The 71,689-nt window shown below is 42.1% G+C and overlaps 2 protein-coding genes across 7 annotated transcripts; one reads left to right on the top strand and one right to left on the bottom strand.

The window, feature by feature from the left end:
• The first annotated feature begins 41,392 nt into the window (after positions 1-41,392).
• On the top strand, positions 41,393-54,461 carry TMEM14A (transmembrane protein 14A). 6 transcript variants are annotated; one of them, XM_036092728.2, is made up of 5 exons: positions 41,393-41,537; positions 45,798-45,889; positions 50,560-50,661; positions 52,518-52,605; positions 53,882-54,461. In XM_036092728.2, exons 1-5 carry the CDS (start codon positions 41,428-41,430, stop codon positions 53,919-53,921), a joined length of 432 nt encoding a protein of 143 aa, XP_035948621.2. In that variant the 5' UTR covers positions 41,393-41,427; the 3' UTR covers positions 53,922-54,461. The 6 variants fall into 6 exon arrangements, with proteins under 6 accessions (XP_035948621.2, XP_035948622.2, XP_035948623.1 ...); XM_036092729.2 differs by having other exon boundaries at positions 41,411-41,537; positions 45,801-45,889; XM_036092730.2 differs by having other exon boundaries at positions 41,467-41,607.
• A 1,498-nt stretch (positions 54,462-55,959) lies between these two features.
• LOC118536027 (glutathione S-transferase-like) lies at positions 55,960-70,411 on the bottom strand. The gene is made up of 6 exons (XM_078055241.1): positions 70,325-70,411; positions 65,922-65,973; positions 63,634-63,763; positions 60,624-60,765; positions 58,062-58,193; positions 55,960-56,222 (listed from the first exon to the last, which is right to left on the bottom strand). The coding sequence occupies exons 1-6, from the start codon at positions 70,409-70,411 to the stop codon at positions 56,061-56,063; spliced, it is 705 nt and encodes a 234-aa protein (XP_077911367.1). The 3' UTR covers positions 55,960-56,060.
• Positions 70,412-71,689: the final 1,278 nt, after the last annotated feature.

The raw sequence follows: 71,689 nt of genomic DNA, 5'->3' as shown, positions 1-71,689 counted from the left end.
AAAATTAACCCAAAATGCACTAAAGACATAAATGTAAGAGGTAAAATTATAAAACTATAGAAGAAAACATAGATGTAAATCTTCGTGATTGTAGATTAGGCGATGGTTTCCTAGATTTGATACCAAAAGCACAAGAATTAAGAAAAAAGTAAAACTGGACTTAACCAAAATGAAAAACTTGTGCATCAAAGAGTTTAGAAGAAGGAGAAAAGTAACCCATAAAATGGGAAAAAAATATTCGTAAATCATATATCAGATATTATATATCAATACATCTATTGATATCTAGCTATCGATATCTATCTATACTCCAGTATCCAAAATATATAGATTCTTACAACTCAACAATAAAAAAAATAATCCAATTTAAAAGATTTTGTATAGACATTCCTCCAAAGAAGATATATAAATGAGCAATAAGTACATGAAAAGATGCTCAACATTATTAGTCACAAGGGAAATGCAAATCAAACTACGAGATATTCCTAGAAACATATAAACTACCAAAACTGAAGCAGGAAGAAATAGAAAATCTGAACAGACTGATTACCAGCAATGAAATTGAATCAGTAATCAATAAATCCCAACAAACAAAAGTCCAGGACCAGATGGCTTCACAGATGAATAAGAATAGCCACAGCAATCAGACAAGAAAAAGAAATAAAAATTCATCCAAATTGGCAAGGAAGAAGTAAAACTGTCACTACTTGCAGATGACATGATATTATATATAGAAAACCCTGAAGATTCCACCAAAAAATTACTAGAACTGATAAAGAATTCAGCAAGTTCACAGGATATAAAATCAATGTACAGAAATCTATTGTATTTCTATACACTAATAATGAAGCAGAAGAAAGAGAAATTAAGAAAACAGTCCCATTTAAAATTGCATCAAAATAATAAAATGCCCAGGAATAAACTTAACCAAAGAGGCAAAAGATCTGTACTCTGAAAACTATAAAACATGGTAAATAATATTGACAACACAAACAAATGGAAAGATATCCCATGGATTGGAAACCAAATATTGTTAAAATGTCTATATTACCCAAAGCAATCTACAAATTTAATGCAATCCCTATCAAAATACCAACAGCATTTTTCACAGAACTAAAACAAAATCCTAAAATTTGTTTAGAACCACAAAAGACCTTGACTAGCCAAAGCAATCTCAAAAAGAAAAACAAAACTGGAGGTACCACAATTCCAGACTTCAAGTTATATCACAAAGCTGTAGTAATCAAAACAGTATGGTACTGGCACAAAAATAGACACATAGATCAATAGAACCAGATAGAAAGCCCAGAAATAAACCCATAATTATATGGTAAATTAATCTTCAACAAGGAGGAAAAAGTATGCAATGGGAAAAAGTCTCTTCAACAAATGGTGTTAGGAAAACTGGACAGCTACATGCAAAAGAATGAAACTGAACCACTTTCTTGAATCAAACAGAAAAATAAACTCAAAATGAATTAAGAACCTAAATGTGAGACCAGAAACCATAAAAATCCTAGAATAGAGCACAGGTAGTAATTTCTCTGACATTGGTCATAGCAACATCTTTCTAAATATGTCTTCTGTGGCAAGGAAAACAAAAGCAAAAATAAACTAGTGGGACTACATCAAAATAAAAAGCTTCTGCACGGCGAAGAAAACAACCAACAAAACTAAAAGACAGCCTACTGAATGGGAAAAGATATTTGCAAATGACATATCTGATAAAGGGCTAGTATCTAAAATATACAAAGAAGTTATACAATTCAACATCAAAAAAACCAAATAATCCAATTTAATATGGGGAGAAGACATGAATAGACATTTCTCCAAGAAGATATATAGATGGTCAGCAGACACATGAAAAGATGCTCAACATCACTCATCATCAGGGAAATGCAAATCAAAATCACAATGAGATACCACCTCACACCTGTTAGAATAGCTAAAATCAAAACCTCAGGAAACAACAAGTGTTGACAAGGATATGGAGAAAAAGGAACTCTCATGCGCTGTTAGTAGGAATGCAAACTGGTGTAGCCAGTGTGGAAGACAGTATGGGGGTTCCTAAGAAAATTAAAAAAAGAATTACCCTATGATCCAGTAATTGCACTACTAGGTATTTACCCAAAGAACATGAAAACATTAATTTGAAGGAATATGTGCACATCTATGTTTATTGCAGCATTATTTAGAATAGCCAAATTATGGAAGCAGCCCAAGTGCCCATCAATAGATGAATAAAGAAGTGGTATGTACATACAATGGAATATTGGTCAGCCATAAAAAAGGATGAAATCTTGCTATTTGCAATGACATATATAGAGCTAGACAGTATATAGAGAGCATAATGCTGAGTGAAATCAGTCAGAGAAAGACATATGATTTCACTCATATGTGGAATTTAAGAAACAAAGCAAACAAAGAAAAAAAGAAACCAAAAAACCAACTCTTAACTACAGAGAACAAATTGATGGTTATCAGAGGGGTGGGGGTGGGCAGATGGGTGAAACAGGTGAAAGGCATTAAGAATACATTATCTTGATGAGCACTGAGTAATATATGGAATTGTTTAATCACTATATTGTACATCTGAAATTAATTTAACACTGTATTTTAACTATACCAAAATTAAAGCTTAAAAATAATAAATTAAAAATTTTTTAAAAATTGTATCACTTCTTCATAACCACTAGGATGGTTATAATCAAAAAGACATATAATAACAAGTGTTATTGGGGACAGAATGGGGAAATCGGAACCCTCATACATTGCTGGTGGGAATGTAAAATGATGCAGCCACTTTGGAAAACCATTTGGCAGTTCCTCAAAAAGTTAAACATAGAATACCATGTGACCCTGATCTCAGGGTCATGGGATCAAGCCCCACGTCAGGCTCTGTGCTCAGCACAGAGTCTGCGTCTGCTTGTCCCTCTCCCTCTGCTCCTCCCCCTGCCCTCATAAATAAATAAAATCTTTAAAAAAAGGGAATTACCATATGACCCAATAATTTGACCCCTAAATATGTACCCAAGAGAACTAAAAATATATATCCACACAAGACTTGTACATAAATGTTCATAGCAGCAGTATTCCTAACAGCCAAAATGCAAATGATCCAAATGTCCATCAACTGATGAATGGATAAATAAAATGTGTTATATCCATACCAGGGAATATTATTTAGCCATAAAAAGGAATGATGTACCGATTCATGCTACAGTATATATGACTTAGAAAACATTATGTTAAGTCAAAGAAGTCAGTCACAAAAGATCATATATTGTATGATTCCATTTTTATGAAATGGCCAGAAATAGGTAAATCCATAGAGACAGATCAATCAAATCCTAATATCTGGGGATGAGGCCTGGGCCTTTGAATTTTTAAAGGCTCCTGGTAATTTTGAAGCACCTGGGACTTGTAATCCACTACATTAAATAAACCATCAATCTTTTTTATTATAAATTTGTTGGCAGAGATTACCAAGATTTTTTGATCTGCCTCCCACTCCCATCATTGTTCTAATGGTTAATTTTGATGAGGACTGTGGTGGGAAAAGATCTAGAGTAATGACTGCTAAAATTCACCAGTGCTAGAATTATTCACCAGAGTTATCAACAAAGGAACATATTGTTTCATTATGTTATAATGTGCTTTTTAAAAAAGTTTTCCGCAGTGCTAAACAGCATGTTCTTACATGTTTTCTGTATTGTAATATCATTTAAGATTTTTCAAAGGATGTGACATGACCCTTAATTACAGTAGCAATATAACAATCTGAATGCCAGAAAGTTTTTGGTTGTGTTGTTTTTAATCTACTCCTGCTTCAAAGTTCACAGTGGAATAGCCATGGCAATCCTTAGCTCTGAGGACTTCTCCCTTTGGACCCAGGAGTGGAATACAGGCTTCAGATCTCGGATGGTCCAAAGGGTTGGGTGGGGGTGCTTTAACTCAGGATAGGCTAAATGATTTCACCTACCCTAAGTGAAAGCTAGAACCACAACGGCCGGTGGTTTTTAATTTTACTTTATCATTCGTTTGCTATTCTCACTTAATTTCCAAAAGGAAGTTGAAGTAATTTGACTGTCTAAGAAAGTAGATTTAGGCTGGAGCAGGCCTGATAAGCCAAGGATTAGGTTTCCAGCATGATCCTTAATGGATATTAACCTGGATATTATTTATCATTTTGGAAAATGACTGCTTCCACATAGTCTAATCCCATGATGAGAATCAGCAGGGACAAAGCCATGCAGAAGATGCAGATATAACGGCAAAGTTCTCAGATATTCTACTGGGAAACACCTTGTTTCTGCTAAGATACCAGAATCATATACACATTTACATTTATTTTATTAGAAAAGATTTCCACATTTAAGCAATAACCTTTCTGAAACATATCTCTAAATAATGGGTTTCAATGGAGGCGCCTGGGTGGCTCAGATGGTTGGGCGTCTGCCTTCGGCTCAGGTCATGATCTCAGGGTCCTGGGATCGAGCCCCGCATCGGGCTCCCTGCTTGGCGGGGAGCCTGCTTCTCCCTCTCCCTCTACTGTTCCCCCTGCTTGTGCTCTCTCGCTCTGTCAAATAAATAAATAAAAAATCTTTAAAAAAAAAAAAAAAAAAAAAAAAAAAAAAAATAATGGGTTTCAAACTTTTCATCTACTATTATTAAGCATAATGGATGAAATGCAAAACACACTCATGGAGCATATTAGAGTAATGCAAAATAACTCTACCTGTGACTTTACTATTTTTTATCCCATACAAGCATGAAAGCATATCAAAATTGAAGTGAGCAAAAATAATTTTAATTATTGACTAGGTGATGAGTACGTGTCTGTTGTTCAGTGTATTAGTCTTTGCTAATATTGAATTATACAAATTATATTAATACTTAATTTGGGGGTAAATTCAACAGAAATGTTATTAATACAACCTACTGAGGTAGGTTCAATATTAGGGTAATATTGAATCTATTGAATTTAGAATTATTTTAATAGTAGCATCAATTAAAACAAACTTCTTACTAGATATTCTGTTCTAGCCATGATGAAGTAATTGGTACCACAAAGCCCTCCCACTATAAACCCCCACAGAACTAGATAAAATATATAAAATAGCTGTTTTCAGATACTGGACAATAGTCATGGAGGACTTTAATTCCTGAAAGAAATAAAATAAGACAAGTTACATACACCCAAAAAAGACTTTACTGATGAATTATCTCAAATATTTAAGGAAGAAATAGTACTAATCCTATACAATTCCTTTTAGAAAATAGAGGAGAGGGAACACTTACACCTGTTTTATGAGACCAGAGTTATTCTGATATCAAAGCTAAGAAAAAGACATTACAAAAAGGAAAACCACTGACCAATACTGTCATGGATGTAAAAGTCCTTAACAAAATTTTAGCAAATTAAGCCCAGCAACATAGAAAAAAGAGTAATCATCATGATTGAATGGGATTTATTCCAGGAATGCAATGTTAGTCTAATATTTGAATACAAATTGATGTAATGTAAAGACTAAAAAAGGAAAATCATACAATCATCTCTATAGCTGCAGGAAAAGCATTCAACAAAATTCAACACAAAATAAAAGGAAACTTCCTCAACCTGATAAAGGATTTCTATTAAAAAATCTATAGCTAACAACATACTTAATGGGGGAAAAATTAAAACATTTTCCCCCTAACATGAAGATCAGGGCAAGTATGTCCACTCTCACCACTCCTGGTAGAGGTCTGAAATACCTTTACCAGAGGTCTTCAACAGTGCAATATGGTAAGAAAAAGAAATAAAAGACAAACTGTAAATGAATAAAACTGTCCTTATTTGCAGATGATATGATCATGTATATAGAAAACCTTAAGCAACTTAACAAAAGCTACTATAGGTACTAAGTGAATTTAGGATGATTTCAGGATACAAGGCCAAAATACAAAACTCAGTTGTATTTCTATATATTAGCAAATGAACATTTGAAAAAGTAAACCTAGAATAATACCATTTAGAGTAACATTAAAAACCCAAAAAGTTTAGGTATGCACATAATAAAATATATGGAAGATACCCTGAAAACTTTAAAATATTGCTAAGCGAATCAAAGGAGACAAACAGGGCGCCTGGGTGGCTCAGTCGTTAAGCATCTGCCTTCAGCTCAGGTCATGATCCTAGAGTCCCAGGATCGAGTCCCACATCGGGCTCCCTGCTCAGCAGGGAGTCTGCTTCTCCCTCTGACCCTCCTCCCTCTCATGCTCTCTGTCTCTCATTCTCTCACAAATGAATAAAATCTTAAAATAGTTATTTAAAAAAAAAAAGAGACAAACAGAAAGACATTCTATTTCTTGTCAAGATATCAATTCTTCAAGAATTGATCCAAAGATTCAACACAAACCCATTCAGAATCCCAGAAGACTTTTTTGTAAAAATGACAAATGGACTATGAAATTTTTATAGAAATATGAAGAGCCTAACAGAGATAAAGTAATTCCAAAAAGAAAAAAAAAAAAACTTGGAGGATGTATACTATCTGATTTCAAGATTGCTATAATGCTATGGTAATCAAGACAATGTGGTATTGGCATAAAGACAGACAAATAGATCACTGGATTAGAATATAGTACAAAAGTAGACTCACATATATTGATTTTTCACCAATATACCAAAGAAACTAAATGGGGAAAGTAAATACTTTCGTCAAACGGTACTGAAACAATTGGCTGTGTATACAGGAAAAAAAATCAATTGCAACTCATATTCACACCAAACACTAAAATTAAATTGAGATGGATCATAGCTCTTAATGTAAAAGCTGAAATCATAAAGCTTCTAGAAAAACACATGGGAATTATTTTTGCAACTTACATTGGTAAATATTTCTTTGTCAAGGACCCACAAAAACAAATTGATAAAATGGACTTAATCAAAATTTTAAACTTCTGTTCACCGAAAGTCTTTGTTAAGACATTGAATAAGCAAGCTACATATGGGAGAAAATATTCACAACACATATATCTGACAAAGGACCTTTACCTAGAATACATGAACAACTCCTATGACTCAATGAACAACTCAATTTTTAAAAAGTAGTCAAAAAGACTTCTGCTTCCAGAAAGATGGAGTAGACACATTTTTTTCCTTACTCCTCCTGCTAATAAGTACAGCTAAAAACTCTGGACATCCTATATAAAACAAAGATAAAGGCGCCGAAAGATGGAGAGAAGGCAGACCAGCGGTAGACCTCAGGAACTGAGGAACAAGGTGGTGACTTCCTGGGTTTTCTTTTTGTCTCATATATCCCAGACTAGATGGTGAAGTCAGCAACCTGAAAATGCCAATGAGTGTGCACGTGTGCACCCTCCACCCCCCAAAAAAACCTGCTGGCTCTAGTCAAAGGACCAAAAGGGGACAGCCTAGGAAGACAGAAAACTGTTGGACAATAACTCTATTCCAGCCAAATGTTCCAGATAAAACTGCAACCCCACCCCCATCCTCAACAGCAAGGCCAAGTAGGGAGCCTAAATCTCCATCCTCATGAAGTTATAATGAGGTACCCCAAACCTCTCCCCTACCCTCCCAGTAAGGTGGTATCAGAGATCATGGAACTAAAGATTGAGTCCTGGCTTTAACTGAGTCTCTGATTCCAGTTGCTCATTTTTTTTTTTTTTTTTTGTACACTATGAGACAATGAATTGCCCTTTCAGCTTAATTTAATGAGGCTTAATTCAACTTAAAACTATTTTTTCTGCAATCTAAACTCTGCTATATACTTTCTTATCTCAACTTCCAATCCTTTCAGACTTCTTACTACTTAATTCTTCTCTAATTGTGTTGGCCATGCTTGCCCCACTTCCTTCAGGGCCTAGCCTGTATCCTATAATGCATCTCCTCAACAATGCTTTCTGTTGAAATCTTTTTACTAAACTATAATTTGCCTGCAATAGGCTTCCATTTAAAATGTACAATTTGGTGAGTTCTGATGTATCCATATACCAGTGAAACTACATATACAATCAATATAGAGAATATTTTCACCACTCTCCAAAGTTTCATCTTGCCTCTTGGCAGTCCATCCCTCAGCTCCAAGTTTTTTTAGTCACTATATTTGCATTCTCGCTACAGTTTATATTTACACTTTTATGCCTTGCTTCTTTCATTCAGCATAATTGTTTTGTCTGTAGGTTGCATTTATCTGTAGCCCATCCCTTTTTATTGCTGAGTAGTATTCTATTGCATAGATAGACACCATATTTTGTTTATACACTCACCAAGCGAAAGGTTGTTTCCTGTTTGGGCTATTGTGCATAAAGCTGCAATGAACATTCATTGAAAAAAAAATGATGGCATAGAAGCATATTTATTGATAGGAAAAGATGTTCATGACCAATTGCTAAATGAAAAAAAACAGGTTACAGAACACTTTATAAATATGAATCCATTTTTTGTAAAGAATATATTTGTGGAAATAAGTAAATGCATGGGAAAAAATCCAAAATGTTAATAATGGTTATATCTGGGGGTTGAGATTACACGATTTTTAAGATAAAAATTAAGTAAAGTGGGCCAAAGACTAGAACAGGCACTTCACAAAGGAAGAGATGCCAATAAACACATGAAAAAATTGCTCAACATCCATGGGACGCCTGGGTGGCTCAGTCGTTAAGCGTCTGCCTTCGGCTCAGGTCATGATCCCAGGGTCCTGGGATCGAGCCCCACATCGGGCTCCCTGCTCTGCGGGAAGCCTGCTTCTCTCTCTCCCACTCCCCCTGCTTGTGTTCCCTCTCTCGCTGTGTCTCTCTCTGTCAAATAAATAAATAAAATCTTAAAAAAAAAAAAAAAAAATTGCTCAACATCCTTAATCATCGAGGAAATGCAAATGAAAGCTATGACGAGATACCACTACCGAAAGCACCAAATGTTGGCAAGAATGTGGAACAACAGAACTCTCATATATTACTAGTGGGAACGTAAAATTGTACAGCCACTTTGAAAATCAGTGTGGCAGTTTCTCGTAAGTCCAACATACATCTACCCAATGACTCAGCAAATACACTTATAGAAGAAACAGAAACACTGGACACAGAACAGACTTGTGCCTGGATGTTCATGGTAGTTTTACTCTTGACCCTGAATACTCCAGGAAGAAAATCAGATTTCCAAATAATTTACCTTGTTTTCTCTTTTCCCAGCCTCAGCCTGGACAACTAGAAGAGGAACAAACTAGAAGCAACCCAAATGTGCATCAGCAGGAGAATGAATAAATAAAATCAGTATGTCCAAACAATGGAATACTACTCAGCAATGAAAAACAAAACCTAAAAAACTTTGGATACCTGGTTGGGCCTGAGTATCATTATACTGAGTAAAAGAAGACAGAGACAAAAGGGTACATACTGTATGATTCCATTCGTATGAATTTCTGAAATAGGCAGAGTCAATCTATGGCAAGAGAAATCAGGACAGTGGTTGTCTGCGGAGGTGGGGGCAGGCAAGGATTGATTGGGATGGGGCTTAAGGGATATTTTGAAGATCAGGTAGTATTCTGTATTGTTGTAGGGTGCGGTTGACATACATATATGCAACTGCTGAAGCTTATCACACTGTATACTTAAGAGCATCATTTCATTTTATATAGACTTCAATACAAATGGGGAAAAATTAAAACAAATCTTTTTGTTAATGTAAATTTTCAAACAGACAAGAAAAGTAAAAGTACACTATAAAGAGCAGTCTATCATACTTAAGTAATCATTTGCTAACTTCACTTACTGGCAAAAAATTGCTTAAGACATGAGGCGCCTGGGTGGCTCAGTTGTTGAGCATCTGCCTTCAGCTCAGGTCATGATCCCAGGGTCCTGGGATGAGCCCTGCATCGGGCTCCCTGCTAGGCAGGAAGCCTGCTTCTCCCTCCCCCACTCCCCCTGCTTGTGTTCCCTCTCTCGTTGTGTCTCTCTCTGTCAAATAAATAAATAAAATCTTTTAAAAAAAATTCCTTAAGATGTAATTCAACTGATCCCCACATATTCGTGAGTCAAGAATGATTGTGTTTACTTTCTAAAGAAAGGCAGGGAGTTTTTATTTGTTTGGGTTTTTTTTTTTTTTTTTTGGACAGGTCTCATGGTTTGAGGAAAGGTGGTATTTTCTACTTTCCCAGGGATTTCAATGGAAAGGCAAAATTTGATCCACTGACACCTATTGAAAAAATGTGGTCATTTTCAAATACCAGCAAGGCTTCATTTTTTAGGGCTTTTTACCAGTCTGTGCTGTCTCTTAGGAGGAAAGAACCAGACCTGATTAATTGATTTTAAAATAAGCTCAGGGGCGCCTGGGTGGTGCAGTCAGTTAAGCCTCCGACTCTTGGTTTCGGCTCAGGTCGTGATCTCAGGGTCTTGAGATCAAGCCCCGCGTCGGGCTTCTCTCTCAGTGTGGAGTCTGCTTGAGATGCTCTCTCCCTCTCCCTCTGCCCCTCCAGCTGTGTGCTCTCTCTCTAAAATAAATAAATCTTTAGAAAAAAAAATAAAATAAGCTCAATATTTTTTCCATTTCACCAGCTAAGGAACTCCAGTGATAGTTTTGCTATATACTACTCTCTATTCATGTTTTAGAAGAGGAATCAATGGAAGGAAGGAAGAAGGTAGATTGAGGTAGATTAAGATGCTGTTCTTACCAATTATTTGCTATGTGATCTTGAATACATCTCTTCATCATTCTGACCCTCAGTTTCCACATCAATAGGCATGAGAATCCCTATCTCAAAGTTTCATAATGGAAATTAAATACTGTCCATGAAAATGCCTTGACGTATACCAGGAGCTCAGTAAATATCACTGTCTTCCTGAACACCTTAACAGAAGACAAGAAGGAAGAACACGTTTCCCTTCATAATTCACAGGTAGATACACTTGGATATCTGGACGTTCTCTGGGTAATGTACACAAGTCTGATTTGAACTATTTTTCAGGTGAGGTGGGGATGGGTGGATCAAGGTAGGCAGGGGTGGGAAGCCTGAGAGATCCTCACCTTTTATCTCCTAAGAACATCATGAACATTTTATAATAACTAATGATGAAACATTGCTTACTGTTTGCAGTTTCTATTTCTCTCTATGAAAGAGTATTTGGAAGGCAATTTCTTGTGGTGGTGGTGTTTTGTTGGGGTTTTGTTGGGGTTTTTTTTTGTTTTTTTTTTCCTGCACTCATCAGTACAGGCTGCAATGATGATTCTCAAACTCTGAACAATGGTCCCCAGTGTTTGGGCAGGGAGGGCCAGCATATGGAGGCCTCTCATATAGCCAAATACTGGCTCTCTGCCTTTCCTTCAGCTTTGTTTAAAGACAAGATCCGTTTCCTCCTTTGTCATCCCCTACAAGGCCTCCAGACTACGCTGTGAAGCCCAGCCAGATTTCTGTAATAAATTACCTGGGAAGCCAAGGCTGAAAAAAAGAGAAAAGAACAAGGTGAAGTGTTTTGAAATCTGACTTTCTTCCTGGAGCATTCAGGATTACCTATTCAAAGGGGGCAAGGTTGAACTAAGGTTTGTGCTAGGAGGTTTGCAGGCTAAAGTTTGTAGAAAAAGTTTGGTCAGTTCATTTATTTTTTTTTTTTTTTTTTTTTTTAAAGATTTTATTTATTTATTTGAGAGAGAGAAAGCATGAGAGGGGGGAGGGTCAGAGGGAGAAGCAGACTCCCTGCCGAGCAGGGAGCCCGATGCGGGACTCGATCCTGGGACTCCAGGATCATGACCTGAGCTGAAGGCAGTCGCTTAACCAACTGAGCCACCCAGGCGCCCCTGGTCAGTTCATTTAATTCATTACAAGTTTTTCATATTAAGGTGAAATGTGTCCAAACTTAAAAAAAAAAAAAAAGATAAAGAAAATAGGTTCAAAGTATTACAAAAGAGCACGTATAGTTGTATGAAATGATGTAAGCCTATACAGACATGCCTTGCTTTATTGCATTTCACTTCATTGCACTTTGCAGAGAATGCATTTTTTACAAATTGAAGGTTTGTGGTGACCCTGCATCCACCAAGTCTATAGGTACATTTTCCCAACATTTGCTCACTTGTGTCACATTTTTTTGTTAATTCTTGCAATATTTTCAACTGTTTCATTCTGATTATATTTGTTATGATGACCTGTGATCAGTGATCTTTGATGTCACTCTTGAAATTGTTCTGGGGAACAATGAACCATGCCCATATAAGACAGTAAGCTTAACAGATAAATGTTGTAGGTGTCTGATTGCTCCACTGACCAGTTTCCCCCATCTCTCTCCCTCTCCTTAGGCCTCCCTATTCCCTCAGACACAATATTGAAATTAGGCCAGTTAATAACCCTGCAATGGCCTCTAGGTGTTCAAGTGAAAGGAAGAGTCACAAACCTCTCACTTTATTTTTTAAATTTATTTTATTTAAATTCAATTTAATTAACATAGTGTATAATTAGTTTCAGAGGTAGGATTTAGAGATTCATCAGTTGCACACCCAGTGCTCATTACATCATGTGCCCTCCTTAATGCCCATCACCCTGTTACCTCATCCCCCCACCTCCTCCCCTCCAGCAACCCTCAGTTTAAGATTCTTTTATGGTTTGTCTCCCTCTTTGTTTTTGTCTTATTTTTCCTTTCCTTCCCTTATGTTCATCTGTTTTGTTTCTTAAATTCCACATAGGAGTGAAATCATATGGTATTTGTCTTTCTCTGACTGACTTATTTCACTTAGCATAATACCCTCTGGCCCCATCCATGTCGTTGCAAATGTCAAGATTTCATTCTTTTTGATGGCTGAGTAATATTCCATTGTATATAAACACACCACATCTTCTTTATCTATTCATCCATCGATGGACATCTAGGCTCTTTCCATGGTTTGGCTATTGTGGACATTGCTGCTATAAACATTGGGATGCAAAACATCTCTCACTTTAAATCAAAAACTAGAAATTATTAAGTTTAGTGAGGAAGGCATGACAAAAGCCCAGACAGGCCCAGATCTAGGCCTCTTGCAGCAATTAGCCAAATTGTGGATGCAAAGGAGAAGTTCTTGAAGGAAATCAAAAGTGCTACTCCAGTGGACCACACAAATGAAAAGAAAGTGAAACAGCCTTATTGCCAATGTAGAGAAAGTTTCAGCAGTCTGGATAAAAGATCAAACCAGCCACAACATTCCCTTAAGACAAAGCTTAACCAGAGCATGGCCCTAACTCTCCTCAATTCTCTGAAGGCTGAGAGCGGTGAGGAAGCTGCAGAAGAAAAGTCCTAAGCTAACAGAGGTTGGTTCATGAAGTTTAAGGAAAGAAGCCATCTCCATAATATAAAAGTGCTGTTGTAGAAGCTGCAGCAAGTTATCCAGAAGATCTAGCAATTAATGAAGGTGGCTACACTAAACAACAGATGCTCTTTCTTCCTTTTTCTTTCTTTCTCTTTCTTTCTTTCTTTCTTTCTTTCTTTCTTTCTTTCTTTCTTTCTTTCTTTCTTTTCTTTCTTTCTTTCTTTCCCTCTCCCTCTCTCTCTTTCTTTCTTTCAACCACAGATTTTCAATGTAGATGACACAGCCTTCTATTGGAAGGAGATGCCATCTAGGACTTTCGTAGCTACAGAGAAGTCAGTGCCTGGCCTCAAAGCTTTCAAGGATAGTCTCACGCTCTTGTTAGGGGCTAATGCAGCTGGTGACTTAAATTGAAGCTAGTGCTCATTGACCATTCCAAAAATCCTAGGGCCCTTAAGAATTACACTCAATCTACTTTCCCTGTGCTCTGTATATACAAAGCCTAGATGACAGCACATCTGTTTATAACATGATTTACTAAATATTTTAAGCCCACTGTTGAGACTGCTGTTCAGGAAAAAAGATTCCTTTCAAAATACGATGGTTCATTGACAATGCACCTGGTCACCCAAGAGCTCTGATGGAGATGGACAGCAAGGTTAATGTTCTCACGCCGGCTAACACAACATCTGTTCTGCTGTGGATCGAGGAGTAATTTCAACTCTCAAGTCTTATTATTTAATTCGTAATTAAATTCCATAATTTATAAATTAAGTTATAAAATTTATAATATAAATTAAATTAGATGTTATTTAATTCACATTTCATAAGGCTATTGCCGCCATAGATAGTGATTCCTCTGATGGCTCTGGGCAAAGTAAACTGAAAGCCTCCTGGAAAGGATTCGTGATTCTAGATGTCATTAAGAACATTCATGGGAGGGGCACCTGGGTGGCTCAGTCGTTAAGCATCTGCCTTCGGCACAGGTCATGATCCCAGGGTCCTGGGATCGAGTCCCGCATAGGGCTCCCTGCTCAACGGGAAGCCTGCTTCTCCCTCTCCCACTCCCCCTGCTTGTGTTCCCTCTCTCGCTGTGTCTCTCTCTGTCAAATAAATAACTAAAATCTTAAAAAAAAAAAAACATTCACGGGAAGAGGTCAAAATCCCAACATTAACAGGAGTTTGGAAGAAGTGGATTCCAACCCTCATGGAGGACTTTGAGGGGTTCAAGATTTCCATGGAGGAAGTTAAGTGCACGTGGGGTGGAAACAGCAAGAGAACTAGAACTAGAAGTGGAGCCTCAAGATGAGCCTGAGTTGCTGCGATCTCATGATACAACTTGAATGGATGAGGAGCTGCTTCCTATGGACGAGTACAGAAAGTGGTTTCTTGAGATGGAATCTACTCCTGGTGAAGATGCTGTGCAGACTGCTGAAATGACAACAAAGGATTTAGAATGTTACATCAACCGAGTTGATAAACAGCAGCAGCGTTTGAGAGGACAGATTCTAATTGTGAAAGAACTTCTACTCTGGGTAAAATGCCATCAGACAGCATCTCACGCTACAGAGAAATCATGAAAGGAAGAGTCCATCGATGAGGCAAACTTCATTGTTGTCTTATTTTAAGAAACTGCCTTTAAGGGCGCCTGGGTGGCTCAGTTGGTTAAGCGACTGCCTTCGGCTCAGGTCATGATCCTGGAGTCCCTGGATCGAGTCCCACATCGGGCTCCCTGCTCGGCGGGGAGTCTGCTTCTCCCTCTGACCCTCCCCCCTCTCATGTGCTGTCTCTCTCATTCTCTCTCTCTCAAATAAATAAATAAAAAATCTTTAAAAAAAAAACAAAAAAAAAACTGCCTTTAAGAAACCCCAGCCCTCAGCAGCCACCACCCTGATCAGTCAGCAGCCATCAACACGGAGGCAAGACCCTCCACCAGCAAAAAGGTTACGACTCGTTGAAAGCTCAGAGGATGGTTAGCACTTTTTAGCAATAAAGTTTGATTGACTGATTGATGGACTGATGGGGGTAGGGCAGAGGGAGAGGGAGAATCTCAAGCAGGCTCCACGCCCAGCGCAGAGCACGACTCGGGGCTAGATCTCAGAACACTGACATCATGACCTGAGCCAAAATCAGGACTCAAATGCTTAACGGACTGAGGCACCCAGGCGCCCCTAAAGTATTTTTCATTTAACATTGTTTTTTTTAGACATAATACTACCACACACTTAATAGGCTACAGTATCATGTAAACACAACTTTTATGTGTACTAGGAAACCAAAAAAGTCATTTGATTCTATTGCAATATTTGCTTTATTTCAGTGGTCTGGAATTGAACCCGTGTTATCTCTGAGGTGTGCCTAGAAGTTGACAAAATCTTTATCAGGCAGGTAATATTAGTATCTTTCATTTTATAAATGAGGAAAGAAAGGCTCAATCAATGCTTGATCAAAGATATGATCAATATATGATCAATGCTTGATCAAAGATATGCTTGCTTGACAAAAGCATATAAACAGTAAGGAATAAGATTAGGTCCTGAATCCTGGCCTCTTGGTTCCCAATCTTTCCCACTAGAGGGGCCCTCAAGGCTGGATAGCAGTTTCAATTCCTCTGAGAGTAGTCCTAGTTGATGTGGCCAGCAGAAACAAGCTTTGGGGCAGTGTTCCCTGAAGCAGAGACTGTGATCATGGGGATCCAGAGAACAAGGGGGAAAGTGGAGATGTAGGAGGCACACATGAGATATGACACACGAACATCACAGCAATCACTTGGAGGACTGAGTCAAGAAGTGCCCCTCATAGACTCTCTTGAGTGGGACCCCCTTTCACACATCTCCTTTCTGAGATTGCATCTCTGTTCCAGATTGAGAACAACCAATGCAGAGGGAAGAACAAAGGAAAATAGAAACACATAGCATTTCCATAGTGTGTCGAGTATCATCCAAATGAGAAAGAAATGCATGAATGTACACACAGAATACCACATAATTTTTTTAGATTAAGAACACTGTATCCCATCAAGTACAAAGCTTGTTTGACTTTTTTTTTTGGTCAACCCATGTATTTTTGTTAGCAATGTTGACCACTGAAATTATTTTCTTAGAAGAAAATTTTCCAGTAAACCTCCCACATCATTGCAAACTTCCTGTTCCCAACTGCTGTTCCTCTTCATAGGGCCATCATGACAAGCAGCAGGAGGGCTGATGTTCAGCAGAAAATTAATTTGGCAGGGTGTGTGCTTAAAGATATCAAGTTCCAAGGGGAGGAAGTTTTTGTTTTGTTTTGTTTTCTAAAGCATTGCTTTTTACTTGTGGTGTGCCTTCTGAAGTTACGGATTATTTTTTGAAGATAGATTTTTGGTTTACCTTAGTTCTCAGTACCTGGAAACTATTTAGTACATGCTATTGAACTGAATGTTTAACATGTACTTCTCCTTAACCAAATGAAGAATATTTTATGGGGCACTTTTCATTTTAGATGAGGTTACAGAGTACATAATCTTTGGAAGTTGGGGAAATTAATTCACGAGGACTGTGGTCCAAGTTTAAATTCTGGGTCCTCGAGCACACTTTTAAAAACAGGGCCTTTGACCCTTTATTAAGTGTAAAACAAGCACATAGCTAATGTAAACCTCCTTTGAAATCGATGATATCAGGCTTGGCTGCATACTGGAGACAGGTGGGGTGGAAAGTGTGGTAGGATTTTTTCAAAATACTGCTGCCAGACTCCAAAATGTAACTGGTAATCTGGAGCCTGGGCTTCAGAGTTTTTAAAAGCTTCCTAAGAGATTCTAATAGACAGCCAAAGCTGAGCATCAGTGTCCTAAATGAGTGAACACATTTAATCAGCACCAACTAAGTACTAGGCACGGTATTAGGCACCTATTATCCTTTATTTTACGAATATGGAAATGGGGACTCAGAGAGGTTATCTGCTTAGCATCATAGAGCAGTGAAGTGTTAAAGTTGGAAAGAAAAAAAAGTCCTATGACCCCATACTCTTCTTGCCATTTACATTGTAGTAAAGAATATGCTAGTGTCTGCAGAAGCCAATGTACTGGCCTTTGAAAATGAATCCACATAGAAATAAACTCTGGGTGCAAAACCTGTTGGATCAATGTTTCCTACTAATGCCACATTCTTTTGTTCAAAACCCAGCAATGTCTCCTATTGAGTTGGAAATTGCAGACTGGCGGTGAAGGGCCTGATGTCAGGCCTTCCTGATTTGGGCAGTAAAGACTGTTCAGTCCATGAGAAGCAGGACGTGGGTGACCCCCAGTAAGAAAACAGGGGCTGCGCTATGCACAGAGGAGGACTCAAAAGGTACACTGTGGCTACGTCAGTTCCTTTCCTGTCCCTGTTGTACAGTAGCCGGCCGCAGTGCTGAGATTGTGTCTCCGTTACAGATATCCCAACTGCTTAGGAATCCAGGGAGCAGATATTCGGTCAGGAAAAATCCAAGAAAAACGAACTTCAACCAAACCCAACTGTAATTGTGATGGAGAAGCTGAGCGCCTGCTTGAAGGTGGTTTGTGACTTTACTATGTGTGCGTGTGTATGCACACTGTGCTCTTTTGGCTTAAACAAACCCTTACTCACAGTGATATACCTCAGGGGTCCCATCAATGCCCCCTTATTCTCTCTAAATTTCCCTCCCTCACGATCTCCCTTCCATCTTTATGAACTGTTTGTCCACTTGCTGAGAAACATAGGGAAAAAGCAGGATTGTGTGAACATTTTAGAGTCCTGTCTGGAGCAGTGAAAACTGTCTATTTCAGAAAAAAGAAAAATAGAGACAAAGGCACAGGGGAAAGGAAAAGTAGACACAAGGAATGAAATTGGCAGGTCGCGGTGTCTGGGTGGCTCAGTCAGTTAAGCATCCGACTCTTGATTTTGGCTCAGGTCATGATCTCAGGGTCATGAGATCGAGCCCTGTGTCAAGCTCCACTCTCAGTGGGGAGTCTGCTTGAGATTCTCTCCCTCTCCCTCTGCCCCTCCCCCTGCTCATGTGCTCTCTCTCTCTCAAATAAATAAATAAATTGGCAGGTAGAGGACATGACAGACAGGTACTTAAATAGAGAGAGAGGAGAATAGACAGAATAGGACAGAGAATGAATGAGACAGAGACAGGGAAAACCCAGAATGAGAGAACAGAGAGAAACCAAGATGGAAACTCAGGGACAACTTAGGCAGAGAGAGAGAGATGGCCAGTCAGTAATGGAAAGAGAGAGAAACAGAGAGAGGCAACGGAGAAAACCAGACAGGAGACAAAGATGAAGAAAGAAAGGAAGAAAGCGACAGACATGCTGAGAGGAGCACAGAAGACAGATGGAGGTGAATAGGAAGACGGAAGTGAGCAGAGTGGGAGAGCCGGGCAGGAGTGTGGACGGTTTTGTACACATTCTTGTGAAGAAATGAGAAGCCGACTGGTTTGCCAGGAGGGACAGCCTTCCCAGTCAGAGCTGTTGGAGGGTATGAGTTTAGTCATGCTAAATAGAAACAGGATGTCTTCCTCCCAAGCCTAATTCTGTTGCATCTGGAGGGCAGTGTGGTGAATGTGGTTTCTGTGCCAGCACTCTGGGCCACGGGAGGACCTCACAGAATTACAGAATGTTGGAACTGAGATCCCTGTGGTAGACGTGTGTGGTTTCCTGGCCAGCCCCTATCCATTTACCCCGCTTCCAGTAAAAGCCTCCAATATTTATGGGGGCACCACCCTTTCCCACCTTCGGTCCTTGTGGGTTTTGTGGTGTTGACCATACCTCCTCACCATCTCCTATTCCAGGGATAGCGTACGACCCAGGCTTGGCATATGATCCAGAGCATCAGTTTCTCCTGTGGTTTCAGTGATTGGTTCAAGGACAGGCACATAACTCAAGGGAGGCAAATCAGAGCCAGTCAGTCTCCTCTGGGTTTTCTTTCTGGGTTCCTGGGTTTGCCCTCAGATCCAGACTTGAACCACGGAGCCATGCTGGCTGGAGCTGGGGCTGCCATCTTGCCAACTTATATAGTCTGAAAATGAAGCCAACACACACAGCAGCAAAGAGTAAAACGAAGAACAACTCAGCTCTGTGGCCTCTTTTGAACACTGATCAAGCTGTTCTGAAGTCAGAACTATCTCTAGACCTTTTTTTTTTGTTTATAAAAGCTAATAGATTACCTTTTTCTTTAAAAGTTTAAAACAGTTTGAATTAGATTTTCTGTCACTTGCAACCACATCTCAGTGATATAATGTCTCAGAGATCAATATCACCACATTCTACAAAAACTGAGTTTAGCTTATCTATGACTTTAGCTAGTCAGTGGCAGCATACGAAGCAAGGTTTCATCCACCATGTTCCCCAATGAACTCACTCTTTCATTCTCTCCCCCTTATTTTATTTTAAAATTAAGCTATAGGGACCATTTCCAATAAATGTCTTTACTTATGTGATTTCACAAGATCTAGAAACACCAGCCCTAAGCAATATGCCACCCCTAAGTAATGCTTCCCTTTGCTCAGCTCACTCCCCTTCCCATGCTTCTCTCCCTTCCTAGTCATGGTAAGCAGAATACAACAGATATCACGGACACTTTTATGTGAACTTACCAAACAGAAACTTTACCTTTTAAAAGAGAACAATAAAACAAACCCGAAGGAACACATTTCTTTTTTTTTTATTGTTATGTTAATCACCATACATTACATCATTAGTTTTTGATGTACTGTTCCATGATTCATTGTTTGTGCATAACACCCAGTGCTCCATGCAGAACGTGCCCTCTTTAATACCCATCACCAGGCTAACCCATCCCCCCACCCCCTCCCCTCTAGAACCCTCAGTTTGTTTTTCAGAGTCCATCGTCTCTCATGGTTCGTCTCCCCCTCCGATATCCCCCCCTTCATTCTTCCCCTCCTGCTATCTTTTTTTTTTTTTTTCTTAACATATAATGTATTATTTGTTTCAGAGGTACAGATCTGTGATTCAACGGTCTTGCACAATTCACAGCGCTCACCATAGCACATACCCTCCCCAATGTCTATCACCCAGCCACCCCATCCCTCCCACCCCAACCCCCACTCCAGCAACCCTCAGTTTGTTTCCTGAGATTAAGAATTCCTCATATCAGTGAGGTCATATGATACATGTCTTTCTCTGATCGACTTATTTTGCTCAGCATAACACCCTCCAGTTCCATCCACGTTGTTGCAAATGGCAAGATCTCATTCCTTTTGATGGCTGCATAATATTCCATTGTATATATATACCGCATATTCTTTATCCATTCATCTGTCGATGGACATCTTGGCTCTTTCCACAGTTTGGCTATTGCGGACATTGCTGCTATGAACATCGGGGTGCACGTACCCCTCCGAAGGAACACATTTCTAATGGAGGAATTCCAAATATCATAGCATGGGGTTAGAGGACATACTTTAGAATTGCTGAACCTTCTTACAATCTTCTGAACTGTAAACAATGAGCACTAGGTCCAATATTTTTTTTATAAGATTGTAAATGAAAATGTACTGAAGACCTCTGAAAAACATCTCCCATGTAATATATATTTAGAGCAGTGGTTCTCAAACTTTATCATGCATTAAATCACTAGAGAATTGTTGAAACCCTCTCTGAGCACTGCCCCCCGCCCCCGACTTTCAGCTTTAGAGGGTATGGGGCAGGCCTGAGGATTTGCATTTCTTTTTTTTTTTTTTTAAGATTTTATTTATTTATTTGACAGAGAGAGACACAGTGAGAGAGGGAACACAAGCAAGGGGAGTGGGAGAGGGAGAAGTAGGCTTCCCGCTGAGCAGGGAGCCCGATGCAGGGCTCCACGTGGGGCTCCACACGGGGCTCGATCCCAGGGCCCTGGGAACATGACCTGAGCCGAAGGCAGCCGCTTAATGACTGAGCCACCCAGGATCCCCAAGGATTTGCATTTCTAACGAGTTCCCAAGTGATGCTGATGCTGCAGGTCGAGGGCGCCATACTTTGAAGAACATGTTCAGATTTTAAAATACAACTCTGAGAGAGCTTGGCCAGGTGGCATAAAACCTCAGCAGAGCTCTGCCCGAGTGCTAGAAATTAAGGCCCCCTCCCACCTCAGCAGAGATGCAGGCTACTGTTTGAGGTGCAACCTGGGTGAGCCAGATGAAGGACGACAGCCGGAAGTCCATGAGTGCTGGGATTGGCAGATGCTTATGTGGTGGGAAAACAGTTTTTGAAATATGAATTTGGGTGTTCTTTTTCTCTTTCTGAAAATTCCTATTACTCCCAGGAACTTCCCTTCCCTACTCTTCTCACCCCACCCCCTGTTCTAGGCAATACTGTTTTATTCTCATATAAAACAGTGGGTGACTTTCTCCCAGCTTTTTCCTTGCATATAAAACAGTTCTAGGCAGAACTGTTTTATTCTCATTGCCCCAAGGGATGATGTCATACAAGAAGGAAGCCTACTTCCTGGCTTTCATGTATCTAGGTGCAGAGGCAAACCAGGTTAACGCGGCCAGTGCGGGTACACAGGACAAGGTGCTCAGAAGGGCCTGGCACTGGGGTTTAATGCTCTGCAGTGGCTGTCTTGAAATTCTTAACAGTTTTAACTTGGAATGTATGATTTGTAAAGTAGAGTGAGACAGGGCAATGGAGCATGCCCCTGGGGCTTGGAGACTTGGCTCCCAGGGAATCCTGCCCCCAGCTGTCTCCAGGGGTGCCCCACCACTCGCTCCCTGGTGCCCTGGTGTTGTGGCCCTGCTTGGCTTCCTTGCATACCTGGCACAGGTGCAGAGAGGAGGAGAGGGGGTCAGGCCCTGGCGCACAGACCTTAAGGCATCTGGAGGTGAGAACAAGGCAGGTGCCTTTGCACCTCAGGTGCTGGGTGCCACAGCCATTGGGTGGGCAATGCAGTGGGGTCTCTGGTCCAGCCCCAATCCAGACATGGGGCCTCATGTATGTATATGTGGATGGCACATGTGGATGGCATGAAGGCTGCGATCCCCTCGGGATCATCTGTCTGCTGGGGGCCCATGAGAGGGGGTGGTTGACTTTCCCCACCCCATCCCCAACTTTATGTTTTCATCTTGTATGGGGTCCAGCAAATGATGTAGCCAGTCAGCACACAGGCTTTGAAACAGGCCCCAGACACCTTTACACCCCGGAATACCTGAAATGGGATGATGAAGGCCACTGATAGCCCCGTGGAGGTTTTCACTTTTCCCAGCATTGTGTGGAAAGAGAAGACCCATCCTCTGCACCTCAAAGTAGTGAAGAATTGAGCTGAGAGCAAGCTGGAGCTGGAGGAGAACTTAGGGCAAGGATGACTTAGCAGGGATCCACATAGTCCAAAGGCCAGGCAGGAGCAGGCAAAGTTCAGGGGATGCCAGCAAGGATAGACAGTGACCTAGACTGGATGTGTGCATACATGTGTGTGTGTGTGTGTGTGTGTGTGTGTAAATCCCACACTGACAGATTAAACTCCTTCCATCGGATGAAATGGAGGTTTGAAGTAGAAAACAAGTGGCTTACAGAAAAAAAAAAAAAAAAGATTAAATCTCTTGCATTCCTGAATGTGCAGATTGATGTTTATATATGCCACACTTGCCCCCAAAATGGGAAAAGGAGTTTGTAGAGGCATGGAGTTATTAGAACGTGCAAGGAAAGAAACTGCTTACAAGGCTGAGAGCTGGGAGACTGATCAGGCCTGGCAAGGAACGACCACCGTTCAGAGGATCTAAGAAGGAAACTCTGAAAGTCACCCACAAAGGCCAAATTGCCCAGGGTCAAGAAGCATAAGGACTGAGGCTGGTCAGGGGAAGCCGACCTAAGAAGCAGTACCAAAGCATCACTTCCTTATAAGAGAGTTGTTTAAATTGTCCATGAGAATATTTTGTTCTATTATGGATACGTGTGCCTTGTGTACTTTATTTGGGAGAACATTTTCTTCAAAGCAACTTAGCTAATGTGGTGGGGGAAAGATGCTGGTTGCTAGGGGCACCATCCAGATACAGGGGAAGAACAATACTTGATGAAAAACAGCAGGAAGTCCCAGAAAGACTGGAAAGAGTGAAGTAATTAAGAAGCCTGATTTTTTTTTTAATTGGGAAGGCATTTTTGGAGGTTTCTTTCCTCTCTTTTTAAAAATCCCTGTCTTCTAGTTCTTCTACGACACACATCCTTTACCTGTGCAGTTTTTACAAGGGGGAGTCCCCTAAAATGAAAGAAAATGTGGAGATTCATAATACTTGTAGTGAAGATGCATTTATGATTCTCACCTGCCTTTCTCTGTGTTTGGGAGGAGAGGAGGAATAAAGGGAGAAAAAAAAAAAAAACCCAAGTAGATAGTTTCATTCTCTTTCCTATTAGCCTAATCCAGACATAAATGAAGGAAAATGAAGGAAAAAACACTCCCAGGGAACAACCAGAAAGGCAGGGAGGTCCCCCACAGGGGGCCAGGTCTTTAGAGGACCCAAGTGCACCCCCAGGAGTCCTCCTCCAGGAGATATCTCAGACCAAATCATCATTGACCTGGACGATGTACCCCAGCAGGTCACTGGGCCTCTGGGATTGTGCTGGTGGGGCCAGGGAATGGATTCTGTGGCCAACCTAGTCCCACGTCAACAAAAATTCTTCTATAACCAAAGATGTTCCAGGTTGTAGTAAATAATACAAAGCTCAGATAAAACCGAAACCATTGTGTCAAAAGTACAAAGAATAGTTCCCCGGAGCCCCTTGGAACTGGATTTGACTTATAGAAGGTTTTGTGGGGGAGGGGGGCGGGGGTGGTTAAAAGATTTTATTTTGGGACGCCTGGGTGGCTCAGTTAATTAAGCAACTGCCTCCGGCTCGGGTCACGATCCCAGGGTCCTGGAATCGAGCCCTGCGCTGGGCTCCTTGATCCGCGGGAAGCCTGCTTCTCCCTCTCCCTCTGCCTGTAGCTCCCCCTGCTTGTGCTCTCTCTTTCTCTCTCTGTCAAATAAATAAATAAAATCTTAAAAAAAAAAGAGTTTATTTTTAAGTAATCTCTACACCCAATGTGGTGCTCAAACTCACAACCCCAGGATTAAGAGTTGCACGCTCCACTGACTGAGCCAGCCAGGCGCCCCCCTTTATTTATTTTTTTAAGATTCTATTTGGAAGGTTTTAACTTGTCCATTTGGTGCCAAATCTGCCATAAGAGAGAACTCCTGATATGGATGCCATTCATACCTGTGATAAACCAGGACAGAAAGAGCTAAAGCACCCAGAGAGAACAAAAACGGAGCAGAGAAAAGCAGACACAGAGAGAAATGGCATTCAATGACTCAGAGCAGATAACTGATTTGTTCCTATGAAATCGGTGAAAAAAGGTTCTGCAGAAGGGGGTCAAGTCCCCAGCACATTTAAAGGAGTGCACACCCTCCTTGGCTGGCTGCCCTTCACTGGTGTGGCCTCCGTGTCAAGAGAACTGGATCCTGGTTCTCAGAAGCTTGTGTTTCTTCTCTGTTAGGGATCCTGTTTAGCTCCCGATGAGAATTCTGTCCTCATCAGCATCAGTTTCCAAAACTCCCCCCACTGACACAAAATTAAAAGGGAAGCAGAGTCCCTTTGGGATGTTTTATATCATGAATCATCAGGCCCTTCCTGACTCTCCTGGGAATCCCATCCACACACAGAGGTCCCATTGACTCCTGGGGTCCCTGTCAAAGGGGAATTCAAGAATGGAAAAGATGAGCTGAAGTTGATTTCATGTTGGACGCATCGGCTGAGTCCTGTCACAGGCAGGGGTCACAGCAGCTTAAGATTAAAGAGTCTGCCATTCAAATACTTGGGGTTTTCTAGCATTCTGAGTGTAAATGGATCCCATAATTCACATGCAGACTATTTAGAAGGAGATGAATGAACAGCAGAGCTCTGCAGAGCTCTTTTTAAACATACAGTGCAGCCTGTTTGCATGGTAACTGGACCTTAAGCATGTGCCTCTGAAGGAAGTGCTTGGCCAGTCTGGCTTTATTTTATTTTAATCCTGGAACAGGCAAGGGAAGAACAGCGTTTAAGAAAGTACATTCTCAAACCTGTACAACCAAAAGCCTTTCCAGAGACATAGCAACTTTGGGCTTTTCAAATACTTCACTGATTTAAAGATTCAAAAGAAAAATTATTTTGGGGGGCACCTGGGTGGCTCCGTCAATTAAGTGTCTGCCATCAGCTCAGATCATGATCTCAGGGTCCTGGTATCCAGCCTCATGTCGGACTCCCTGCTCAGTGGGGAGTCTGCTTCTCCCTCTCCCTCTGCCCCTCCTCCCCGCTTGTGCTCTCTCTCTCTGTCTCTCTCTCAAATAAATAAAATCTTTTAAAAAAGAAAAGAAAAATTAATTTTTTATTAACTGAGGCTAGATCCTCTCTGTACAGGATCCCACACTCTCCCAGCAAGAGCATTGAGGAACATTGGCCATGGCGGTAATCAGAAATTTGTCTTTGAAAACGTGAGAATTTCTGTGTTATTTGTAAGTAAATCATATGACTTTGATTTGTTCACTCATTCATTCAGCCATTCACTTTGTTCATTCAATGAACATCTGTTAAGTCCCTTCCACGTACAAGGTGCTGTGCTAGGCGCGGGGTGAACAAAATGGCGTAAGATAGATTCCGGGGTTCCGTGTAAAATGGACTAAGTTGGACTAACTAACCTTGTCCCTCTCACTGAATGCAGCCATAAAACCTGGACAGAACACAAGGAGCAGGTATTTACTATGAAAAGTAAATAGCAGGTAGCTTGGTGAAAAGATGAAAATTCAAAGGACCACTCAACACGTGGTGAGCTTACCACTTTTCTCCCCAACCCCGGTATCCCATGCCCTGGATTCAAGGCAGCCTAAAACCTGGAAGGGAGAACTGGCAAGGACAGAGAGAGCTCCAGGAAAGGCCCTTTGTTTTGACATGAGCAATGGTGAAAGGATCTCCCAACATTCAGAGAGAATGGAGAAAATTTCTCATTTTCCTTTTTCTTTTCCTTAATGTCTCAAACCACCCAGCCCATGATAGCCCGCAGGTCCTTAAAACTCTGAGGGATGGAAGGAAACTTCCTCTCTGACTGCAAGAACAGCGGCCCAAGAGAGGGGCACAAATGCCTACTGCTTTTTTTCCCCCCTCTCTGTCTTCCTGCCTCTTGGCCACTGTAATGAAGAGTCTGACTCTATTTTTTGATGTTTGATTGCAGACAGCTTTCCAGCCTCACCACTCCCCCTTCACTTTCTGTCCCACATCTGGACGAAGCTGGTAAGAAGGCTCAGTTGCTCCTTTGTCACCAGTGGGAAGTTCAAACCATGGGGATCCAGCCTGCGTGCAGGGACATTTGCCACAGCCACACCCCCTGGCCGTCAGAAACACCAAGCCAGTCCCCATTCCTGGCTCTTTTTTTTTTTTTTTTTTTAAGATTTTATTTATTTAATTGACAGAGAGAGGAACACAAGCAGGGGGAGTGGGAGAGGGAGAAGCAGGCTTCCCGCCGAGCAGGGAGCCAGATGCAGGGCTCAATCCCAGGACCCTGGGATCATGACCTGAGCCGAAGGCAGTCGCTTAACCAACTGAGCCACCCAGGTGCCCCCCCATTCCTGGCTCTTTCAAGCCATTTTCAGACCAGCTTGGGAGCCCTCTTTGCTCTCTCCAGAAAGTTCGATGATGTAAGTAATAAACTTTTCCATACTTCCTTGTGGATGTATGGCTCATTGAGCTTACTATCCAAACAAACAAACAAAAAAAATTGGCAGAGTGCAGTGGGAGAGGTCCATCCCATTTTTGCTGAATGAAAACAACGACCCCAGGTATGGGCACAGTTCATAGGAAATGAACAGCAGATGAGGACCAGAAAGGGACTCTTCAGGGAACAAAAAGCTCCAGGGAAATCTCAGAGAGGAAGCAGCCGGGGGGCACTGGTAAAATTGTTTAAGAACCTAGGTTTATTCCCAGGGTGTGCATGCGTGAATCTGACCATAAAGAGCGTATCCTAGACAGAGAAATGAACCACGGGAGAGATCACGGCCAAGGGGTCAGACCGGCCACTAGGTGGCGTACACATCAGATTGATCCCAGTAGCACTGCAAAGGCTTTGAAAACAACCGACTTTGAAACCACAATCCACAGAAGGCTGGTCAGAACTTGCAGCCTAAAACCAACTGGGTTGATTGCCTACTAAAACAAAAAAAAGTCAGTATTTCATCGGATTTAAACAAGACCCAGAGTCTCATAACATAATCTTAAAACTGTCCAAGATACAACCCAAAATTATTCAGCATGCCAAGAACTAGGAAAATCTCAACTCTAATAAGTAGAGTTGCTTACAAGAAGTACACAGTGTAGTGCAGGAGACAGAATCATAAATGGATAATGACATAACCTTTAGTACTGATGCTGTGAGAGATAATGGATAGGGCAATGTGGAAGCATAGAAGTATACCTAACCCAATCTGGGGAGTTGGGGAATCAGGAAATTAGGATCAGCTTCCTGGAAGAACAGATGTTACTGTTAAGTCTGAAAGAATAAGTAAACGAGGAGGAGTTAGGTGAAGAAGTAGAAAGTATTCACAGGGTGCCTGGGTGGCTCAGTGGGTTAGACTCTTGATTTCAGCTCAGGTCATGATCTCAGGGTCATCAGGCTCCTCTCTGGGTGTGGAGTCTGCTTGGGATTCTCTCTCTCCCCCTCTCTCTGCCCCGCCCCCTCTCTAAAAAAAAAAAAAGAAAGAAAGAAAGAAAGTATTCACATCTATGAAAGGGGCAGCAAGAGAAAAGCAGGCCAGGTGGGCATGGGGGACTACAAACAGTTCTGTTTTGATGGGGCACTAGCTGCCAGGCAGGGAGTAGCAGAAAAGGATGGTGGAATGCCCAGGACCAGGCCATGGAAGGGTTCAAATACCATCATATATCATATTCAACCTTATCGGTCATCCTACCTAATCTCAGTTCTGGCTATATTAACACACTAACACAGTGGTCATAATGAAATCATGGAAATCATGGCACCCTTCTGTGTCTTCACTTCTTATGGCCGAAACTATTGGTGTGCACCAATGACCTGCCTGGTCTTCCGTTTCCCAGCCTCCCTTGAAATTAGGTTGGCCGTGTGACCGATTCTGCCTAATGGATGTGCGTGAAAGTGAGGCATGAAACACTCAGGGCTCAGATATCTTAAGTACCCAGGTGCCTTTCCTGAACTCTCTCCCCCTTTCACTTAGATATTAGAGGCCGTGTGCTCGAGGGCCATGCAACAAGATAGAAGGAACTTGGGTCACTGGGTCATCACTTGGAGGAAAGTCACTTCAAGAACATTCATGAAGGAGTTTGCACAAGAGAACAATAAGCTTTTCTTGTGTGAAGCCACTGGGACCTCACAGTTCAGCCTAATACAATTTCTCCATCTCTTTATCAAGAGCATGATAAACCTCCCTCCAAAGTCTTTCCCAGCTCCATAAATCTAACTTTATCTAGAGAAGGTCCTCCTCCAATCATCTTTGCCCAAATTTCTTGGGATCAGTTCTGCCTATGTTCTTCATCTCCAGGACACTTCTGTATCTTACCTTGGAGAAGGGTCATGATGCCAGAGATACTCAGTGGATAGGCTCTCAAAGCTCACTATTGTACCTTACTTCCTAGTACCTGATTCACCTTTCCAACAGTCCTGCTACATGGTGGTCCAGGGTCTGGTCAAAAACTTCCAGTAACTGGAAATTCACTGCTCTGACTACACAAATATTCTTCCTCCCCCTACATTCTGAATAAGAAATATACTGCCCTTAATTCATAATCCCCATGGACTGTGCTTAATCCCCTCACTTTATTTTTCAAATGAATGAGTAGTAACTCTATTCAAATGAATGAGTTGTAATTCCAGTTGGGACATGTGAGCCTTTTCCTGACCTCTTCCCATCATGGCAATGAATCTTTTTTTCCCTACACAATGAACTACTTATTTGGTGAAATTGTATGGCCTGTTCGTGACAGTCCAGAAATTATCCTTATATTCATCAATTCCATGTGCCCATGAGTAGAGAGCTCTTTCTTTGAGAGGATCTTGTCTGTAACATTAGCAGTTTTGCAGTTCAAATCTTTGGAAGCTGTAAGTCTACCTATATGTCCATGCGGTATCTCTGAAACCATGAACATCCCTAAAAGAGTCAATACAACTAAACAAGAAAACAGAAATGAACATCCTCATCTGGCTGTAAAGTTTTGGGTTGTTTTTTTTTAAGATTTTTATTTATTTATTTGAAAGAGAGAGCAAGCACGAGTGGAGGCGGGGAGAAGCAGACTCCCCGCTGAGCAGGGAGCCCAATGCGGGGCTTGATCCCAGGACCCCGAGATCATGACCTGAGCTGAAGGCAGAAGCTTAAATGACTGAGCCACCCAGGCGCCCCTGGCTGGAAAGTTTTAACATGAAAGATTTCTGTAGTGAAGCACTCTATTTTCTTGGATGCAATGTCTGCTCTGTTCATAATGTTGGATAGTCCTTGATTAATGTGAAGCACAATCCATAAAAGGAAAAAATGATAAATTGGACTGCATCAAAATTTAAAACTTTTGCTCTGTGACTTTACTGGAGGCATAAAAAGACAAGTTCTTTACAGAGTGGGAGAAAACATTTGCAAACCACATATGTGACAAAGAACTAGTATCTAGAACATATAAGGAATTCTCAAAATGCAACAGTAAAAAACTAAGAAGTAACCCAAGTAGAAAATGGATAAAAGACATGAAGAGACATTTTGCCAAATGGTGACAAATAAGCACATGGAAAGATGTCTAACATCATTCGCCTGTAGGGCAACGCAAATTAAAACCACAATGTGATATCACTGCACATCTCTCAGAAGGGCTAAAATATAAAAGAGAGACTGCCAAATGCTAACAAGGATGCAGAGAAACTGGATCGCTCATACGCTGATGGTAGGAATGTGAAATGGTATAGCCACTCCAAAAAATTGTTTTTTTAAAAGCTAAACATGCACCTACCATACACCCCAACTATTCTATTCCTGGATGTTTATCCCAGAGAAATGGCAATAGATGCTCACACAATAATATGTACATGAATTCTTAGATTAGCTTATTCCTAATAGCCAAAACCCTAAAGCCATCCAGATGGTTAAAAAAAACTGTGGCACATCCATACCAGGTACTATTACTTCAGGAATAAAAAGGAACTAACTATTGATACAAGCAACAACCAGGAGCAATCTCCAGATAATTATACTGAGTGAAAAATACTAATCCCCAAAGGTTACACACTGTATGATTCCATTTATATAATATTCTTGAAATGACAAAATTATGGAAATGGCGTACAGATTAGTGGTTGCAAGAAGTTACAAGGGGTTGGAGTGGGCAGGGAATGGGTGTGATCATAAAGGCCAACAGGAGGGAGGGATCCTTGTGGTGATGAACATGTTCTGCATCTTGACTATATCAATGTCAAGACCTGGTTGTGATATTCTATTACAGTTCTGGAAGATGGTACCATAAGGGGAAACTGGGTAAAGAATAAAAGGAATCTCTCTGTATTATTTCTTTACAAATGCATATAAATCTACAGTTATAAAAAGATTAGATTTTAAAAAAGATTTTTAAAAACATTCCCCATTTCTGGGTCGCAGCTCATCCCAGGTAAATCACAATAGCTGGAGGTGGGAGCCAGGCATTGGTAGTTTTTAAAGATGCCCAGGTGGGCAGCAGGTTTGGGAACCACTAAATTAAACATCTCAGAAGCCTCCAAGGAGATATTTAAGGGAAAGGGGCGGGGTGAGTTTTCTTAAAGTTCTCTCTGTAGATACATCTTTGCAAAAGGGAACGGACACAGAAACACCCTATAACATTTTGGCCATCGGCCCAGTCAATGTGTGGGAGAGGCCTTGGCCATTTCTTACTCATCTAGCAGGCTCCTGACCTTGAAACTTCACTAACTGAACTTAAGACTAAAAGCCAACATTATTAACCACTTTGCTAATTGGAATAATTTACCAAAATTTTTAAAAAGTCATTTCATAAACAAAGCAATTTCTTCCTTTCCACCTTCATCCCGATAATCTTCATTAAATCTCCCCTGAGCAGGTGAGATATACAAATGCTACTCAGTGTTCCAGAGCCTGCCCACGGTATTACAGGTGTGTTGTTGTTTTAAAATTAACACTCTATCCACACCGGATTTGAATTTCAGCTCTTTTAATAGTCGTTGTCCTTCTTTCCAAGAAATTTGTTGGAGATACCACCTAAACTTACTATAGCAATTAACCTCTTAGACCCAACTGTAAGGAGAGAAAGGGACAGAATCTTTCCTCTCATTAAATTTGGACCCAATTTCACCTTTACAGTCAGCCACACTGCCCGCTGAGAGGACTCTTAGAATGTTCTTCAATTGTAGGTTTTCAAATATCATCATACCCCATTTTTCAGCCTACACCTTCTCTTGGGACTTTTCCTTTTAAATTAAAAACACTTTAAAATGTGTTATCAAAGCAACATTAATGTAATGAGAAAAAGCAGCCTTATCAAACAAGATAAACTGCTTTTCCTCAAATATGCCATTTTTTATTGCATTAAGCACTGTTTGCTCAAAAAGATCGGAAGCAAATGGATTAACCCTGTACATCAAGTCCTCTTTCTCAAGAACCCAATTTTCTCTTTGATTTTTCCACTCCAAGTATCACAAATACAGTAGTAGCTCCATGGGAGCTCACAAAATAGGAAAAATGGAGCTATCTTGGGCGCCTGGGTGGCTCAGTAGGTTAAGCAACTGCCTTCGGCTTGGGTCATGGTGTCGGTGTCCTGGGATCGAGTGCCACATCGGGCTCCCCCCTGCTCTGCAGGGAGCCTGCTTCTCCCTCTCCCTCTGCCTGCCACTCCCCCTGCCTGTGCTCTCTCTCTCTCTCTCTGCGTGTCAAATAAATAAATAAAATCTTAAAAAAAAAAAGAAAAATGGAGCTATCTTTAATTTTTGCCTTGTTTTATTTCCAAGAAATCTCTTTTGGGTAAGATCGAGTTAAGCATGTATGCTAGTGAATGTATGTAAATCCATTTTACCATAGACACAAACATAATTCTTTTACAGTTCAGCAAAGCACGAGAGTGAGGAGTCATTTCATTCAAGACAAATTCCGGATTTAAGTGTACACAGACACAGAGCATTAAACTCAGTTAAGGACAACCAATGAAAAACAAGCTGCGCACAAAGATGACCTCTCTCACCCCATGAAGTCTCCACCCAGAAACATCTGCAGGCTGCGCAGTCCAGATGATTTAAATGGAAGCCTCAGAGGCAGGAAACCATACTCAGCCCTGGCTCTTTGTGAACAGGGCTTGTTGGCACCCATTCACTCTGCTTCTAATTCACAACTCTCCAGCCCCAACCAAGTACCCTCCCCTCCCTTGGTTCTCACAAGGCACAGAGCGCTTCCCTCCCACCCCCAGGGTCTTCGCTCAGACCATTCCTGCTGCCCCCAGGGTGGTTCTCCTGACTCCTTGACCACTGGCTCCCTGTCAGACTTCATGTTTCAATTAAAATAATATCCTTTCTCATCCCCTCCTCATTCCAGAGTCAGTCTCTGACTCAGCACCTGTTTATTTTTGAGTCCTACTCCACAGCTTGACATCTAACAGATGTTTTGCAAAATTAATAAACGCTTCCTCCAGCTGAAAAAGTAGATATGACAGCATTCCTTAAGAGAATTTTAGTGACTAGTAAAAATTGATAATATTTTTAAACATACACACACACACCCATATGATAATCAAACACAAAGAATGTAATGATTAGCTCAAGCGGTGGAGGATCAGAGGCTAATGCCGGTTGCTTGGATGGAACTTTAAGCAGGGACAATCCCCAGCGACCTGCGACCCAGACCTGACTGCTGTTTCACAACTCTTCCCTCCTCTGAACACTTAACGTGCATCTATTATCTGTCCCGTTCATCCATTCAATAGGTGCTTCTGCTTTATGACTCTTACCAACCTCTTAAAGTGTATTTTAAGCTCTTGGAAAGCAAGGACCACTCTTTTAATAATAATAGCAAACACTTGAGTATTTCCTAGGTGCTAGTCATAATATTATGTGCTTTCGTGTATTAATAATATACACAGTGGGAGTCGTGATTCAAACCCCCGCAGAAAGACCGCAGAGCCTGCATGCACCTTCTTTTCTGAAACCTGGATCTGACACTGCTCAGCTGTTTACGTGAACTTTGGCAAGTTGCCTCAGTTTCCTCCTCTGTAAAATGGGAATGCCATAGCATTACCTCAGAGGGTCGTTGTGAAGATTAAAGAAAGTTGATATCGTAAAGTGGAAGGTGGCTGGCACCCAGCAGGTACTCATTAAATGTTAGTTGTTATTATTATTGTTTATAGGAAAGTCCCCAGTCCCGGGAAAGCCCTCAGTCCCGTTTTTTGCACGGGAAGTCCCGTGTCCTTGGCAGAGGTTCAAAATGGGTCCAAATGTCAGGCTTAGGACAGGAAGTTGGCCGGTGCCCTGTGGTCACTCTCCACTGCCTGCCTCTCCTTCAGAGCCCACCTAAACCTCCCCCCGTCCTGTAATTGACCTCCCCTCCCCATAAGGAAACTGCACTCCTTAGCCAACAGGCTGTAACGCAGAAGTCGCGTACCTTTTTCGTACGTTTTCCCACGTAGCTCATCGCCCTGTTCTCCCCATTTACCGTTCAGTTTTATAACCATCCCTGTTTTCTAAGAGCAAACTATTTGATGTTTGAGAGTAACTCTGACAAGGCCACAATTTCGTGCCTACCCGAATGAAACTAGGGCATCTAGTGCCCCCTGCTGCCCCTTCATAGGAAAGGCAATTAAATAAGAAAAGCTTGATTCGTTGGCCGTGAATTTTGCTTACGGAGGTCTAAACAGAAATCGGTACAAATATCCTAAGTTTGAAATTAGACTCACGTTTTATCTTTTCTTGAATTCCCACCCTCGGATTCCAGTCCTCTGCCCGGCCCTGGCTCAGCGGCCTTCTGAGACCACAAGTTCCCTTGGATTCGGAGCGCGCGCGGTTGAGGCCAATGGGGCGCCGGCGCACGGCTGAGTGTCAAGCGGGTTCAGCCAATGAGCATGCGCCGTAGCAGAGGTGGGCCCGCCCCCCCCGCCCCGCCCCGGGTCCCCGAATTTGAGATTATAAAGTCAGGTGGAGGCTCCCGCCAAGCCGCCTTGGTTGTGGCTGAGGTGAGGGCAAGCGAGCGGGCTGCGCTGCGTCCACGGCGGCGAGGGCTCTGTCCAGGATGTCGGAAGCAAGTGAGGGCGCGCAGCCCATGGGAACCACCGGCCGGGCGGAGGACCGACAAGAGGCCACCCCGGAAAGTGCGTCTCCAGCCCGGACCCGGGGGCCTCCACGGGGAGCCGGCCCGCGCCAAGCCCGACCAGATGATGGTCCCGGGATGAGCTGGGGCAAGAACCAGGAGGATGCGAGGTTAGGTGCCGTGGCACCCGTCCACGTGCCAGGCCAGGGCCTCCGTCCTTCCTCTCTCCATCCTCCCCTCCAGGTGGGAATGGAGTCGCTGTACGACCGAAGTCTCTTTCCCAGGAAGGCCACGTTCCTTGAGAGCCCCATCTAGGCACAGAGGGAAGACAGAGATAGATGACTGCACTTTGTTAAGAGGGTTTTTAAAAACCAAACTAACTTACAGCTGTGTTGAGTTCCCAGGGCCTACACCCCGGCCAGGTTGCCCTTTCTTTCCCCCTCCCAGTCCCGGGGTGCCGTGGTCTTAAGTTTCATTGGTGTCAGTGTGGAGTTGAGATCTCAGTAACGAGGTAGTGTAGATTTGTTAACATCTGTTAAAGGTAGAATCTTTACAGACAGGATGGGTAGGTGAGAACTTTGCTGTGGGTGGTGGATTTATTTGTAATCCTTCCAATGAAAGCTTTGGGAGGTCCAGTTCTTCCTTAACTCATGGATTTCTTTTTTTTTTCTTTTAAGATTTTATTTATTTTTATTTGACAGAGATAGTGAGAGAGAGAGCATAAGCAGGGGGAGCAGCAGACAGGCAGAGGGAGAGGGAGCAGGCTTCCCGCTGAGCAGGGAGCCCTATGTGGGGCTCCATCCCAGGACCCCGGGATCATGACCTGAGCCGAAGGCAGCCGCTTAGCCGACTGAGCCACCCAGGCGCCCCACCCAACTCATGGATTTCTTGAAGACATTCCGAGCTCATGTCTTCCTTGTAAGACTTCTTGTTGCCGTGTGTCTTGCCCTACCATTTCAGAACATTGTTCGTTAATGGCCTGAACTGGGACACCAGCAAAAAGTACTCAAAGGACTCTTTGCCAAATGTGGAGAGGTTGTTATCCATACTATAAAGGACCCCAGCATTGAGAGATCAAGAGGGTTGGGCTGATCCTCTTTAAAGATGCAGTCAGCGTGGGGAAAGTAAGCTATGTAGTCCTTCAAGGGCCCTTGTGCACAGGATTTGATTTCTGAGAGAATAGCATTCCTGGATCATGATCAGTGTGTCTGAGCTATCTATAGCCAAGGCTCTGAGGGAAGCAGAATTTAGGGACTTGTTTCTGTACAGGTTTCAGGGGGAATAAGAGGTATATGGGTGGAAGTGGTCCAGGAAGAAGCTAGTGGACATTTATTATCTGTTTAACTTCCTGTTTGGGACACTGTGCTAAATACCTCTCATGTATAGAAAAGCATCCACGTGTGCTATAAAACAGGCATGATTTCAGTGCCACTTCACAAAGGACGAGATTAAGGCCCACAGAAGATTTGGTAACTAAGAGATTGCACAGTGAATAGGGGGTTGGCACAGTGAGGATTCTGTACCCAGTGGCCCAGCTACAGCCTGTGCTGTTTTACCTCTGGAGGAAACAAGTCTTAGATTGGGACCTGAAGAGGGCATGCAGCATGGACAGAGATTCCACTGGACTGAGGTCAGATTTACGTGGGTTTCGGTAAACCAGCTGGATTCCAGGTTTAGAGAAAACTGGGAAGTTAGGCTCAAGTAGTGTGTGGTGTGTTTGGAGTCTTATGGCTCAGAGAAAAGGAACTAGCCCAGGGTAATACTGCTAGGAAATGCCAGTGAGAATTAGAACCAGGGTCCATCTGACCCCCTTCTCAGAAGGCATTGTCCCAGTTTTAGCACTGAAAGTCCCACATCCCAGGAAACCCCAGAGTCTCCAGTCTTAGTAAGTCCCTCAACCTGGGAAATCCCTCACTTCTGGTTTTAGCACTGAAAGTCCCCCAATCCCTTAGTCTTGGGCAAACGTGGACGGTTGGTCAACCGACTCCTGTGTGGGAATAGGTCCCAGACCCAGACAATGAATGGATGGCCATCGCATGAACTCCAAAAGTGCCATGGTTGTGAAGAAGGATCTTATGAAGAAAATCTTTGTGGGGAGTCTGAACCCCGAAGCTACAGGGAAGAGGATAGGGAGTACTTTGACAAATTTCAGGAATGAGTATCTCCCCAAAATGTGGTTTATGCTCCCCACCAACCACCTGTGGCTGCTTTTTTGCTTCCTTCCTTCTTTCCTTCCTTGGCTGGCTGGAGTTCTCCTCAGCAGGGCTTCTTTCTCCTCCCCTGGCATTTGGGTGTCTTCTCTCCTGTGAGTTCCCTTTCCGTCCTGAGTCAGAGGAGGTACCAGCCCTGAGCTTTGCCTGTGTTTCCAGATCAAGGCCGATGAGTTTTGTGTGTGTGTGTGTGTTTTTTTTTTTAGGGATTTTTAAAAATATACTTATTTATTTTAGAGAGGAGGGGCAGGCAAAGGGAGAGAATCCTCAAGCAGACTCCCCACAGAGCACAGGGCCCAATGCGGGATTCCATCTCAGGACCCACAAGATCACAACCTGAGCCGAAACCAAGAGTCGGGTGCTTAACCAACTGAGCCATCCAAGCACCCCTAGGCCATCAGTTTTCATTGGATCCAGAGTCCAACAAAAGACAACGTTCTGTTTTCATCACCTTTAAAGAAGAGAAACCTGTGAGAAATATTCTAGAGAAGTTCCACACCAGCAGTGGAAGCAAGGTGAGGAGTCTCCGGCTCCATGTGCCTGCCTTCCCGCCTCTGGAGAGCTAGCCTTTGGATTACTGAGAACCCAGTAAGGTAACCAATCATCCCGATTTAACATTGAAAGTATCATGTTCTGGGAAACCTTTCCTGGAGTATGAAAGGTCCTGGTTTGGGCAATGAGTGTGGAAGACTGGAAGAAAAATCCAAAGCCCATAGAGCGACCCAAAAAGAGGGGCTGAGAGCAACACTGTCTTAAGTGTCAGATGGATATGGCAGAGATGATGCACCTTCTGTAGTTGCTATTGCCCACTTTCCCCCAACCACTGATGTTGTCAACCACAGTTTGCAGTTGACACTAATGGTTGACCCATCCACGGTTGCATGATGGAGAATGACTTTGGTGTGTCGTAATCAGTCTGTCCTTGACTTTCCCTGAGGATGAACTGTTGTGATGTGTATAAGGATAGGCTAGTTTAAATTTTTAAACTTGTGAATATTGTTTTCTAAGAAGTTAATGAAAATGAGAACAATTATAATATCAACACAAGCATGGTCCCGTCACCAAAAAAGACTAAGTGGACCATATTATTTTAGTGACAAATGGAAGGAGACCTGGAACTGGATCAGGGAGGTAAATAACCAAAACAGAGCATACTGCACAATGTGCAGAAAAGAATTTGGGATCGGGCATGGTGGAGAAGGGGATGTGCAAACACATATGGAGACTGAATCTCACCAGTCCAGAATGAGACAGGCAAGTGACTCTAAACCCATCAAAAGTGTTTTTATTCCCCAAGAAAATATCAGTTCAGTCAAAAATAGCAGCTGTTGAATTAGCTTGGGGATACTACACAAACCAACATGCATCATCCTATGGCTCCCTTGATTGCTCTATGAAACTGAGTAAGTTACTTTTCCTGACTTAGGGGTTGCAACTAAAATATCCTGTGGGCGAGCAAAGGAGAAACATTGATAGCAGAGGTGTTGGCCCCTTACAGTGTAGAGCTGATTTTGTCCTTTCTCACCAGCCATCATGCTTTCTACAGTCTATGCACTGAACCATGGCAACAAAAAAATGTTTCCTCTTGGGGCGGCTGGGTGGCTCAGTCGTTAAGCGTCTGCCTTCTGCTCAGGTCATGATCCCAGGGTCCTGGGATCGAGCCCCGCATCGGGCTCCCTGCTCAGTGGGAAGCCTGCTTCTCCCTCTCCCACTCCCCCTGCTTGTGTTCCCTCTCTCGCTGTGTCTCTCTCTGTCAAATAAATAAATAAATAAATCTTAAAAAAAAAAAAGTTTCCTCTAGTTCTTAGGTCCTTTGCATTGAAAAATGGGATTTGAAATTGACTTCCATGCCAGTGGAAGAGCTGATACAGACTGAGTTTTAGAACGTTGTTTGAAAACGAGGATTAGGCTCAGGATCCACAGAGCACTCACTGAGGGGTAAACATCCTGTGAGGTCCTGCCTGAGCAGCCAGTCAGCCTCTCAACTGTGCTCTCCTCTTCTCCAGTTCCACCCATACACAACTTACAAAAGCCTGTATTACTATACATTGGGAGTTCTGCAAATCCAAAGGGGCCTGAGGATGGAAATCAGGAAATCTGAGAACATGGATGGAGAAAAGAAATTTCTATCTTCATGAACCTCTAACTATAGTCTAGCATTTCTTTCATAGGCAACAAACCACCGCAGTATTAGTACCTGTGACTGTCATCACTAGGAGTCACAGATGCTTGCATGTTCCAGATACCTCAAAATATTGTTTAGGTGCAGCACTACTTGGGAATTATGGTCATTATTATTCCCACTCTGAGATCTTGTAATGTAATAAGGAAGCACATCTATTAGACCACAGATTTAAATTTTTAATAATTTGATAACTGTATTTCAGTAAAATTGGCTTCCTTGACAATCCTATATTTTTTATTGTGTGTTTTTCCAGACTGCCAAAGGGGACTGATGGCACATCAGAGGGCCATCTGTCTCTGCCGTGGATCATGAATAGACAGCTTGACAAATAGGTAGAGATGAATATGCTTTGTGGCACCCTCGCCTTGTGCTCTAACTTTATCATTAGCTGACATATGAGTTGAGAGGACAGTGGCCCCCTTGCCTAAGAACCTTTGTGAACTCACATGTCCAAGAATATGGAATTTCCCATCATAGAGAGTTGTTCTTTTAGGTTTAGGTGAAAATGCCTCAAGTAGGAATATCATGGGACTGTTTCCAGCTTCTAATACCTCAGTGACAGGGTGGAAGGGATCTCTCAGAGCACCTAATCTGAGCAGCACCTTATAAATCCAGGCACTGAAGTCTGAGGTCAGGGGCAAGTTATTTACTGGAGGTCATACCAGGTAAAGATATGGAGGCATTCCAAGAGGGTTTTTAGTTTTATTCCGGATAGGGAAAGTCCTGGGAGTCTGGGGGGGGGGGGGGGGGAGGACAGGGTAAGGATGGGCATAGAAGGGGATGGAAAGGAGAGCTGGCTATTATTGTATAAGGATACAAACATACTGACTCAAAGGGGCACATGCACCCCCAATGTTTATAGCAGCAACGTCCACAATAGCCAAAATATGGATAGAGCCCAGGTGTCCATTGACAGATGAATGGATAAAGAAGATGTGAGACATATATATGTGTATGTATATATGTTATATACATTATATACAATATTGTATATAATGTATATACAATTGTGTGTATACACACACACACACACACACACACACACAATGGAATATTACTCAGTCATCAAAAAGAACAAAATCTTGCCATTTGCAACCACGTGGATGAAACCAGATGGTATTATGCTAAGCAAAATCAGTCAGAGAAAGACAAATATCATATGATTTCACTCCTACGTAGAATTTAAGAAACAAAACAGATGAACATAGGGGAAGGGAAGGAAAAATAAAATAAGATGAAAACAGAGAAGGAGGCAAACCATAAGAGAACTCTTAACTCTAGGAAACAAACTGAGGGTTGCTGGAGGGGAGGTTGATGGGGGGATGGGGTAACAGGGTGATGGGCATTAAGGAGGGCACTTGATGGAATGACCACTAGGTGTTATATGCAACTGATGAATCACTAAATTCTACCTCTGAAACTAGTAATACACTATATGTTAATTAAATTGAATTTAAATTTAGGAAAAAAAGAAATGAAAGGAGAGCTGGGGCTTGGAGCCAAACTTCCCCCACTCCACATTCCAGTGCCTGCCATCAGCTCTCCTGGTAACCTTCAGCAATCCTATCAACTCCCTGGGACCAACTTAGACTTCTCATAAGTGAGATAGTCACGTTACTTCCCTGAAGCACTTTCATGCACAAGGAATAGGTTCAGCAAACAAATCTTCACAAGATTTACTGTATATTCTTAGGGTTTTTTTCTTTAATATTAAGAAACTCTGCTATTATTCACAGCCCAGCAACACTCCTAGAGCTGCTTGATGACTCCTACATGACCGCCTTCTTCAAATCTCTGAAGGACTGTCCTAGAAGGAAGAGGGTCGGGTTGGCGCTAACAGTATGCGGTTTAGAAGGCAAAACTGGCCTGAGATAAGTTGTTGCCAGGAGGCAGAATTCCAAATCCACTTAAGGTTCATTCCTGGGATCGGATTATCCCGGGACTAGACATGACTTAAAGTGCGTTTCAAGTCTGTCAGTCTGTACCTTTCCCCTCACATACTTAAGCCCAGCAAATCCTGGGCGTGAAGTATAAAACCGGGATCCTGATCTCCCCTCCACATCTCCAGGACCTGCTAGCCAGTGTGATATAATGAAGGGAGCTCCGACTTTGAAACCAGACAAACTTGGGCTCTATCCTTTGTACCCCACTTAGGAGCTGAGACCGTGGACGAGTAAATCAGTTCACCTGTCTGAACCTTAGCTCCCCCCCACTCAAAATGGGGGTAATCTGCTGGCGAGAATCTAAAAGGCCCGGGTTGCTGTTGAGGTCGCACAAATGTCCCTTGAGTGAAGAATGAACCTCACGGTTAAAACTCCGCCTTCTGGGATCCCGGCTACACCCAGACCCACTCTCGGCGCATGCTTCTCAGTCCCGCCCCGTCCGGCAGGAGGCAGTGGACCCCAGTCCGGGAGCAGAGCCGGAGCCGAAAGCCCGGCAGAAGGAGCCAGCGGTTTGGAGCCTCCGGGTCTGGAGCCTGTGCGGGACACGCCCAGCAGAGGCGGGAGGGCGGGCCGTGGCGCATGCGCGCCGCGGGAAGGCACCGCCCGGAACCGGCAGGCCCTGCCCAGCGCCGCGAGGTACCGCGCAGAATCGGGAGGCGCTGGCCGCGGGGACAGCTTCCCGATACCAGGTACGAAGTTGGCCCGAGGCTGGCTCCCGATTTGTCTCCTTTGAGCCGCGGGGAGGGCTCGGGGCTGCAGGTGAGCTGTACACCTCGCAGTCGAGAACTTCCTCTCCTGAATTTTCTTGTGAAGGCACAGATACGAGCAAAGATACTGAGGACCTGGGGAGGATTTTGCAGGGGATGGGGGCTGCTTCTCCCAAGCGTCGCTTCTCTCCACCTCCTGGGAATTCCCCGAATGTCCTCCTTCCGCGGCCCTGAATCTCCCACCTGTTCTCCTTCCTACCTTCCTGGAGCTAGGGAGAGGCGGGGAAGGGATGGGGTTCTCGGACCATGGCAAAAACGCTTGGCAGTTTTAACCTTCCTAGTACCACCCAGACTTCACTCGAAAATGGTCTTTCGAGCCCCAAGGGGTGCAAAGGTAGGTAGCTTTTTATATAGTAGCTTACGGAAAATCTCTTAGTGGGTTCCCCAAATTTTGGAGGGCTGGGGCAAGGCAGGGCCCTGTCACCTGGTTTCGTACGCGATGCAGTAAATCATTTTGCTGCATTGCGCCCAAGATGCTTTCTGGCCTCTCCAAGTACTGAGGTAGCGTTTGCTATGAGAGCATGTGATGCAAGGCGCTCATCGGCTCCCACTTCCATCACTTTCCTTTGTGGTTCTGGTCATATGGTCCTGCCATGGAAATGGAGCAAGAGGGGTGATTGCTTTTTGTCTGCATTTTCTCTGTGAGTTCAGAAACTTCTTGTAAGGATTGGGAATAGATGTATTTTGCCTGCTTAGAATACTCCGTTCAAGTAAGGAGATTAAGGGAACAGGCTGTTTCCTGGCAATAGAGCTAGACTCGGGTTGGTCAGTTACAAAATGTCTTCCTTGGGCAAAAGTTGTTCCTTTGGTTCATTCAGCAAGTATTTTCTGCACACTCTGCCTTGTGCGTGGCCGTGAGCTTGGTGATGTGGGGAGGACAAAGATGAACTGAACTTGAGCTTAGCCCTGGAGGAGCTTGGCTGGGAGGGGAGATAGGGAGGGGAGCTCAACCTAAGTAACTCTATACCAGGTAGAAGGAGGTGCAGCCCCGAGAGAGGGTCAGAAGAAGACTGGGAGCTCAGAGGAGGGAAAAGAATCGGCCTTACATCAGGTGGTCGGCATAAGGAGAAAATTAGATCCCCAAATTATTACCTGATGATGAGTGATCTCTCATATGCTTCAGATGTGTGTGTAAAGGTGTCTTCCTCACTGTGTCACCATCTTAGACTATGTCTCAGATAGATCCCACCATTCCTGGATTCCTCCCTCCTCCTGCCACCGCATGCCTACTGCTGGTGCAGTGCTCCCTGTCTCGGGGACTAGCATCAAAGCCTCCCTTCCTCCCACCTCTCCTTCCTAGCGGTCCAAGCCAGAGACCTAGAGGTGAGTCATCTCTGACTCATCCCTCCCCCGCACTCCCCACACCCAGGCTATTGATTCTACTTCACAAACCTCTCTGAGAGCTGACCCACCCTCCTTGCCATTGCTCCAGGCCAGGCCACCACCATCTCTTGCTTAGCTCAGCCTCCTCTTCACTTCGTCCCATGTCCCACTACCACTTCGAGGAAGCACTTGCTAGAATTAAATCTGGTTGTGAGACTCCCTTCGTTCATCCCTACTGCCCTTGAGACAGAACCCAGCCTCCCTCTACAGCACTCACAAGCATCCTGGCCCTGTCTTTTTCCCCAGCCCCCTCTCTTCCCAGCCCCCCTGCACTCCTGTTCATTTTGAAAACATGCCATGCTTTCTCATGCCACTAGGCTTTTGCACACATTCTCTCTGCTGCCTAGAGCACATCCTTCCTTGCCACCCTCTTCACTCAGCTTACTCCTCCTCTCCCCAAGATCCCAGCCGGGACTCCGTTTGCTGTAGGAATCCTTCCTTAGGCTCCCAAGTCCCCTGAGGCACCACCTCTTGATATGGGGCCCATGCATCTCTTCATAGGGCTCACCACACATCTGCCTCCTCTGCTGTGCTGTGCTGTGCTGGAAGGCCAGAGCCAAGTCCAAGGGCTTTCCGTGGCTTCCTACTGCCTTGCACAAAGAAGACGTTCAATAAATAGTTGTTAAGTGGAGTTGAGCATAAGCTGTAACATTATGGTTTGATTCATCAAATGCCTGAGTCATAAAGTCACCCCATCTCCATTGTTTTCTCAGTGAGCTGGTATAGTTATGGCCTCACACATGTCAAGCTTAAAAATGGGTGTAAGGGTGCAAGAGAAGAACAGCCATTATTAAAGCAGCTAGTATTTGTCGGGTGCTCAGTATGTGCAGGCACTGTTGTAAGCACTTTTCAGTATCACCTCATTTAATCATCACAGCTCTGCGAGGTAATTTTGTTATCCGTATTTTTTTTTTTTTTAAGATTTTATTTATTTGCGAGAGAGAGAATGAGAGACAGAGAGCATGAGAGGGAGGAGGGTCAGAGGGAGAAGCAGACTCCCTGCTGAGCAGGGAGCCCGATGTGGGACTCGATCCCGGGACTCCAGGATCATGACCTGAGCCGAAGGCCGTCGCTCAACCAACTGAGCCACCCAGGCGCCCCTGTTATCCGTATTTTACAGATGGAGAGACGGGGTTGCAGAGAGATTAGGGAACATGCGCAGTGTCACATAGCTAGTAAGTAGTGGTATCAGGTTTGGAGCCAAGCATACATTGTGGAATTCGATTAACTCTTAGGGAAAGGCAGCAGGTAGGACGGACCACGAGAAGCTGACAGGGCTGAAGATGCAAAGTCACCAGATGGAAGGCAGTGCAGTGTGGTCGCAACTTGAAGCTGTGAGACCAACAGAAGGGACTGATCCAGAACTTTACAAATCTGAAGGGCATTAGTTTTATCTGCATATTCATTTTTTTTCGGACAGCTGACTCAGTTATCAGAGGTATGATTGCTAGTGGTTAGGAATGAGACTTCTCTCAGTCTGAAACTTGGTCCTGTTGCATGGCCTCGGGGGTATTGCTGGCCCTTTCTGTGCCTCAGTCATTTCATCTGGAAAGCGGGGGGGGGGTAATAACGATAGGACTTACCTCAGAAGGTTGCGGTAATAATTAAACGAGCCAATGTAAGGCTTTAGAAGAGTGCCTAGCACATGGTAATTGCTCGCAGACATCCTCGTCCCCGTTATTATTGTGTGTTTATCCATCTGGCAGTCCGCAGTGGTTTTTGAGCACAGGTCCTTCCTGTGGGTTCCGTCCTGCAGCACCGCTCCATGGACACAGACGAGTTCTCCTCTTTTAATTCTTCTTCCCTTGGAGGTTGAGGATTTTTCACTAGTGCCTCCCAAGCAGTGCTGTCATCTCTTGGGCCTCGGATTCCCTCCCCCCCCCCCCCCCAGTAACTTTTGGCTTCCTCTCTGAGATCAGCTCAACACTCCTTTTCTGTTCTTCTGGGTCAGTTTTTTACCAGTTTGTGCAGAGGATCAAAGACTAGGTTAACCTAAAAGATGAGCAGCGAGAACACTGTAAAACTACAAAGAAACCTCATGTGAGGTGCGCCTGGGTGGCTCATTCGGTTCAGCGTCTGCCTTTGGCTCAGGTCCTGATCCCAGAGTCCTGGGATCGAGTCCCTCGTCGGGCTCCCTGCTCAGTGGGGAGTCTACTTCTCCCTCTGCCTCTGCCCCTCCCCCTGCTTGTGCTCTCTCTCAAATAAATAAATGCAATCTATAAAAAAAACAACAACAAAACCTTATATGCTATTCCTTGTATATACAAAGATATTTTCCCCATGGAGGAAATAGAGTAAAAGAGGTAAGATATAAAAGCGCCACTGGGAATCAGAAATTAAAAGAATTAAAAAGCTGCAAGGAACTTAAGGGCTCATCTCATCTACTCTCCTCATTTTGGGGGGCATCGACGTCAGGGATGGGGCATGGTCCAAAGCCCAACAGCCAGCTAGTGACCTGTACCCGTGTCTCCAGCTTGTAGCCAGCACACTTTCTCCTACATCTTCTAGATTCCCGGGTAGGATTATAATGAAACTTCTCAGCCCTAGGTCTATGTCTCAACTGCTGCTATGAGGCACCGTAGGATGCTCTCATCACTCACATAGTTTTGTGCAAGAGGCTTCATTATATTCTTCAGTGATTTACCATTGATTAAGCATGGATATCTCTGGCTGAGCTTTCCTTTTTTTTAGTAGACTAGAGAAATTAATCTCTGTAATTCTGTGGAATGCATATCATTTTTATATTACCTATGCTCCCCCCAGTTTTTTTAATTTTGTAAAACTTGTCCCTTCCCCCAGCAGTAGAATTGCAACCTTGCCAATGGACCTGATTGGTTTCGGTTATGCGGCCCTTGTGACATTTGGAAGCATCTTGGGATATAAGCGGAGAGGTAAGCCTTAACCGTATTTTTCATCCAAGGGACTTGGTGGGGGATTGGTGGTTGTGCTAAGATTATCTGAGGGTTTGTAAATAAGACAAGAAGCTGAAGATGTCCTAGAGGTGGCTGAGGACCAGCATGTTGTGCGTGGAAGGGAGTCGAAGAGGGCAGGGGGGCTGGGTGTGGCAGAGCATTCCAACCCAGCTGTCTGGTTCTCTCTTCACGGGTCATTATCAATTGCATAATTAATTGACTTAACCTCCTCAGGGCTACTCGCTTATTATCAAGTGAGGTTTTTTGTTTGTTTACATACTCTTAGTATCAAAACTTGAATTATGTTGATACTGTGTTTTGCAAAGGAAAATTTGTTAAATACTTAGATATCGTATCTGAGGTTGTCTCTTCATCTGTATCCAAAAGAGGAAAGAAAAAAAAAAAAACCCAGCTGATAAGTTTTCATGGAAAAAAATGAGAGGTTCTATTTGTGACATTGGTGGGCTTCACCTTGAGTGAAAAAGCCAGGTCTACATAGTTATTAGAGTTATTATTTAACAGTTGCTAAGAAGTCCAAGGCCAGAAGCACAGGTCTGTGTAGGGATTGAGGGGTGGCAGGTTAAAATAGAGTATTTTCTGGGGCACTTGGGTAGCTCTGTCATTAAGCGTCTGCCTTCAGCTCAGGTCATGATCCCAGCGTCCCGGGATCGAGCCCCACATTGGGCTCCCTGCTCAGTGGGAAGCGTGCTTCTCCCTCTCCCACTCCCCCTGCATGTGTTCCCTCTCTCGCTATATCTCTCTGTCAAATAAATAAAATCTTAAAAAAAAATTAAAAAAAAAAATAGAGTATCTTCTAAGATTCCTGGGAACCTCTAATTTACTTAGACTTTTGTTTGTTGCACTTATGTTCTCTCTCAATGTGTGTAGCATCCTCGATATGTATTCAGTGGAAAGATGATGGCACCAAAGACCTATAAACCACTACTGATGTTTTATAATCTACTTTGAAGAGGGCTTAGTTTAAAATTCTGATAGGATTGTTATTGAAACACTTTTTCATTGTCAAAGATGTGTCTAAATAACTTTTGTGACAGAACAGAAAAAGCACCTCTGGACCTTTTTGCCTGCGTGTTAGAGGGGTGGGAAGAAGGAAGCGCGCTCATGCGTGCATGCGTGCGTGTGTGTGTGTGTGGGGGGGGGGGCCCGCTGGGGGTGGGGGAGGGGAGGAGAGGCAAGGATTACTTTACAATTCTAACCCAGATCTCTTCAGGAACAAATGCAATCACATTCTCTGTAAGGTCCCTGATATCAGGTGCATGTGGCTCAGCTGCACAATATGGTTCCTTGGCCTCCGACAGGAGCCCCCAACTAAGTGATCCTGGAAGCCCCTGGGGGCATGTGTTCCAAAAAAAGCCCCCTCTTGTATAATGTAGGTAAGAGCACAGGCCACAGAATCAGGCTTTCCTAAATTCTGCTCATGACACTCTCCTTACTAGCTCGGATACTCACGTGAGTTGTTTTAACTTCTGGGCTTCACGTCCTCATCTGTATATTTATCAGTTAGGATTAAATAAGAATAATGCACGTAACACATTTCACATAGTGCCTTGGCCAGAAGAAGGGTTTAATATTCTTGTTTCTACTGCTACTCCCTGCCAGTGGGAGAGTGTGTGGGCCAGTGGGGCAAAATACTTTTTTCTAGTTTTGTATTCTGTATTATGTTTTTTTTTTTTTTTTAAAGATTTTATTTATTTATTTGAGAGAGCGAGAATGAGAGAGAGAGAGAGCATATGAGAGGGAGGAGGGTGAGAGGGAGAAGCAGACTCCCTGCTGAGCAGGAAGCCCGATGCGGGACTCGATCCTGGGACTCCAGGATCATGACCTGAGCCGAAGGCAGTCGCTTAACCAACTGAGCCACCCAGGCGCCCTCTGTATTATGTTTTAAGCTGCTTGTGGCCCCAGCATCTTAGAGCTGTTGTGTAAAGTGAATCAACTCTTTCTGTTTTTACTGAAAGCTTCCCTAGACATGAATCCCGTATAGTTCGGCCAGGAGACCCTTCCACGGGAGAGTTACTGAGAACAGCGCTAGGTAGGTTAAAGATGTGATGTCAGAATGGTGTTTCATAAGAGGACAAGTATATTGGAATCCTACACTAGACCAGGTGCTGGGCTTGGGTTGGGTCAGAGTGAGGGGCTGGTAGATTTCTTCTCTTGCCGGGAGCAGAGAAAGAGGAGAGTGACAGCACAGTGGCAGGATGCTGAGCACCAAGTTCTGAGGTCACCCCTCTCCCACATAGGTCCCCAGAAAAGTGCATAACCAAGAAGACACTATGATTTTGAGGCTTTTTCTGAACCAGGTAGCCAGTGCCCAAAGCCAAAGATGGGCAGAAAGCTCACTTGGCCTTCTCCTGCACTGGGGCTGAACCTGACCTCGTACCTTCCTACTCCAGTTCAAGGTCAGGGCATAGCAGCCCCTCGGGAGAGGAGGGGAGCAGGAGAGCTTGTCAGGCAGGTGTCATGCTCTGAGGAGGGGAGGCCCCCATGTGCACCTTTCAACTCCTTTGAAAACTCCTTGAGGCTGCCCCAGCCACGTTGGCACTTGGAGGAAGGGGGGGTGGGTCAGAGCTTGGAGCTTCTTTTTTTTTTGTAGCCCCGCCACAGACCGAGCTTTTTTGCAAGATCCGGCTCCCTTCCACCAGCCATGGCTTTCTTACGAGGTAGAGCCCACGGTCCCAGCTCCTTCCTCACGCAGGATGGGCTCTCCCAGGGAGCCTTCCCACCTCTCATGCATGTGGGCTGCTGGTGTGCCTGCCCATCCCCACTGTTTGCTGTCTGATCTCGCCTCAGGTGCAGATGCTGTCCCTCCCTCCATATACTTAAGGTGGGGAGGATCCTAGCAGTGCAGAAATCACCAGGGTGTACAGAAAAGAGTCAGAGATCTCTAAGTGAGAAGACACCTTAATTAAGTCATGCATTCCAGAAAATGCTTAAATCCCCTTAACTATTTTCTTAATCTGCTGTCTTCTGCTTAAACATGATCCATAACAGGGAGTGCCTGGGCATGCATTTTGTCAATGTTTATCGAGTGCTGCCAAGTACCCAGCACTCTGGCAGGTCCTGGAAAACAGCAGTGAGCAAAAAGAGACGGTGCTCAAAAGCAAGTTAGGGGGCTGACCGTAAATATATGGACAGGTGTACAAATATATGATGGCGAATCGTGGGAGGCTCTGATGGGGGCCCTGTTTCAGAATGGTGGGTCAGAGAAGACATCTCTGAGGAGCTGACCCTTACAGAGAGATCTGGAGGTGAGCTGCAGTTGGCCAGATGAACAGTGCAGGGAAGATCAGTCCAAGCCGGGAACAGCATGTCTAGAAACCATGAATAATAAAGAGTTTGACGTATTCAGGGAACTGAAAGAAGGCCAAGGCTCCAATAATCGAACAGACTTGGGTTTTTCCCTAAGTGCAGTAGGAAGCACTGAAGGTTTTTAATTAGAGGAGTGACCTGTCTAGATGTATGCTTTTAAAAAGACCATGTTGCCGTGTTTGCAGAATAGATTTGGGGGGAGGGAGGAACAATGAAGAATTTAACATTATCTCCAATTGTAACATTCTAAGCCTTTATATATTTGACATGGATGGTATTACTAACTCTGTTTTGCAAACGACAAAACTCAGAGAGACTAAGTGCCCTAGCCAAAGTCCTGCAGGCAACAAATGGAAGAATGGACTAGAACCCACTGCATGTGGCCTCTCATTCAGGATGCTGCTGCTGCTGTGTGTGTGTGTGTGTGTGTGTGTGTGTGTGTGTGTCTATCTGTGCGTGTGCACGAGTTGCTGCAATGGTTTTTAACCCTGGCTACAATCTGAATTTCCTATAGATATTTAAAACAGAGATGCCTTGACCCTACCCAAGGGATTCCAAGCTGATAGATTCTAAATGGAGTGAGCTCCACGAAGCACCGACTGTGTGTGTGTGTCTTTTGCACCATGTCCCTGGCATGCAGCCCACTGCCGGTGCACAAGAAGTGCTTGGTGTTCGTCACCGTGCCCTGGGGCAGTGAATGAATGGGCTGGGGGCCGGGAGTGCGCTGGCTGGCTGGCTGGCTGGCTGGCTGGCTGGCTGCATCAGTGCCCTGGCTCTTCCCATTTCTCAGTACAGTCACCATTCATCCCTGAGTCCTATTATCTGGAAGCCGGAAGCTTTGTTAATTACTCAGGACAGAGCCATCACTTGCTTTGCACAGGACTTCTCTTTCTACCTCTGTGAGCTTAAATACCAGTGCATCCTATTTTTATTATCACAACCTCAGAGTAAAAAGACGGAGGCAAGGAGAAGGAAAAAAAGAGAGAGAGAGAGAGAGGTGTAAAGAAGTCAACTGGTTGTCCAAGGTCATGCAATCAAGGTCCAAACCGCTACCACCAGACAGCATTTCTTATTCACTCAAGCCATATCTAACCCTGGCATTGCTGTGTATTCAGGGTTCCTCTGCCTGGCATTTCGGGTTCAGCAGGGATCAGTCATATCTTAGAAACTGTCCATGAAGAGGCTGATATGTGATTTGGCTCTATCTAGTTACAGTGCCCATGTAGATGTACATTTGAAGGTGCATGTATCATACTTGAAGGAATGGAAGGAATTCCTTTCATTTGGGGATTCTGTTTCTGAGTGCATTTTTTTTTTTCCAGGCGGTGTTCCATCTTTGATCGCTGGTCTTCTTATTGGATTTTTGGCTGGCTATGGCGCCTACCGTGTCTCCAATGACAAGCGAGACGTCAAACTGTCACTGTGTAAGTAAGACATTTTGTCCAGTTACGGAGAAGGGCCAAACCTCGGGAGTGGCTTTTTTGATACCCTACACTAGGCATACTGGAAAGCGTGCAGCCACGTGGCAAGTGGGTGTGCACGTGTCGAGACTGAACACAGAATCGCAAACAAGGATGCTGCTCTCAGGCCTTCAAACACAGAAGAACATTTCTAGGAAACTTATTACTAGAAAAATAAAATAAAATTAGAAAAATCAAGGAATTATGCCCAGACTTTCTGCTAATGCCCCTAAGGCCTATTAGCCTAGTTTTTGTGTGGCTATTAAAATACCTAACAAGAGGGGCGCCTGGGTGGCTCAGTCGTTAAGCGTCTGCCTTCAGCTCAGGTCATGATCCCAGGGTCCTGGGATCTAGCCCCACATCGGGCTCCCTGCTCAGCGGGAAGCCTGCTTATGCCTCTCCCACTCCCCCTGCTTGTGTTCCCTCTCTCGCTGTGTCTCTCTCTGTCAAATAATTAAATAAAATCTTTTAAAAAATAAAGAAATAAAATACCTAACAAGAGATGGCCTCCCATTATTTAATTCACAAGCAGCCTTTAGATCCTGTTTGCCTTAAGACTTACTCTAGAAAGCCAAAGCTGACCTTTTTTTAGCTTCTTCCCTTGTCGGGCTTGGTAGGGGAATGTCCACAGTAAAAATGGAAACCTGTATGTGTTTATAGGCCCCAGATGCTTGGCTCTCTTTAGTCGAGCTTGAGATCCAGTGAAGGTTTGGAAATTGTTTCTATTTAATTTGATTATTATTCAAAGTGCCCTGGTGGGTATGGAAGAAACTATAAATGAAGGCACATTTTATCAGTTCGGTCTTTGAGGGAGAGAAGGAGTCTTAGTGTTGTTCTTTTTGTTTTCTTTGTTTTTTTTTCTTGACTTGTTTGAAATAGAAGCTAGGGATAGTTGGGTTTTTTTTTAAAGATTTATTTATTTGAGAGAGAGAGAATGAGAGAGAGAGAGCATGAGAGGGGGGAGGGTCAGAGGAAGAAGCAGACTCCCTGCTGAGCAGGGAGCCCGATGCGGGACTCAATCCTGGGACCCCAGGATCAAGACCTGAGCCGAAGGCAGTCGCTTAACCAACTGAGCCACCCAGGCACCCCTAGGGATAATTTTTAATAATGAAATTGTGTCAAAAGAAGAAACGTATTAGCAAGATGTGACTATTTTGGGCTTTTTATTCACATGCAGTTAAGTAGTTCACATATATTTATTGTCAGTCATTTTGTTCTTTATATCAGCAAGTGATTTTTCCTTGAAAGCTATTCTGAAATTGTGACGTCAGCACCCTCATCTCTTACATAAAACGGTCTCTCTCTCTCCATATTGATTCAGCTCCTAAAAGGCTGGTTTCTGAGTTTAATGTTATTGCCCAGACTGTTATTATTTAGCCTCCAGACATCGATTTCCCAAAATGCAGTGCTGCACATTAAAAACAGTCAGCCTTTTTTTACTTTCACTTAAATGAGCATTTATTGGGTGTCTCCTGTGGATCCAGACATACTGCCTAGTGTTCCTGAGGAAAGTTGAATGAGACACAGTCCTAGCCTTCCAGGAGGTTCTACCACCAGAAATTTAAGTTAGACAAAGACTTTTGAAGATATTTCAGGAATGGATTTTTAACGTGTTTGTTTACTCAGAGACCTTTTCAATAAGCTAGTTTATAAAGTCTTTCAAGAGAGCACTTTATCTTTTCAAGAAGATGGCAACTTAATACTTATACATAATAGTTGTTATATTAAAAAGCTGAAACAATGTCCTTTTTTTTTTTTTGCACAAGCAGGTATTGATAATGTGTTTGAAACGCTGATTCATGCATTGGTTTGGTTTTTAGTTACAGCTTTCTTCCTGGCCACCATAATGGGTGTGAGGTATAAGAGATCAAAGAAAATCATGCCAGCTGGGCTGGTTGCAGGCTTAAGGTAAGAAAAACTATTTTTCTGTACTTTCTTCTACCATCATTTAGTGTCGACTTTTTGGCAAGAGTCAGTTTTAACTTGAAAAGGTCAAAGTAATTTTTGTTACAGTAAGCATGACTGTAAACCCTTAAAATATCAGGTCTGCAATCAGTCTTTGGTATTGATGTACCCATGAACATTTTTGTGGAGTATAATTTGATCCCAGTAATTCTATCCATGAGATTAAGTGTATTACCACATACAAATTTATAGGTAACATTTTTAATTCGTCCTGGAGGCAGCCTTTTTTTTTGTATGTTGAAAGCCTTAAACATATTTACTTCCTTTGTTACACATTTTTACTTTTTGGAATAAAGAAATAATGAAATGTATACAAGGACTGATGTTTATTGCACCTTTATTTCTAATGGGACACATGACAAACTGAAGAATTAGAAACAACCTAAAAACTCACCAGTAAGGAAATGTTTCAATAAGTGTTTTGTCTGCTTAATGAAATTGAGCAGCAATTAATGACATATTTTCAAAAACTATTTAGTGGCATTAGAACATCTTAATGATGCTGTGGGAGATAAAAGCAGAATAAATAATCAAATATAGTATGATCTCAAAAGTTTGTGTATAAAAAACCAAGATAGGAAAGATATGCTTCAAACTTTAATAGTGTTTATCACTGGGTGATAATGCAATGAGTAAGTTTCTCCTTCCTACTTTTCTTTAGAATTTTCTCATGTGGCTGTGTATCATGTTTATGACTTGGTGGGTGGGCGGTGGTGTCAGGGAGGAATGTGATTACAAAGGACTGTTTTCCAGTATGGCTGTGTTCTAAAAATGACCCTTGGTAATAGAAGAAATCAGAAGTAGGGTTTATGGGTCAAGAAGAACAAGACCGCAGTCGGTGGAAAGTAGCTGAGATTGTAATAATAACACCCCAGAATTGTTCCTTGCTTCTTTTTTCAAGCCACTTGCCTTTACTAGCTTATGAAAGGTTTGTGTTCCTTTCCAGACCTTTCTCTTACAAAGGTTCGCCCCAGATTTTCAGAATCGTGAGTTCTGATTTTGCTCGTTCAGTCAATCAGCATTTTTAAGTGGCTAATTCAGCTATGTCTGGGAAGTTCCAATACAGAGATAATTATGGAGATCATCCCTGTTCCGAGGAGAAGAGAGCATTTTGGAAGCCAAAGTTTAGTAAAGTACAGGTTAGGTGAATATATACGAACCTCTGTTTTATGCCACATAAGTGTGACCTGCTCTTTGCCTTTCTTTTATTTTAATCCAGCCTCATGATGATTCTGAGACTTGTCTTATTGTTGCTCTGAGAATCCAAAGGAACTGAAGACAAAGTCATGTGATTCTACGGGCAGAGCATACACTTTGTATTTAAAAGATAAGCTTCAACGTGGAATGTTAAGTGTCTTATTTTACGTTAGAAACAACAGAAATGCTCCAAAATAAACACTAGTTTGAGGGATTTTTTTTTTTAAACCAAAAACTCGACTGTTTTCTACTTGTCAAATAATGATTTTGTTAAAGATACTTAATAAATCATTATACACGCTTTCTTTTACTGTGTCTACTTTTATATATTTGAAGTTGTTTTTTTTTTGACAATTGCAAATACTCATGTCTGATGTTTAAATTAAACTATAAGATCCCAGATAATGGAATGCCAGAAGTGAACTTTACAAAATGCTGATGTAGCTGCTTGTCATTTGTGTGATATTAGAAATTATAGTTCTTCTATTTTAATTTTATTGCTGCCAGTGTTATTTTTCCCTTTAAAAAAACTCTATTCTCAGCACTCTCTGTGTACTAACAGAATGTATTCGGTATTCAAATAAAATGCATTCTGTTTTAAACCTGTTTCTCTCATTTTAGTGTCCTCTCTCTATACTCAAATCATTTTCAACATTTAAATGTTCAATTATTAATGAAAGAGATTGGGAACTCTTCCTCAGGAGATGTTCTCCCTTGCTGGAACAATGGAGATAATATTGTAATAATTCTGAAACAAAAATGATTTTGTCCATTTTGTCCCAAATCACCACTTCATTTTTAGGCAGAATTATGACAATGTCCACAGCACTTACTTTTAGGCCCCAGACTAAACATCAAGAGACCTGAGTTCTAGCCTGGTTCTCCCACTGACTGGTTATAGGTTCTTTGGAAGGTCATTTCCTCTCTCTGGGTCTCAGTTTCTCATCCATAAGGAGGAATTTGGACTAAATGGTCGATGAGATCCCTTAAAGCTCTAAAAATCCGCAATTTTGATCCTGTTGCCTCTACTCCACGGTGTCAGATTATAAACCCATTCTTTATATGAAATGGTGGGTAGAGCCCCAATTGGTAAGAGCAGAATTGATATTGTGTTCACTTCTCTTTCCTAGCTGACTTTCAAGGAAGTTATTAGACTTCCAGTGATAAGTAATTCAATTAAGGGAAGGAAGGAAGGAAAGAGAAAAGGAAAGGAAAAAAGAAAGAAAAGAAAGAAAACCTACCAGTTTAACCAAAAGGAAGGAAGGAAGGAAGGAAGGAAAGGAAAGAGAGAGACAAAGAAAGAAAGAAAGAAAACCTACCAGTTTAACAAAATAGAAAACCCAGACAAAATCCTCTGATACACTTTAAAAATATTCTACTTTAAAAAATCCCACTTATCCTAATGGTGCTAAAGAGGTTGTTAGCACAAGCAAAGTTGGAAAAAGTGGTTGTCATTGGGGGGCTGTGTGTACTTACTATCAGAGATGATTGAGAAGACCCTTCAGATTTGGATTGACAATTTATACTCATATGATTATGATAAAAAAGTGGAAACTAAATGTGAAATTGATCATAAAAATATATGCCATATCTGTAAAATACTCTAGTGATTGAAAGTTTAAGAAACCAGGGGCGCCAGGGTGGCTCAGTTGGGCTAAGCATCTGCCTTTGGCTCAGGTCATGATCTCAGGGTCCTGGGATTGAGTCCCAAATGGGGCTCCCTGCTCAGCGGGGAGTCTGCTTCTCCCTCTGCCTCTGCCCCTCCCCCCCACTCATGTTTTCTCTCTCTCTTGCAAATAAATAAAATCTTTAAAAAAAAATAATATCTTAAAAAAAAGAAGAAAGTTTAAGAAACTAGCTTGAAGGTATGCCATGTCCAGGACTTTTCTCAAATGGGTGTGGAGTGGGTGACGATACATATTTGTATATGTGGAGTGTTTTGTTTTTTAAAGAAGTCCTTGATATCCATTGACTTACTTATGATTTTACCCTTTTGCAATAAGTAGAATGCAGAAGAATATTTGGATGATTCTGATTCATTGGTGTTTTACTGATTTATGGAAAAGGGTTGTCCGATTTACAAAGTATTTGGTAGTTTATTTCCTTTTGCTTGTTATTATTACCTTATTAAAGTGGCCTTATGATATCTTTCTGGGCACTGCTATGAATGCAAGGTGAAACATTTGAGAACTCTTCACTTGTTAATACTCGGCCACTATAGTGCCCATGTTTTTGAGAAACATGCCACGTTCAAATTTGAATATGTTCTTCATGGTCTCAATGGAGCCTTCATCTAGTGGAGGCTTCCTTTGGCTTCCAGGCTGCAGAAATTTGCGAATTGTGGGAATGTAGCTGATTCTGGCCTTGAATTCCCAAAATGCAGAAGTATACTATCCATGAGAAGAGAATATGGCAAAATAGATAAAATATAAATGATGCATATTTTTGCGTGTGACAAAGTGTGTAAAGATTATATTCCTCGTGGTTGGTAGAAACGGGGGATAAAGTGGAATTTTCATACATCATGGCATTGTGAAGCGACACTACCCTTGTACAAAGCAAGTTAGCAATATTTCTCAAGAACCACAAAAATGTTCATAGGCTGTAACCAAGTGACCCTATTTTTCAGATTGCATCCTAATGATACTATCTTAAATGTGGAAAAATGTATACCCATAAAGATGCTTTTGCAACATTATTCATAAAAGCAAAAATTCCAGAGTATCCTGATATATAACTAATAAATAGAAGTCCTTATGTCATAAGGATTTTTCCATGTCGTTATGTAATCTTGGAAAGTACACCTTTAGGTGGCTGCATAAAATTCTACCCAATGGATGTGCCTTCATTTATGTAGACCCTTCTCAGGTATTGAATATTTAAGTTGTTTATGATTTTCAGCATTTAAAATAAGGTTATTCTGAGCACAGCCCATGGAATATTATATAATCACGAAAATTTTCAAAAATAGAAGACTGTTGTATCCAAATGAGGCGGACTACATAAAAATACCCAAATATGCTTATAATGTAATGTGAAGTGGGAAATTGAGGCTGCGGAATTACCACAACTTGGACAGCAACTATTTTAAATAAGCATATTTTTATTTATTTTATTTTATTTTCTTATTTTTTTAAAATATTTTATTTATTTATCTGACAGAGAGAGAGAGCTAGAGAGGGAACACAAGCACGGGGGGTAGGAGAAGGAGAAGCAGACTCCCCGCCGAGCAGGGAGCCCGATGCGGGGCTCGATCCTAGGACACTGGGATCGTGACCTGAGCCGAAGGCAGACGCCTAACGACTGAGCCATCCAGGCGCCCCAATAAGCATATTTTTAAAAGGTTAGCAAGGGGGGCGCCTGGGTGGCTCAGTCGGTTAAGCGTCTGCCTTCGGCTCAGGTCATGATGCCAGGGTCCTGGGATCGAGCCCCACATCGGGCTCCCTGCTCAGCAGGGAGCCTGCTTCTCCCTCTGCCTGCTTCTCCCCCTGCTTGTTCTCTCTCTCTCCCCCTCTCTCTGACAAATAAATAAATAAAATCTTAAAAAAAATTAAAAAAAAAAAAATAAAAGGTTAGCAAGGAATCCACCAACATAGCAGTGTTTTAGAACTCAGGCCACAGAATCAGTCAGGCCGAGGGTTTCGTCCCGGTCCCATCACCTGCTGACCGTGTGACTTGAGGGAAAGTTATTTAACCTCTTGGAGCCTTTACCTTTTCACTTAGAGGATGGAATAACATCAATGCAGTCATGTGCCTTCAGTGCTTGGTACAATGCTTGGCACCTAATAAGAGTATAGTTGATGGCTATGGTTATTGTTAAATAATGGCTCTGTGAGGGTGATATCTTAAATCTTTTCCCGTCATTTTATTGAGGTTCTGCTACATTCAGGGCAAAACCTTTGAGACTGAAGGCCTGCCAGAAGTCAGCCTCGGATCCCCATGCTGGTCCAGAAGAGCCTCGTCTGCTTTCCTATGCCACCTTATTTTTAAATTTACTACCTTATATTCAGATTATCTGTCGATGTGCTTATCTCGCCCACTAGGTATGTTCCTTGAGGGTGTCTTTGTATCTTTAGCACAGGTCTTGGCATAAAGAAGCTAGGAGGGTCTTCAATAATAATGAATGACTGGTTGAAAGAATAAGTGAATGATACAAATTCGTCCTTCCTGCAGTTCCTGGGAGTTAATTTGGATAGCATTACCTGTAGCAGAGGGAAACCTGCGAGGACACTGGGTTTGCACTCTTCAGCCATTAAGATGACTTCAAGGAGCTGTATATCGGCCCAGCTCAGCTGATCGCCCACAAGGAAATCTTGCCCGTGGTCTCTTAGAGCCTGCATGATAGTTGAGAAGAAGGTAGAGGATTCAGGGGCATACCCAGCAGATAACTTAAAGTCAGGGTGATTTGGCAGAAAGTCTTCTAGAAGTTTAGAGACCTGGCTCCTAATCTTGGGCGCTGGCCAGCTGTGTGAGCACATATAAATCCCATCTCTGAGGGCTTCAGTTTGTTCATCAAAAGAGGTGGGATAGCCTGGATCCTCCTGAGTATCCTGAACGCTGGAAACAGCCTGATCTCACACACCTTTGTCTTCTTTTCATTACATCCCCGGCACCTATTCTATGAACGTTTATAGAATAATTTTACCCCCATAGCCTGGATTGGTGGTCCTCCTGGGCTGGGATGATAATTCTCTCCTCACACCGTCTCAGGTCAGGATCCTTATTAGGATGCTGCTCTATGTGGGAGAACATCGTTCTCACAGGGACCCACACCTTCTACAAGCAGATTTTCTTCTAATAGGGCTCTGACTTATAGGTCACTTTGAGTCAAAATCAACTGAAAATAAAAGGTTGGAGAAGAAGGTCACTAAGGTATTGTCTAGCGCTCAAACTCTCTGATTTTGTGATGCTTGGACATGGGATCAGGAGTTAGAGAGACTAGAGTGTAGGCCCTAGTGTGATTAGTTGTATGACATCAGGCAAGTTACCTTGCTTCTTTAAGCTCTGGTTGCTTCGTCTGCAAAATGGGGATAACAATGGCACACCTTTCATGGAGTTATGAAGATGATGTGGGATCATGCATGCAAAATGCATGGCACAGTGCTTAGCACATGGTAAGCACTTAGCAGAAATGAACCATCAGATGATTAGCTCTGTTTTGGTGATGATGATGATGTTGTTACTATTTTTAGCCACAAGAAAAGTCTCTTTTCTTCATAGTATCTCACAACAAAAACTTAAGTCACTGGGAATAGTGATGTTAAACATTCATTCCATTGTCTATATTAATAAAACTATAAGAAAAAAATTGCTTAAATTATATGCTAATTATAATGGAATAGATTATCTTTTAATTTCAAAGGAATGATACCAAGAAAGCCTGAGGTATAGAATATTCATATTTTGATTCATCTTCCATCTTGGACCAAGGGGACTGATACCTCACTAAATGTAATTAATGGAAAAGTATAACCTAGGAAGTTAGAGAATCTATAATCTACATTAAATACATAGATATAAGGGGCGCCTGGGTGGCTCGGTTGGTTAAGCATCTGCCTTCAGCTCAGGTCATGATCCCAGGGTCCTGGGATGGAGTCCCACATTGGGCTCCCTGCTCAGCGGGAAGCCTGCTTCTCCCTCTCCCACTCCCCCTGCTTGTGCTGTCTCACTCTCTCCCTCTGTCAAATAAATAAATAGAATCTTTTAAAAATAAAAAATAAGTAAATACATAAATATCAAACAATCCATATGATTAGGCTATAAAATTGTTGATATGATAAATATTTTCAAATGTATGTACTAAATCATTCAATTAGAACCATTGTTACTCAACCTAGAAAGGATGGATTAAACCAGCATTGCTGGTGGGTTTGGAAAACTGATACCTCATTTTTACCAAACCCTTAACATTTTTCATGATCCTTTCATATATTGACTGATATAATGAACACATGTTGACCTTGAGGTCAAGAGCACTGATAACCAAAGAAGTCATCCAACCCTGTGTTAGGGCTGGCACTAAGTATTTGCTTAAAGCTCAAGTTTCTCAGACATTATTTTCAGCTGTTAAAAATGCAGAGACAGATGAAAAATAGTACTATTTTTGGAACAATTGTTTTCTTAACATTTTGAATATTGTATAGAATTCTGATAAGCCTTATAAAGTACCCTGAGCCCTGGTACTATCCAGTGTATTTTAGAAGTAATATCCATCCTGTCCCCTCACTCCACCTCTCTAATTAGTGTGGGATTTTTCCTTCCTAGAATCCTCTTTTTTGGGGTGCCTGGGTGGCTCAGTTGGTTAAGCGACTGCCTTCAGCTCAGGTCATGATCCTGGAGTCCCAGGATCGAGTCCCGCATTGGGCTCCCTGCTCGGCGGGGAGTTTGCTTCTCCCTCTGACTCTCCCCAGTCTCATGCTCTCTCTCTCTCATTCTCTTTCTCTCAAATAAATAAATAAAATCTTAAAAAAAAAAAAGACTCTTTACTCCAGAATTAAATCAGGCAACTGAAATTCTGTCAGCACTAGAACCACAAATATTGCTGAAGTTATGCATGAAATCCTTAAAAAAAAATAAAATGCAGAAGACCGGACTGAGAGGAAGGAGAGCAGACTTGTTTTGTAACTACAATTGAGGGGAGAGTTTTGCTTTCACAAAGTGTTTTGGGGATCTTTCATCCACCAATGAAGTTCTCTACTTTTAGTTTAGTTCTTTTTCTCCCCCTTGATCCAAGTCACAGGGCAGGGCAGAAGTTTGTCGCTTACCTTCTCATAGACAGGGAAGAATCTTGTAGTGGCTCTTTCAAGGATATATTCAAGATTCATCTTCTTCTCTCCAGGCAGGGACAGTGGAAAGAACATAATCATGTCGCTCAGGTCCTTCAAGCCCTCTACATACATGTCAATCCTAGAGAAGGGGTGATAATTCAAAAGAGTTGCAGATAAAGGAACCATCATTTCAGGAGCCAAAGAAACAAGTTATCAGTGCTTCGCGCCACCTGCCTCTTAGCAGTTATCTCAGTGTCCCATGATTTAAAATCAAGTATTTCTGCCTGCATGCTATTCCTTTGAGATATTAAGATCAATTTGAGAAACAGAAAAATGATAGGACTAGAGTGTGGGAGCAGTTATGTGGGTGTGAATATCAGCTGTGTGACGTGAGCGCTGAGTAAAACAAACACAAAGTATTAAAATAATCCTAAAGTAATAAATGAGGCAAAGATCATATTTGGCTATTTAAATGTTATAATAAAAATGAAATTGCCCATGTCTATACAGGTTGAGGAAGAGGTAACCAGGGACCTCTATGCTGCCAACAACATCTCCATCTGGATTGAAAGTTCTCATACTTAGTAGAACAATTCAAGAAGGCACAGAACTTACTCCACAGGTCCCCCTTGCCACCACTCACATCTCTGTGCCAGAATGAATAGAAAAAGAGATATTATGTTAGACAAGGCACCATGGCATAGTGAAAAGACCACTGGTCTGGGCATTGGGAAACCTCTGTCCTGGTCCAAAGTGAGTCCCTTAATGTTTTGGAGCCATAGTTCTTTTAACTTTAACCTAGAATACCAACGAGTATCTTGAAAGGGCCTCCAATTCTTTGCTACTTCTGCCATTGAGAATAACTCTCATTCTCCCCTTGAATCTGAATGGGTGACTTGTTTGACCAACAGAATGTGGGGAAGTAATGTTCCAAGACGTCTAAAACTAGGTCATAAGAAGCCTTATAGCTTCCACCTGGTTGTCTCCCACATTCGCTCTGAGGGAAGCCAGCCACCTCATCGATGAAGCGCAAGCCAGCCTCATGGAGAGAAAAGTCATGTGGGGGGAGAGATACCCCGCCAGGCCCATTTGTTCCAGCTCTCCCAACCCAGGTGCCAGACATCTGAGTGAAGAACCGCATGAGAGACTCTTTGAAGAGTGCTATCCAGCTGATCCCTGTCAACTCACAGAACCCTGAGAGATGGTGTCTGCAGAACAGCCAACCAGAGAGGAGCATTCTGAGCAGTAGCGTTGTTTGGGGATTATGTAGTTGAAAGAGTGTTAAAATATAAAGTGTCTAACACATACAAGGTTTTATCATGAAGAGATACCAGGGAGGGCACCATAAAAATTAATTCATTTTCAATTTATAAACATTAGTTTTGTGAAAGATGTACTTAAAAACAATTTTGCAGTAAAAGGAACCACAGCTCCTTAGAGAAATGGCTGAGTTCAGGTCCAGAACAAGACATGTACAGGGTTAATCTGGATTAACCCATTACAAGGAAGTTATCAGAGACCAGAGTAAGGTCAAACATTCCCCGGAGCCACTTCGCTCCCACTGGCCAAAGGTAGGACAGTTTGAGCATAAATAAGAGTAACAACTGAAGTGAACTGAAACACGTCAAAGATATTTAAACTGATGTGCTCATAGTGACACTAGAACAATAACAATAATTAATTGGTAGGATACAGGTGAGCCGACTCATTTGGAAAATTGGTAAACAAAGGTCTCTCATGTCTTTCCTAGAGGAAATTGTACTCCAGATAACCAGATAGTAGATGAAGGAAAGTTTTTCTTTATAGAAGTATCCTAGATAATAAACGCAGAAGGAATGATAGCACCAATGGCTGTTAATATCGTAAAGAATAGACAAGCAGACATTTTTTGCTTCCTGATTCTGGAATGCGCCAATACCTATGAGATAGTCTTGCAAAAACCACTAGAATTTGAGTCTGTTAAAACCTCTATATCTAACAACCAATTGACAGGAAATAGAAGCAGAGGAATGTGTTAAACTACACTGCAGGGATGCAATCAGCAGAAATTTGGCAATTAGAGTCTGTTAGAAAGCAAGAGAAAGCTTATGTTAAGATTTAAAAATACAAGATCTATTTCAAAAATTTTACTGCATTAAAAATTTTAAAGTTCAGTTTCTGAAAATAAATGTATTCCTTAAAACAATGAGAAATTTATTTAAAACACACCTCCTTTGGTAAAAATGGGCTATTTGTTGGTTACTGACTAAGGGTTTTCTAATTCTGTGCAATAATTTGCAATTGAGGGTTGCTGTTTTAACATTCTAAGACAAGACAATGTTTTGCTGGTTTGTAGACAGGTCTGCCCATTGCAAAAGGACAAGTGTGTATGTGAGAATTAAGAATGTGTGGGACCCTGGGGCGCGGGACTATCTGGTGTGCCAGAGCTAAGGAGGTGGTTTCCAAAGGCTACTTCCTGAATCAATTTCACAGGGTCACGCTCCCAAATTTGTTCTTGTGATTTACCCTGTGCTTTACTCCCACCTAGTGGAGGGAAACACACATTTCACCAGAAAGAGGCAGAAAATGAAATAAACTGTAATTGGCCATGAATTGGTAATTGTTGAAAGTAAATGTGTACACCGGGTTTATTTTACCATTCTCTCTTCTTTGATGTGCATTAGATTTTTCCATAAGAAGTTAAAAAACAAGAAAAGAATTTTCAGTGAATCTATCAAGAACTACATACGATTGGGCGCCTGGGTGGCTCAGTTGGTTAAGCGACTGCCTTCGGCTCAGGTCATGATCCTGGAGTCCTAGGATCGTGTCCCGCATCGGGCTCCCTGCTCGGCAGGGAGTCTGCTTCTCCCTCTGACCCTCCCTGCTCTCATGCTCTCTCTCTCTCATTCTCTCTCTCAAATAAATAAATAAAATCTTAAAAAAAAAAAAAAAGAACTACATACGATTGCTAACATGACTAAAGGTTAGATTTTTTTGTTTGTTTTAAGTAAGAAATAATTGCTGTTACCAGGCTTGTTCCTGCAGGTTCCTTCCATACAAGTCGTATTTTGCAGCTAGGTATCTTAGGATAGCTCTGGTTTCTACCAAATTCATCCCATCGATTTCAACTATGGGCACTTGTTCATACATCAGGTTCCACCTTTAAATGTACAAAGGAAAGTTGGGTTCTGTACTGTCCCTGATGGTAGTAACTGAGTCTTCTTTAACTCTTAAGGTGCTATAAAACGGGACTACGTAATTAAATATGATTAAAATATTTTAGAGACTAATCCCAAAGCAGGAATATGTATGCATTTATTCGCAGAAAGATGTGGAGAGTGCAAGACTTGAGGCTGAGTCCTCTAGGAGATACAACAAAGTGCAGACACAGAAGCTTTCTTTCTGGCCAAGAATGTCCCTTTCTCATCACTTATTCTCCATTCCTGTGGCCACCCCGCTGGCTAGACTCTCTTTCCCTCTGAACCATCGTAATAATGACCTAGCTGTTAACTCAGCCCTCAGATGGGCCCTCCTTTTTTTTTTTAATTAAACTTTTTAATTTTAATTCCAGGACAGTTAACGTACAGTGTTCTATTAGTTCCAGGCATACAATATAGTGATTCAACAATTCTATATATCTTACGCAGCGCTCATCACTGTTAAGTGTGATCTTAATCCCCTTCACCTATTTCAGCCATTTCCACCTCCCCCCCACCCCACCTCCCAGTTTGTTCTCTAGAGTTAAGAGTCTGCTTTTTGGCTTGTGTCTTGTTTTCTTTGTTCATTTGTTTTGTTTCTTGAATTCCACATATGAGTGAAATCATATGATATTTGTCTTTCTCTGACTGGCTTATTTTGCTTAGCATTATACCCTCTAGGCCGGTCCATGTCATTGCAAATGACAAGATTTTCTTCTTTTTTTGGCTGAGTGATATTCCATGATATGTATATACCACATCTTCTTTATCCATTCATTTGTTGATGGAAACCTGGGCTGCTTCCATCATTTGGCTATTGTAAATAATCTGCGATAAACACAGGGTGCATATATCTCTTCAAATTACCGTTTTTGTAATCTTTGGGCCACTACCCAAATAGTGGGATTACTGGATCATAGGGTAATTCTATTTTCAACTTTTTGAGGAACCTTCATACTGTTTTCCACAGTGGCTGCACCAGTTTGCATTCCCACCCACAGTGCACGAGGGTTCCTTTTTCTCCACATCCTCACCAACACCTGTTGTTTCTTGTGTTTTTTATTTTAGCCATTCTGACAGGTGTGAGGTGGTATCTCATCGTGGTTTTGATTTGCATTTCCCTGATGACGAGTGATACTGAGCAGATGGGCCCTTCTTATCTACTCCACATGCACTGCCTGCTTGTTTTCCCGGAGTCATTCACTGGGCTTAAACCTTTCCATTACTCCTCTTTGCTTACAAGACAATAATATTTAACGTCAACCTGGAATTCGAAGCACTCCTTGACATTTGCCTCCATGTACTTTCGGCACGTTATTCCACACCACTCTCCTATGTGAACCGGAGTCCCAGTGGCCTCCCATCAGAGAGACAGCTCTTTGTTTTGGGCTTTTTCAGTCTTCCAGGAAATCTTTGCATTACACAACAGAGACTTGAGAGGGCAATGGTTTAATTTAAAAGAATTCTACTCTCTCTGCCTCATCTTCCCTCCTTCCCTCCCTCCCCCCATCAGTCAGCCTGACTCTTCCTCAGAAGGGCAACAGTAAGGATGGCACTTTTCCCACTTTTCCTTAAGTTAAGCCAGTTCTCTGGACTGATTCCATGGCAAGAACATCCTGGTTTTTCTGCACTTGCCACCAGGTTTAACTGTCAGGACATTTTCTGCTCCCTAATTGCATCTCTCAGGATCCAGCTGGGAGACAGAACCATACTGGTTTCTTTAACCATACCAAGTTACAAAGAAGATAACTAGGTCCTGGAGCACTGAGAGGCAACAAAAAGACAGTACAGTATCATGAAGGTGACAAATGCAGAAAGTAAGTATCATCCCTAGGGCTGAGGAAACAAGGAGATGGTGCTGAAATTATTATAATTTAGAAGCTGGGGGGCTCCTCCCACTTTGAACACTCATATGCTTGTTGCAAGATCCAAGTACTGCCTTCCTGACAGAGATATCGATAGATACTGCCTACCTAATCTTCTCGGCTCTTAGAACGTGTGTGTGTGTGTGTGTGTGTGTGTGTGTGCACGCGTGCACACGCATGCGTGCCTCTCAGAGATGGAGAGACCATCTATCTCATCCTTGGTCTAATGCAGCATGATGCAAGGCTTTTTTTCTCACCTTGGATCAATTTCTCAAATTCTTCACGTGTTTCAAAAAGTTCTTCAAACTAAAGAATGAAAGAATACAAGAATATGTTGTTATCATTTTTACTGTTGTTATTTCTTTTGATATTGTGGGAAAAGAGTGAAATAGAAGTAAAAGTTCTAACCACCAAGGAAACCAATATTTCAACTAGTTATTGAACGCATGCTGGCCTTTTCTGGGTTCAATGAACCTAAGGACTCTTTTTTTTGTTTGTTTTTAAAGATTTTATTTGTTTGATAGAGAGAGAGAGACAGCGAGAGAGGGAACACAAGCAGGGGGAGTGGGAGAGGGAGAAGCAGGCTTCCTGCCGAGCAGGGAGCCGGATGCGGGGCTCGATCCCATGACCCTGGGATCATGACCTGAGCTGAAGGCAGACGCTTAACGACTGAGCCACCCAGGTGCCCCTAAGGACGTTTTTATATAAAACCAAAACTGGATTCAGTTGTCCGAGTAACACGGATACCTCCTGTTGTGTGGATGGAGCCTTCCAGGTAGACTTTTCAGATGACAATCTGAAATCTAGTACTCCCCTTCATTGGCTCAGACAAGTTACTCTCTTCTAATTTCAGTTTCCTAATGTATGAAAATAAAGCTAATACCTACTCACGATGTTGTCATGATGTCTAAAAGAGATCCTATCAAAGGAAGACTAACTCTCATGTTTGGCTCAATATTGCCCGTTGTTACTGTTTTCCTCAGAACTTTCCCTTGGGTGGTGTTGGCTGTCCCTCATTTCCAGAGTTCAACAACAAGCAAATGTTAGTTTGATCATTCTATTATATATTCTCTTTTTAAACCCAAGAGGCAAAAAAAAAAAAAAAATAAAAAAAAAAAATAAACCCAAGAGGCTTAGACACAGGAAAATTAAATTGCAGCAAATCTCAGGAACTACGTGGTAGCAATCAAACAATAGCACTGAATGAACTCAAAAGACATTTGGGGCATTAAGGAAACATGAATCGAGGTGTAGTTTATTTCTTGGGGTTTTCAAAATTTTTTTGCTTGTCTTAGATTTCTGTTTTATTGTTAGATTGTTACCAGTTAACTTCTGGATACTTTGTCTCTAAAATACATCCACAGATTGAACATTTTGTATTTGTGCATTTTGTACAGTACAATTTTAATATAAAATTTAAACACAATGAGTTTTCTGTATTATTTCCATCATTATTAGAGATGGAAAACCCCAACATATAATTGGAAAACAGTATTTTCCCCAAAGATTCTATTCTATCCCATTGTCACAAAAATAATTTTTAAATTTTACATTTACAATTAGGAATGATAAAAAATATTAAGAAAAGACACTGATAACATGGTTCCCTGGTGGTGTTCCTGAATATTTAATGTTAAACCAAGATGTCAGATCACCCTCATTCCTAAACCTTGAAGACCAGCATTAACTACAACTCTTGGTGCTCTTCTTCTCCAAGCCTTCATGTGATGCTTATAAAGCCCAGAGAGGTTAAGCGACTTGCCTAAAGTCCCTCAGCTAAAAGGTGGAAGAACCAGGGCTAGAATCCCTTTTCTCCAAACCCACTACATTTTAGATACTATCATTTTGCTAAATATGTAATTTGTATTTCAATAATCTTTATAGGAAGAAGTCATTCCAAAGTTGACATCAAATATGAGAATATAGATAGGGATAACCAAGGTATAAAACAATGCTTCCCAAAAAGCATTTTTCCTAAATTTGAAAATTACTTATGACATTCATGTAGTGTGATGGGGGGAAAAAAAGTATATATTTATGATTTCAATTTCTTCTCAAATTTCTCAGGTCAGGTACGCCAGGGTAACTTTTACTATCTGCTTTGGCCGGGCTCTAAGAGCTCAGAGTGTGGAGCTCAAACTCCAGTTCCAACCAGGGTGTTACCAGGTCAATCCCTGAGAGCAGCTTGGGCAGAGGGCAGCATGCAGGAGCTCATAGTCTGGGTGTGGCCATAGACCAGCACGGGATACAGCAAAATCCCTCAGACTACATACCGTCTGAGGAATTTTCTGGTAAGTTTAGACTGAGTTTGACCAGATTACACAGCAAGGGTCTCCACCTGAACATTTTTGGTTTTTTTTTTTTTTTTTTTTTTTTTAAAGATTTTATTTATTTATTCATGAGAGACAGAGAGAGAGAGAGAGAAGCAGAGGGAGAAACAGGCTCCCAAGGAGCAGGGAGCCCGATGCGGGACTCGATCCCAGGACCCTGGGATCATGACCTGAGCCGAAGGCAGACGCTTAACCATCTGAGCCACCCAGGCGCCCCAACATTTTTGTTTTTAATGGTGTGTTTTCTTCAATGATACCTTTTGCTTGAAGGCTTACTGTGCGAGGGGCCCTGGGCTCTAAGGATACACGAAGCACAGCCATTTTAGCAAAGTCATGTATGCTAGAGCATGAGGACTTGACTTTTGAAAATTTGCTATGACTCACATCAAAAGGAAAAGTCAGGCACAGAAGGTCAATATTGCTATAGAATTTTCTTCTAACTCTGACAAGCTACAATGATACCAACCCTGAATATAAAAACTGTGATGAGTCAGAAGACCCGGGAAGGAGTTTCATGTGGCTCAGAAGGTAGAATTGGCCATTTATTGTTTTGAAAAAATTAGGTCATTGGAAGAAGAAATAACAAGTTCAAAATTTTTTTTTAATCATATACTAAAAAATAGTGCCCCATCCAAAGGAATTGGAATGTTTTTGATAGGTGGGCTTTGGGTTCACATTGTCTCCTGTGTATTTTACCATATTTTATCTAGATCTAATGCTAATGCAACAATACATAAAAATTGAGATTTAAAAAATAATTATAAAGGAATGACCCTGATTCCCCACCCCCTTCATTTATTCATCTGTCATTTATCCATCTCAATATGGATGGATCTCAAAGACATAATATTGAGTGTAAGGAGGAAAATATAGAATGATTCACAAAGGGAACCACTTATATAAATTATTTCAAAAGGTGCACAAGTCAATGGTTGGTGAGCACACACATAAATGTAAAAATATAAAGGCTGGACTAACTGGATAGGGGTTAGTTAAGTGGACATGGGGATGATGGTCCAACTAAATTTTAGCCGTATCTGTTAAGGTTTTATTTTTAAAAGACGATTATATTAATATATTACCCATGTGGTTTTTTTTTAAGACTGAAGGCAAATATGACAAAATAATAATTGCTCATTCCATAGTGGCATCATGTTCGTTTATTATTACATTCTTTATACTTTATGTATTTTCAAAATTTTAATTTAAAATTAAAAAAATTCATAACAAAAGAATTTTTGAAAAAAAGTGATGATGAACTTTTCACAAGGATTTGTTGCTTTATTATAGCAGAAATTCTTAACCTGGGGTCCTAGGATACAATTGTGTATTTCGTGGCTTCTTGGAGCCCCTATAATTATATGCTTTTTCCTGGGAAGCAGCTCCATAGGTTTCTTCAGATTCTAGTCTAAAACATCTGTTCTCTTCCCCTAAAATGTCTTCAAGCCTGTCTACCACCAGATACCATAAAATGGTATGTTTCACAAAATATTTGAATAATAAACCGTGTTCTAAGCTGCATTCATATCTGCATTCCTAGTGAACAAATGAATGTTAGTCTTCTGTCAGGGCCCAAACAGAATGTAGAGCATCCTAACAAGTATCAAGTGAATGGAGTTACTTGCTATTTGCATGTTAAACCATGTAAATGTGAAGAGAACTCCCTGCTCTTTCATCTTTGGATCCAAGAGACCACTTAGGAGTGACTAGAAAAAAAAAATTCTGTGTGGCTTACAGAAGAGGCGAATTGCTTTATATTCACAGTGAATTGTATACAGATACAAATATTTATCTTTGAAAGATCAGTATAAACTTCAATAGCAGCTTTTAAGTATGTTGAGAATAGAATTTTTTTAATTCATTAAAGTATAGGATAGTTATATTTTTGGTAATGAATAATATGTTCTTACATCAGTATCTCTGAGACCCTTCTGTGTATTTAAAGAAAACTACCTGTTTCTCGATATTCATGAGACAAATGTAGTTAAACAAATCCAACACTTGGCTGACAAGGATGAAATGAAAAGAAGCTATTTGGTAAAATGAGTCCCTTCCTTCCTTCCTTGCCTCCTTCCTCCCTCCCTTCCTTTCTTCATTAGTCATTATTTGCTTCACCTTGGGTCAGCTCAGTACCAACAACCAGTTTCCATGATACTTGAGTGCTTATTTAAAAGAACTAACTAATTCACTCACAGCCCAGTATCTAAAGAGCAGGTGGCAAAATCGGCTTTTTGTTCAGGAATCATAGGAGTTTCCCACACCTGCTCCCTAAGTAAGTGCTCAACGACCCCATGATGAAAATAATACGAATAAATCCAGCATCTTACCTCTACTCCTGCTGCAGCCAGGAGCCACCAAATGGACTCCATTCGGCCTCGTCCATTGAAGTAGTGAAGCTTGGGCTTCCTCGCCATTCCTAAGGATTCCTGCAAATCAACAGAAAGAGACTGATGAAGACTCTTCTGCACAGAGAACGAGCAGGAGAGAAATACAAATGTACAGAGCAGTGAAAAGTTAACCAGAAAGCTCTGGACTTGTGCCCAAAATCAAAGCTGTTCCTCAGCCCCAAGGCTGCCTGGGTTCTGTGTTCTGTGTTCTGTCTCACAAATGGAGTTTATCATCACAAATTGGTGTTCCCAACACTGAATTGAATAACTGATACATTTTTAAAAATAGAGGACAAGTGAGGAAGCCAGACAGATGGAAGGAATTAAAAAATAAGACACTGACCAGCTTTTCCTCCTGTAGTAGGTGATGAGCTTCTAGCATTCCAATCTCTTTCCTTTTTATCTATACAGATCCTCCTCCCCTCTCCTGCCAGCACAGCCCAGACTGGCAAAACTGGGTGAGATTAGGGGAGGCTGATGCTTTTCACTTTCCAAATTAATCTCGGTACTTTAATTCAGGTGTCCTCTGAAGCCTGCAGACAGGATTCAAGAAGATTTTCAATGACTCATTAGGATTTAAAGCAAAAGTGCGGAGTTAGGCACAATGGGTCTTTTCACACTTTCTTTTTCCTCTGAAAATGAAAACATCTTTTTTAGAAGCATAACCCTTGTTCACCTTGAAGAAGTTAAAGTAGTGGAGAAATTAAAAGCCCATCCACACCACCCCAAGATAACCTCTGAGGCTTATGGGGCATGAGGGGGTGGCCTTGGTGGGGTGACAGGCTCTGGACATTCAAAAGTAGCTTGAGGTCCCTGGAGAGGTGGGTCCCTGGAAGCAGGGGACGCTATGTGGAGAGGTGGGAGTGGCCTCATGCTATGAATGGGACCTAATTTATTTTGCGGCATATCACCTGGCTCACTTTTTAAAACAGCAATTCTACACATTAAGAGCTCAGGAGAATAAGTGAAGAAAAAAGGTTAGATTGAGGATATTATCATTTTGAAAACCAGAATGAAAAAAAAAGTGACCTAGACCTATGGTTTTTCCGCCCCCTATGTGGTAGCTATTAGAATCACCCTGTTAGGGGCTTAAAACACACATAGGTGCCCAAGTGCGCATGCACGTTCTCTCTCTCTCTCTCTCTCTCTCTCTCTCTCTCTTCCCCCGACCCCTGCCTGGGTCCCACATTGATTTGGGAAAGGACTCTGGCATCAGTGTTTTTTAGAATCTTTCTAGGTGATTCCAACATGCAGTCAGCATTAAGAACCACTGATCTGGACGATGGTTATATCAATAGCTGCTAA

Source organism: Halichoerus grypus, chromosome 9, assembly GCF_964656455.1.
Source record: "Halichoerus grypus chromosome 9, mHalGry1.hap1.1, whole genome shotgun sequence".
NCBI classification, from domain to species: domain Eukaryota; kingdom Metazoa; phylum Chordata; class Mammalia; order Carnivora; family Phocidae; genus Halichoerus; species Halichoerus grypus.
The sequence above is the reverse complement of the archived record's forward strand: the minus strand, read 5'-3'. Positions and strand labels throughout refer to the sequence as shown.

What these genes read in the sequence shown, in the direction of transcription:
- TMEM14A (XM_036092728.2), top strand. Translation starts at nt 41,428, where the DNA reads ATGCGCGCCGCGGGAAGGCACCGCCCGGAACCGGCAGGCCCTGCCCAG. An exon ending in CTTGGGATATAAGCGGAGAG is followed by an intron (nt 45,890 to 50,559) that starts GTAAGCCTTAAC and finishes TTTTTTTTCCAG; the next exon opens with GCGGTGTTCCATCTTTGATC. An exon ending in AGACGTCAAACTGTCACTGT is followed by an intron (nt 50,662 to 52,517) that starts GTAAGTAAGACA and finishes TTTGGTTTTTAG; the next exon opens with TTACAGCTTTCTTCCTGGCC.
- LOC118536027 (XM_078055241.1), bottom strand. Translation starts at nt 70,411, where the DNA reads ATGGCGAGGAAGCCCAAGCTTCACTACTTCAATGGACGAGGCCGAATG. An exon ending in TGAGAAATTGATCCAAGGTG is followed by an intron (nt 63,764 to 65,921) that starts AGAAAAAAAGCC and finishes ACATTTAAAGGT; the next exon opens with GGAACCTGATGTATGAACAA. An exon ending in AACCTGCAGGAACAAGCCTG is followed by an intron (nt 60,766 to 63,633) that starts GTAACAGCAATT and finishes CCCCTTCTCTAG; the next exon opens with GATTGACATGTATGTAGAGG.